Source organism: Nuphar pumila, chromosome 6 (assembly GCF_984573655.1).
Source record: "Nuphar pumila chromosome 6, dmNupPumi1.hap1.1, whole genome shotgun sequence".
Taxonomy (NCBI): Eukaryota; Viridiplantae; Streptophyta; class Magnoliopsida; order Nymphaeales; family Nymphaeaceae; genus Nuphar; species Nuphar pumila.
In genome coordinates this window covers 42,464,605-42,536,693 of record NC_143254.1, presented here as the reverse complement: position 1 = coordinate 42,536,693, position 72,089 = coordinate 42,464,605, and the positions used below count along the sequence as shown (strand labels likewise).

Below are 72,089 nucleotides of genomic sequence, written 5' to 3'. Positions count from 1 at the left end.
TGACTCTTCAAGGAACACACAATAACCTGTTGTGGAAATACGATCATCGGGGTTACCCTCCCCCCCCAATCAAAGTCAGTATAAGCAAGTAAAGTAAGAGGTGAAGAGGAGGGTAAGAATAATCTTTTAGTTATGGTGCTTTTCAAATATCTGATAATCCTCATGACTGCGGCCATGTGAATGGTAGAAAGTGGAGTCTGAAATTGGCTTGCACTATGAACCGCATGAAAAATATCGGGCCTGGTGATAGATAAATATGTTAGTGACTCAATTAACTGACGATAAGGAGTGGGATCTGCTAAAGGAGTATCATCACTGGCTCTTATCTTGGCGTTGATCACTTCTGGAGTCTCCACCTTCTTCTCATCGGTTAGCCCAAACCGAGCAATGATGTCGGAGGCAAGCTTCATTTGAGAGAGGACATACCTCTTTGGGGAGTATGCAACTTCAATTCCTAAAAAGTACCTTAGAAAACCAAGGTAAGACATATCAAAATTTTCTTTTAAAACATTTTTAATAAATTCAATACCCTTTTTATCATTACCTGTGATGGTCATGTCATCCACATATAGTAACAAAATTGTTATGTATTTATAAGAGTTTTTAACAAACAAAGTAGTATCAGTATAACAAGAAGAAAAATCATTATTGAGAACTATTTTGCTAAAGAGATCATACCAAGATTTTGGTGCTTGTTTAAGACCATAGAGAGCTTTGTTTAACTTTAGGATATTCCCTTGTCCAATTTCAAGACCCGACGGAGGATCCATAAGGACTTCTTCACATAGAGTTCTATTTAAAAAAGCATTTTTAACATCAAGTTGATATATCGGTCATTGTTTAATAGAAGCTAAGGCAATTACTGTTCGCACACTAGTCATTTTAGCTACTGGGGCAAATGTTTCTTCATAATCAATCTCATATTCTTGGGCATAGCCTTTTGCAACCAACCAAGATTTGTATCTTTCTAAAGATCCATCGCATTTGGTTTTGACTTTATATACCCATCTACACCCAATTGCCTTTTTTCCAAAGTGTTGGCGAATAATGCTCCAAGTTTGGGCTTTGTTAAGAGCTTCTAATTCAATTTTCATAGCTTCAATCCAATGTGGATGATCCTTAGCTTCTTTAAATGAGGTGGGCTCATGATAGGTGTGTATCAACATGAGATAAGTCCTATAGTTAGGTGAAAAAGATTCATAGGACACAATTTTTTTTGGTGGCCTACTATTACGAGAGGATCTCCTAAGTTGATTGTCGCAGATTGATGTTCATTTTCTAGCCGCTGGGTATATACATTAATATCATTGAGGTTCTCATTTTGAGAATTATCACCATATTGTGGCATATCATTATGATGTAAAATGCCATTACAAGAATTATCGCAAACAATTGCATCTTGGGACTTAGTTCTAGGAGCTAAGTCAAATAAGAAGGAATAAACAATGTCTTCTTTAGATGTGTGAATATCAAAACCATTTTGTTCTTCAAGAAAGTTTATATTTCTTGACATATAGAGTTTATTGTTTTGTATATCATAGCACCTATAGCCTTTAGATGTTTGATGAGGTAGTAGTTAGCGAAATATTGGAGTGTGTTTGCTGCAGGTACATGTTTGACATTGATATGCTATGAATGATTTGAATGTATTGGCACGTTTGATGTGACTGTATCCATGCTTGCATGAAGTTATTTTTTATTTGAGTATGTATCCATGAAATTGCATACCATGTAACTGATCCAAATAACATTTTTATTTGTTAGAATATGGTTCGTGGAGGTCACAGTGGTCGAAGACCAAGTGAAGGCCATGGGACATCATTAGATAAATGTCTTTGTGTTATATTCAAATATAGGGATTCATTATGTTTTTGCTTATATGTTGATATAAACATTGTTACTTGTTAATCATTTTTATAGGATCTCAGCTCAGTGATAGGCAGTCTCAGCCTTCGTTTTTACACAATGCTTCGATAGGTATATTATTTAAATAATTGTATACTTGATTAGTTTAAATATGCATTGTGTGAATTTCTAACTCATTATTTTGTAGGTGATGTTTCGCCTACACATGACCCACCTACACCAGCTACTCATACACATCACGAGACAACACCGGATGCAGGGTCTTCTCAGTGTGATACACGATGACTCATTCAAATAGTGTATATCGATAGTCGACCGTAAGTATTTCATTGTCACTTGTCTAATACTTATCTTATAAATAGTGCATATCGACAGTTGATTGTTAATATGTATCAATTCATGTGCAGTGCGAGGTTCGAGCAGCAAGAAGTAATAGGAGAAATTAAGAAGTCACTACTGCAGCATCTTTTAAGGCCGGTCACGCAATGGAAAGAGTACCTGATGGAGGTGTTGGACAAATTAATATCCTCATTCATGGTACGCAATCGTTTATCATAACTAATGTGTTTTATATTTAATTTTTTGTTATACTCATGTGTGCTGACTTTCTGAAAGTATTTATAGGCTTCACATCACTTCGCTACTGCGAACGAGGAGAAAGACCCGAGGGTAGTGTGGCAGAAGGTGAATGCCAATCGATTTGTCGGCATGCTGCACAATATGAAGACTACAACAAAAAAAATAACTGGTGGGATAGATGATCCACTGCAATGGAAAGTCTATGGGCCTTCTACTATCAGGAGAGATTATTGGGAGGGCATGTGCGACAAGTGGGCGAGCAATGAATTTCGAAACCGCTCAGCAAAAGCTGCACAAAATCGAGCAAAGATGCCCGATGCCCATCTACACACAGGTGGATCTAGGACTTTTGGGAGCCACCAGAAGAAAATGGTAATTCATTAATATATATATATAGTCAAATTTGTAAGTATTTCTGCATACTTATTAATTGATGTTTTTATCATTTAACATTGCAGGAAGCAGAAAAAGGAGATATTGTGCCTTATAAGAATGTGTTTGTTGAAACACATAAACGTAAGAGCATGGGAGATTTTGTATCAGAGAAGGCGAGAGCGACATCGGTATGTATTTATTGTATTAATAAACATTGTAATATACAAATTACTATGAATTACGTTATCATAAATATTATAATTCTTAATTATTAATTCATATTCTAATCATTACTTTGTAGGAGTTATACGAGCAAAAAATGGTAGAGCGATATGGCAATGACTCCACTCAGCATCCGCCTTTTAATCCTGCAGCATGGATGACTGCAACCGGTGAACCCAAAAAGGGTCGTGTGTTCGGGTTTGGGAGTAACATGAACACCACAACAGTCGTTGCCTCCTGCAGCCATGGCTCTTAGAGTTCTCCCGCTAGCATCAACTCCCAACGTCCGATTGACCCTACTATGTCTTGGGATGGTGTCTATCAGCGTCTTGAGGATAAAATGCAGTACTTTTTAAATGAAGTCATTCTCAACATTGTCCATAATGAGTTGTGCAACTTTTTTCGGGACAAAAGAACTTTGTCTGCATTCAACATGAGCTTCGGTGCCCATCAGGTATAAAGATTCATGTCATTTGTTTCATGTCGTTAGATTTCAAGCTAGTATATGCATGATTGAATACATATATATTGCCTCACTATGAATTTTTTTGACACCTTTGAAACACATATATGCATGATTGATTCACTATACAATTTTTATGACACCCTTATAACACATATACGCATGATTGAATCACTATGAAAGTTTTTTTACAACCTTACAACACATATATGCATGATTTCATCACTATAAAATTTTCTTAGTGCCTTATAGAACATGATATGCATGATTGAATCACTATGAAAGTTTTTTGACAACCTTAGAACACATACAAGCATGCTTTCATCACTATGACAACCTTAGAACACATATGAGCCTGATATTAGCATATATGAAAGTTTTTTAATGCCTTATAACACATATATGCATGATTGAATCAATATCAAAAATTTTGACTGCCTTAGAACATGATATGCATGATTGAATCACATATAAAGTTTTTTGACTGCCTTAGAACACATATGAGCATGATTGAATCACTATGAAAGTTTTTTGACTGCCTTATAACACATATATGCATGATTGAATCAATATGAAAGTTTTTGGACAACCTTAGAACAAATATATGCATGATTAAATCAATATGAAAGTTTTTTGACAACCTTAGAACACATATATGCATGATTGAATGACTATGAAAGTTTTTTGACAACCTTAGAACACATACACGCATGCTTTCATCACTATGAAATTGTTTTACTGTCTTAGAACACACATATGCATGATTGAATTACTATAAAATTTTCCTTAAAACACATATGTGTATGTTTGAATCACTATGAAAGTTTTTTGACAACCTTAAAACACATATAAGCATGATTTCATCACTATGAATGTTTTTTGACTGCCTTGTAACACATATATGCATGATTATGATACATAACACATTTATTTGACAGCCTTATAAACCATATATGCATGCGTGAATCACGGTGACATTCTTTGACAATCTTAGAACACATATCTGCATGATTGAATCACTATAATTTTTTTTTTCAGTTTTAAAACACATATCTGAATTTTGTTAATGTCCTTCAGTTTATTGCTAATCTATGTGTCATTCAACCATTTACTTTGTTGCATTAGATTAGGTGCATTGCATATAATTTATTTCATTATATTTTGTTTATAAATACTAACATTTTGGTTCTTTTGTATGATGTTGGAGATGATCAGCGTAGAGCTGATGGAGGCATGGAGGGAGGGGCAGATCGAGAAAATGAAGAGGATGATGCCCCGAATCTTGGCAAGGATTAGATTCATGTGTTTAATTTGTTTGACGTAATTGTAACTAATTATAACTTGGCAAGAACTGTATTTGGTTGTTAAAGTTGTTTAACTTAGAACTTGTGTTAAATTTGTTTTACCTGTATATGTATTTTTTAGATTTTTATGTGTAGTTTATTTTTTATAAGCAGGTTATATGAATTATATAACTAGAAATTTTTCTCGAGTTTCATATTTCAAAAAAAAATAGATTTTTTTTTAAAATTAGCGACAGATATTATCCGTCTCTAATCCATCGCCAATTTAAATCAGTCAATGACTTACGACAGAATTTAAGCCATCGCTAATGTTAGTCGCCAAATTGGCGACGAACATTAGTGATAGATACACTCGTTACAGTTTAGCAACAGATTAAACTTCGTCGCATAACCAAATCAGTCTCTATTTAGCGACGGACATGATCCGCCGCTAAGCCGTCGCTAATTAGCGACAGATAAATTCTATCGCAGTTTAGTGACTAGGATTATGCGACGGACGCTATCCGTCGCTAAACACGTTAGCGAAGGATTTTGCGATGGATTAGCGACGGATAGCGTTCGTCGCTAATACACATTTTTCTTTTAGTGTTTTTTTATAGCAAGAAAAAAATTACCAGCCGAAAGTGCAATCAATTGATCTGTATTGTTAGCAAAAGCAGTAGACAAAAAACTCCAATTTTCCCTTGCCAAGGAGTACACCTCGCGCTATGGCCTTATGGCAAGGGACACACATCGTGAATTTCAAACTCATGACATCCTTTCAACTTGCCCACGTAACAAGCCACTCCCTGGCCACCAAAACTGATAAGACTTAATATCAAGTTTTATTTCTGCCATCCCAGTGGCTTATGCTTCGTTATAATTTTATGATCTTGTCAAATTAAATTTCTCACATTTACCCTTTACTCACCAAAGAGTACGTGTTGTGGCAAGGGACATGCATCCTGAGTTTCAAACTCATGACATCCTTTCAACTTGTAGACATCAGAAGCCACTAAAACCATATCAAGTTCCATTTTTGAAAAATCGTTCATTCCAGTGGTTTATGCATCTTTATAAATTTATGATCTTGTCAAAGGTACTACGGTTTAACCCATTTGACAGCATCCTATACCATCCCAGAAGACAACCAAATCAGATACAAAGGACCGTTGAAATACAAGGAAACAATGCAACAATTGAGGCTGATTTCACGTGATTCGAATTCATCACCCCAAATCACAAAGCGGATAATGTGATTTGAAATTGCATAAAGTAAAATGGCTTCAAATATGATTTTGAATCTCACTGCCTAGTTTTCTCACGTTCGTTTGCATGTGACAAAATTCTCATTTGAGGCCAAGCAAACGTGCCCTTTTAGTTTAGAAAAACAAAAACTCAGTCATCTTATGCAGTTCATTGCACTCATCCAATTTCTGTGATCGACATCTGCATGTACCCACTAACGACTGATTCTAGAGACAAAAAATAAGAAAATATGGGACATCATTGCCATCCTCACACACTAATCAGCATTAGATAAAGCCCACCAAGTCACACTTAACAGACAAAAATCCATACTCCATATCTGGTTTCCTAAAATTTATCATGAGTCCCATCATCCGAACAAAACTTCCAAAATGAACCCAGCACACAAAGGGTGAGTCCGAAGGGATAGCCTAACCGAACAACCCAAAAAACAGAACGGATAATTCTTCTCAACCAAGAAAAAAATAGAAAATATGCAAGAAATATATCCTAAGCACTCTTTTCTGTCTTGGCAGCGGTAGCAGCTGCCTGTCCCCTGAGACGGCCGGTCCTTCTTGCAGCAATGAGACCAACCTTTTGGCTGGGAGGGGTATCCCGACGGACAGTACTGGCATGACCAATGTGTTTATGGTTACCACCACCATGAGGATGCTCCACTGGATTCATAGCAACACCACGAACCTTGGGCCAGCAGTTTCTCTTCACCCGGTATTTATGATAAGCGTTACCTGCCTTGAGCATAGGTTTCTCAGTTCTACCACCACCAGCTACCTGGCCAATCATGGCTCTACAACCACTTGGTACAATCTTCTTGGCACCTGAAGGAAGCGTAATCCTAGTGTAAAAAAAAACCTTGATGAGAAAGAAAAACATATAACTAATGCATATGGGTCAAATCTATGGACTCGTACAAACAGAAAGGTTGCCGTGAAAGAAAAAAGAAAAAGAAAAACCTCAAAAGAAAAGCAAAAAGGAAACATCCAGTGGTCCAGCAAAAGACCATACCAGAGAGAGATGAATCTGAGGTTCACATTACCTCTGACCGCACCCTCCCCTCTCAAGCCAAAGATTCATGTATCTGGGGTTACTGTTGAATCTCCGATTCAAGAATCTGACATCCAATGCTTAAAACGTGAATTTTAGCATATAGGTTCCATGCCAAATTCAATACATGTATCAGAGATTCATTGCATCCAAAATACCCTGTTCCAATGAAAAATGACCTTACTGTACAGCAAAAATGACGTGTTTCTCAAAATGTCCTACAATTTTTGAAATCCTCCTTGATGTCCAAAACCGCAAATATTTAGCTGTAAAAAGATTATTTTAATCTTCACATGTGCGAATTTCCTACCAAATATGTGCACAAGTATTGCAATGATGATTTGTGATAGCCCGTCATTGATTTTTGACCCAAAAATGAAGGCGGAAAAACACAAAAAAAATAAAGAAACTAGAAGGAAATATGTTTTCAATGACAACACTTGATTCGTTGAAAAACGATGAACGAGTACTGAGATACAACCCTGAAAATGTTTCTAAAATAGGATATGAAAAGATAAGGTTGCTCCTATCTTGATTATTCTATACTATTTTTCGGTTACTAGCACCAAAAATCTGAAAAAATAATAAAAACAACAAAGATAGATCAGAGTGTTAGCTTTCCAACTCCATCAAGATCACTTTGATCCAATGAGTAGCTGAAAAGAAATGTCCTCTGCAAGATAGACTGTTCGGTTGTTCTTATCTACTGAGTCTGTTTTTGTTCCGGTCTTAGAACTAAAAAACTGAAACCCTAAAGGGGCTTTCGGTTCTGACTCAAAACAGTAATATTATAGGCCTATGTTTCATCTTTTCAACAACGGTAAAAATAAAAGTTTTCGAAGTGAGATCTGAGAGATACAGATTTGATAACAGAGAATGTTCTGCAAAAAATATGTGAATATGCAAATTTCCTCGTATATATATATATATATATATATATATATATATATATATATATATATATATATATATGTGTGTGTGTGTGTGTGTGTGAAGTTTCTTTTATATATAGATTTTCTCTTGAATTTTCTCATATATATGTGGATTTCTTCTTAAATACATGTGAAGTTCCTTCTATATATGCGCATTTCTGAATAAATATATGTGAAGCCCCTCCTTCTAAACATGTGAATTTTCTCTTAAAATATGTGAACATGTGAATTTCCTCATATATATATATATATATATATATATATATATATATATACATAGATTTTCATTTAAATGTGTGAATTTTCTTATATATATGCCTATTTTCTTATAAATATATGCGAAGTTCCTCCTATATATGTAGATTTCTTCCTAAACATGCAAATTTTCTCATATATATGCAGATTTTATCTTAAATATACTTCAAGTTCCACATATATATGCGGATTTCCTATAAAACATGTGAATTTTCTCATAAAATATATGAACATGCAAATTTCCTAATATATATATATATATATATATATATTTTACATGTTTAGGAGGAAATCCGTATATGTAAGAAGAACTTTACATATATTTAAGAGAAAATCTGCATATATATGAAGAAATTCACATCTGTATGAGAAAATCTGCATATAATAGAGGAACTTCGCATATATATAAGGAAATCCGTCCGCACATATATGAATTTAACATGTTTTATGCAAAAAAGTCTTTGTTCTTAGATCTGTATCTATCTGATCTGATGTCAAAAATTTATGGTTTTATAGTCATTTGAAAGCTAAAACACATGCCTATAACTTTACTGTGTTGAACGAGAACCAAAAACCCCTCTAGGGCTTCCGTTTTTTAGTTCTAAGATTGGAACAAATATATACTCTGCAAGCAGAAACAACTAAACAATCTATTTTTTCAGAGGACGTTTCTTCTCAACCGCTTATAAGATCAATGTGATCTTGATGGCATTGGAAATATAATGCCCTCTATTTTTTTTATTATTTTTTCAGATTTTCATAGCAGGTGGCCGAAAAATATTATAGAATAGTCAAGATGGGCGCAATCTGTTCATCATTTTTCAACGAATTAGGTATCGTCGAAAAGGTATTTCTGTTTAGTTTTTTTTTTTTTTTGAAATCCTTCATTGTTTTGGTTGAAAATCTAGGACAAAGTCTGTTAGAGATCTTGGATGCAATATTTGGACACATTTGAGAGAAAATTTGCATACCCGAAGAAAATTCACATATAAAAAGGTTAAAATGTTCTTTATACATCTGAATACTTGTTGTTTTGGTTATCGGACGGATTTTGGCAAATTGTGGGGTTTTTAGGAAAACACATCATTTTTATCGTACAATTCAATCATTTTTTGTTTTTTCAACTCATAGGTTATAAAATGTGAAGGTTAACCTTAGGTTGTTTGCACGTGTCATTTACACACCATTGTCCACCCACATATATTACAGGGTCAACCATAAAGCTAAGGTTAAGCCCAAATTCGTGTATTCAATCTGGCATGCAGCCTCACTAGATTCATTTTTTTCACAAACATGGGATCTCAAATCCTTGGACCTAAATTCAAAAGCAACCTCAAATTCATGAATCTCAGCATGAAGTAAATGAATCTCTCTCTCTCTCTCTCTCTCAAATCAAGCACTCATCAAACACTGGATTTTAGATCCTATTTGAAATCTCTGTATCTGAGATCACCTCAAATCTGAACTCTAAGTATAATCAAATGCACCCTAAGCGAGAAATTTTTGCAACTCACATCCTGAATAATTGACACAAGTATTTCCTTGGTTGAACCATGTTCAACCCTCCTTAACTATGTTACCGGTACACGCCAATTCAATCTCATTCCCTGCTCCCTTATATATTGTTCTCAATGGAAACACAAAATATTGTACCGTACGACCTTTTAATCATATCTCTATGACACTGCACCCTATCTATTCAAGTGGTAACCATGCTTATAGTTCCAGACATTAAAAAATTATTCCTCAACAAATTCCTTCTATGAACATAGATTAACTACAAAAATTACCATCTAGCATGTACTTCAACTCAATGCATATGATAACTGCAAATGAAGATAATCATTTCATGCATCAATATCATATTATGCTCAATTTAAAATTTCCTCTTGCAAGTAATATGATGCCAAGTTAAATTGAAAGATTTCTAGAGCAAACAAAGAACTTCATGCCACCTCATGACAACTATAAAGCATAGAAACGGGAGTTTCACCTAAACAAAATCGGTGTGTGTGTGTGTGTGTGTTTCTGGGTCAGTTCAACCCAAGTCTTACTAGGTAATCCTCATTTTTACAAGTCACAGTATCACCAATTCCACTAGTTAGAAGTAAAGCATGAAAGTTGATAGCCACCATTTATGAACGTTGTCCGAGGCTTTGCAATATTTGGATGCTTAAAAAAATTAATGGTTGCAATATCAATGCATGTTTAGCATACCATATGACCGTATATTAGTATGAGGTAGTCTGTCTTCTAAATTGCACTTGATTTCATTTAACATACTAAAACGGTAAAACCTAGACAGAAAAGGTTCTCGTAAACCCTAAAAAAAGAATTCAATGATTGTCTTTTTCTGTTTCAGCAATTGTCATGTAAAATTTAAAGCATGAAACTAAAATGGAAAAGAAATTACAGCTTTTTGTTGACAAAAATGAACCCTACAAAGAAATGCCAAGCAATCAAAACAACAGATAACATTAAATCAACTAGAACTCAAGTTTTCACTTCCATTAAACCTTAAATACTTCATTAAGTCCAGGATTCAAATCAGATTAAATAAAAGTTATTAAAATTAAGACCCCATCTCATATTAACATTTAATATTGCACACATTTTCAAAAAATGTGCAAACAAAAAAGTTCAAAACATTAAATTAAAGTCCCCAAATCTTGATCATATAAAAAGTTCATCATGACTGGATGTAACTAATTTACAAGCTACGAAAGCCCAATAAGTAATCAATACGCTCATCGACCAAGTTAGGTAAAGATTCAATCACCAAACAGAAAAATCACTAAATTACTTCAGTTCATAAAAAGCTAAACACAAATGTGATTAAGTGCTCACAAAAGGGAAAATAAATTCCATCAGAAACATACAGGTGTGAATGTCAGACATCCGTTAAAATTTTCAAACTCAGGTTATAGATGTATAAAGGTTACCATTTACCTTTATACTCAACTTTCTCAGAGTATTTCTGCCTCGTGGTTGCATGCAGAGGCATACATGCACATACACAAACATGCCAAAGGTGAATTGAGGAAGTCTTCGAGCATTTTCATAACTTGCATTTTGAATCATTGAACAAAGCTTTCTTCATCATTTTATGCTTGAACAAAGTGTGTTGTTGCTTGCTATTTTGTGCGGCAACCATGCTGAGAATTTCATAAACTAGAGATCATTTCTCAGTGCATTCCCCGCTCAACTTTAATGCACCAAAATTACAATCAACTGTGTCCTTCAACTCAAAGTGAGAATAATTCAAACTAAAATTTCATCTTATTCATCAGTTTAGTGTCACGCCACGCCCAACTTATTTCTTTTTTCACTTTGTTACCAATCCAACATCAGGTTTAACTTGATACTTCTAGGTCCACCATAGAGCTTTATACAATTGTACTAAAAAATATAAACCAATGGGTTGGACATTAATTAGCCTAATCTCAGGTGGTCTGCCAAAACAAACAAACAAATGAAAAGAAATAGATGAATAATATATTAACGTGTATGTCAAAGCAACCTTGGCCTAAATACTAGATAACACATAATCCTCCTTTCCACATATGAGCTGCCATTATTTAATTAATGAAAAAGAAATAAATGAATCATGTATTCATGTGTATGTCAAAGCAACCTTGGGCTAAATACTAGATAAACCATAATCCTCCTTTACACATATGAGCTGCCATTATTTAATTAATATCACTAGTTGATGGTTATGTGACAAATGTCATTGAAGCTTTTCAGCTTTTCAATGCTTAAAAAAATAAACGGAGGCATTGTCAAATAATTTAACACACTATATGAAGTTACGAACATATAGAAATGAACTCTCCAAACAAAAAATCTGTTCAGATTAATCTAATTTTTTGTGTAAACTCAACTAAAAACTGGCATTATATAACCCACAAAGCAGGAGACAAATTTGAACTCCTCATTGCCAGAGATGAACCCTCAACAAAAATTTCCACTGGCAATAACGACAATCCAGATTCCAGAGCACTAAATCAATCAAAACCCCAGTTTTCATTTCCGTCTTAAAAAATAAAACCTCGAATTATAGCAAGAAAATCCCATTAAAGTAGAAGTTGCTAAATTAATAAAGATGTCTACCCAAAATTAGCATTCAAATTTACATAAACTGTTCAAAATAACACAACCACTGGCTTATGTGACATGCATAACAAGCATTAAATAAAAATTTTCAAAATAATTGGAACATTGTCTTAACTCTACAGGAATCCTAAATTCATCGTATAATAAATGTTAAACCAATAACAACGAGTCTCAAAAGATGGAATCTCCAAATCAAAACCCTATGTAACAAAAAAAAGGAACAAAAACCCCGAGTCACATGCACAACAAGCATTAATCAGCCTCACTCGCCAAACCAATCACCAAAAGTCAGCCTACCCAATCACTGCAATACATCCCAATAACCCCAAATAGACAAAAACAATACAAAACCTTACTTTATTTTACCTTACCCTCAACACAACCCTAAGAAAAGAGCCAACCCCATTTCAGGTACATAAGATACAACAATTCAATAAAGCCCCTCAAATCCGTTCAAAACCCTGACTTACCACACCATCAAGTTCCAGAGAACCCTACTAAATGCACCCAGAACCCTCACAATCACACCCCCAATAACGAGGAATCCAAAATCCCAAAAATGTGGGCCTACGGCGTCAATCGAAACCACCAACCCACAATAACACCATAGAAAACCCTACAGATCGCAGTCAGAGAAAAATAAAAAATCGAACTAACCATGTGAAAGGAAACAACTCACGGACGCAATGAGAAACCAGAAGAAGAGAACAATGACCTAATAATAATTCCAGAAATAAAAGGAATATCAAATAGTGAAAGAGAGAGAGAGAGAATTCTGATCGGATGAGGCGATAGACCTGGAGGTGCCATTGACGGGGTTGTGGCTGATGACGATGGCATAGTAGCCGGAGGAGCGTGCTAATATCAACTCAGAATTAAGGTTTGTTTGCTCGAAAAGATTAATCTTCAAAACTCACAAAATTATGAGAATCAATATATATATTTCAGAATTCATATTTGAATCTAACAAGATCCACTCCATATCTGATCCGTTTGCAGCCCTATACACAGATACCAAACCATCCACTCTACAAGTTCAAAGGTGATAATAGAAACAGAAAAAAGAAAAGAAAAAACCCATAAAAATAAAGAACCAACTTCAACAAACACAAAATGGCACTCCCTTGAAACTCAAACTTTGTTCTCTAAATTACATTAGTGATCAGGCTTGCCACCAGACTCCAACTCAACATGGCTCATCGTTCCAGAGACTGCAATAGGGTTGAGTTCTTCAGATGCCCCATCAACCTGGGAATACCAACGTGCAGCAATTAACATGTTCAACCCGAAACTCCCGGTGGACCCTCCAAGCATAGTCTGAAGTCAACAAGAAAGAGCCGAATATGATATTCAGAGATCAAAATGATAAAGAAATTACAATTGTCGTCATCAATGAAGTGCAGAATGGAGCCCTTGACTTGAATCCCTACACAACTGAAATGACTTTACAAAACAAACACAACTCCTGAGCCGAGCAGATGTGTGAATTGGAGAATGAAGAATTTAAACTCTTACCTTGAAAAATGAAAAGAAAACGAAGGCATACAGCCTACAAACCAAGCAACATGCCGCACCCCAGGCATTGTCCACCAGCATGACTGGCTCTGTTTGGGAGCTGGTACCTGAGATGGGAGTCGAGGATTTGGGTTTAAATTTGGTCAAACTACTAAGGTGGTGATTACTTGGGAGGGAGAAGGTACTTTACGGAAATGAGAAATAAGGCGAGACGACCTCTCTTTTGTATTTCAACTCAAAAACCGGATTTGGTAACTACCACCTCAAGATGATATGCAAATTTATAAACTCCCTTCGACTCCCAGCTCCTAAACAGAGCCTAAAAAGAACTCTTAGTGGGCACTCGAGAAATTGAACATCGTCTCACACAAAGCAACAGTATGACTCGTCATATATAAACACGACAAAAATAAAAAAACAACAGGCGAAAGTAGAAGAAATGGAAAGGACAAACATTTTATCAGCCAACTGGACAACAATCGACGAACATTAAGACAAAAACACGAACTTCCTTGGCACTCTAAGGTGTCATCGGTATAAAATTGGTAATGGGAATGAGTTACATTTCTTGCTAGCCCACTTGATGTAAGGCATCAACCAGAAGTGTGGCCAAAAGACAAAGCTTCTACTGAGTGAAGACAGTCAAGGAAATGGTTTCAGTAGGTTGATTTAGTTCATAGGCCATGTTTGCTGCGAGATATGTTGATCGATGCATGTTCGCTTGTAGAAAAATGCAAAAACTTTACATGGCACCCATTGTGGTCGAGTTGGAACCACAGTATGGTGTTATCATACATAAAAATAGTTTTCATTGTTGATTTAAGCGTAATGCTAAAAGCATGCCTGTATAGCTAGCTGCTCTACCAAGTCGTGTTGGGCCCATCCTCACCCAGTGCAGGAAATCCTTCATTGGATCATCACAGTGGATCTTTTTCATCCTGTAAGCTTCCATATCTTCTGCAGTAACCTGCACAACTTGAACTCTTAACCACCAAACAGCAACACCAGGAACACAAACAAATAGTAGAATGAACACCTGTACAAGGTTACAGACAATTTGTTTACAGTCATGAAGACTTAAACTCACTGAGACAAACAAGCTGTATATGCTTAAAGTAAAGATACACATTTTAAAGACTATTCAGATTGTAAGGCCAGGTCTGGGCTTCCATTTTTCAACCCAAACCTACGTCACCTGGGTGCGGGTATAGAGGATACAACATGGCAATTCCAAAAAATGTGGGTATGGGGACATTATATATATATATATATATATATATATATATATATATATATATATTGTTTGAACTGACACAAGTCTACTTCCGATCTGGATCAGCTTTGACACAGGTCTAATTCAGACTTAGGTTGAAAAAGATTCGGATCTCGTCTGAACAAGACTTGTGTTTGGATTTTGGCACAGGTCTAGTTATGATCTGGGTCAGCTTTGACACAGATTTGACCCAGGTCTGAATGGACTCAAATAAGATGGAGCTATTCAGACCTTATTGTAACACCTGGTTTGCACCAGGTGTTATGAAGGACTGTTGATATTAGACGGAGAGAGAGAGAGAGAGAGAGAGAGAGAGCTGTTGGTACCCCGCTGCCACAGAAGAAGAAGAAGAAGAGGAAGAGATTAAGCCATGAACGCATCCCCCCTCCTCCGTCCTCTCTCTCTCCACCATTTTCTTCCTCAGTTTCTTCTTCTCCTCCTCTCTCTCTCTCTCGTCCTTCTTCTTCTTCTTTCCTCTCTCTGGTTTCGTTTCCCCCCTCTTTCCTCTCTTAATTCCCGGTCTCGTCTTTCCCCCTCTCTTTTCCGGTTTCCCCCTATCCTTATTTCCCTCTCCTTTTTCCAAACCAGAGAAAGGGGGAAGAGAGGAACTGAGAGCGAGGGAAATCGAGAGAGAGGGGGGGGGGGGGAAGACGAGAGAGAGAGTATGAGAGAGAGAAGGGAGAAGACGGGGGTTTGAGGAGCGAGACCAGAGAGAGTCGAGGGTTTCGATGGGAGGGCAATTTGTTTTTATTTTTTGAGTTTTGGGTCTGAATTAGATGTTAAATTGTATTAATAATTATTGTATATATCTAGATATATAAAGAGAAACACATACATATATATTAAATCTCTCTCTCTCTCTCTCTCTCTCTATATATATATATATATATATATATATTGTAATACCCACTAGGAGTAAAATAGTTATTTCACATGTAACACGTATATTCATTTGGAATATGTGTTTTCTTTTTTCTTTTTTTCCTTTTTTTTTCTTTTATATTTAGCTTTATTGCACAAACCATCGTGGTATAAAACTCATGAGTCATACTATGAAACTTTGGGAGAGGGTGATTGAGTCTAGGTTGAGGAAGGTTGTCATGATATCGGAGAATCAATTTGGTTTTATGCCTGGAAGATCAACTATGGAAGCTATACATCTTCTTAGACAACTTGTCGAGAGAAATAGAGAGAGAAATAAAGATTTGCATATGGTTTTTATTGATTTAGAGAAGGCATACGATAGAGTACCTAGGGACGTTCTCTGGTGGACAATGATGAAGAAAGGTGTTTCTCTCAAGTACATTAAAATAATTAAAGATATGTATGAAGGAGTAGTAACCAATGTCCGCACTTGTGGAGGGGTGACAACCAATTTTCCTATAACGGTTGGGTTACATCAAGGATCTGCTTTAAGCCCTTTCCTATTTGCTATAGTGATGGATGAGCTTACGAGATCAATTCAAGAAAATGTGCCGTGGTGTATGTTGTTTGCTGATGATATTGTTTTGATTGATGAGTCTAGAGCTGGGGTTAATGCTAAGTTAGAATTATGGAGACAGACATTGGAAGCAAGAGGTTTTAAGTTGAGTAAGAGTAAGACAGAATACATGGAATGTCAGTTTAGTAAGCAACGAAGTAATGATGAGAGTGTAGTGAAGCTTGGTGAGCAAGAAATACCGGTGGATGATTGTTTCAAATATTTGGGATCTATCATTCAAAAGTATGGAGAAATTGATGGAGATGTAAATCACAAGATAAAGGTTGGGTGGATGAAATGGAAAAATGCAACTGGAGTGTTGTGCGATCGTAGAATGCCATTGCGGTTGAAGGGAAAGTTTTATAGGACGACTATTAGGCCTGCTTTACTATATGGTACGGAATGTTGGGCTGCCAAGAGACATCATATTCAAAAAATGAGTGTAGCTGAGATGCGTATGCTGAGATGGATGTGTGGAAATATAATAAAAGATAAGATTCAGAACGAGGAGATACGTAAGAAGGTAGGCGTTGCACCCATTGAAAATAAGATGAGAGAGAATCGTTTACGGTGGTTTGGACATATTCGGCGAAGGCCTAATGATGCTCCAGTTAGAAGGATGGAGAAATGGGAAAATATATTAGTTAAAAGAGGTCGGGGTAGGCCTAGGAAGACATGGATGGAGGTGATAGGAAAGGATATGAATGCTTTGAACCTCACCAAGGACATGGCATTGGATAGAAATGATTGGAGGAGAAGGATTCATGTGGAAGACCCATAATGATTTTCTTTTTTGGTTCATATCGCCGACCCCAATTATTCTGGGATGAAGGCGTAGTTGTTGTTGTTGTATTTAGCTTTATTGCATCATAGGAGGGGTCCACCATAGACTCGTTGGACCCCTCCAACGGTCATAAATATGACTATTGGAGGGGCTCCAACTACTTTATGGGAGCCCCTCCTTGGGTTCCATTTGTTTATAAATAAGGGGCTTTGCCCCCATGTATTTCTTGAGCTTCATGAACCTTTTCTCTATAAAAGTTCTTATATTTTTTAGCTCTTTCTCATTTTTATGTTTGTTGCCACTTTGTGGCTTGTTGTATTCTTGTCCATTAGTAGCCAATTGCTTGTGTGCTTGTACATTTCCTAGTCACTTTGTGACATTGTCTTTTCTCTTTAGTGTTTCATGTCATGGTATCAAAGCGTTGGTTGTGAAAGTACCATTGGAATACTCTAACTCACACTTGAGTAATTTTTTAAGCATCACTCTTTTTGTTGTTCTTCATCAAACTCCTCCAAAATGGCCGACAAAGACTCAAAGATCGATCTTTCATTCAAATTGAATGAAACAAATTATAAGATGTGGGCGGCCGTCATGAAAAATAATCTCAAAGGTAAAAGACTTTGGAGTTATGTATGTAAAACTATTTTGGAACCACAATTAAAGCTTAAGAAGGAGGGAAGTGAAGAAAAGGCCTTGAATGAAGAAAAGAATGCCAAAGCTATTCAAGAATACCAATCTACAATTGAAGATTGGGAAAGCGAGCATGCCAAGATATTGGTATGGTTCATGAACAATGTGGAGCTTAAAATATGCACCAATATTGCAAAATTCAAGAAAGTAAATGAAGGTTGGTTTTTTATAAAAGGTATGTACACGCAAAAAGACCTTGCTAGGCATTTCTTTTTGCAAAAAAAAAAAGAGAAACTAAGCAAGGAAACATGAGCATTAGAGACTACTACAGTGCTTTATCCTCATTATGGGATGAACTTGCCCTTCTCGAACCACAATGGGAAGGAAGTACTATTGCTATGAAGCAAGAGCAAATGGAAAGAGAGAGAGGTTTTTTCAATTTATTTATGGGCTTCGTCCCGAATTTGAACAATTAAGAGGGTCCCTTCTTTGTAGGGCTTCTACCCCTCTTAGTGAAATTTTAACTGATTTATGCAAAAAAGAAACTCGCTTGGCTTTAAAGAAAAATATTTATGAGGTCCATGCGGTATCAAGACTGGAAAACAATATGAAGACATATAAATCACCTCATTTTTTGGAAAGATAACAACGATGGTGAAAGAAAAATTATTTGTCACCATTGTAATGAACTGGGTCATCTTCGACAGAATTGTCCTAAGCTCAAAAGAAAGGTGGCTTCCATTGGAGAGTGTCCAAGCAATTCAAGTGAAGAATCAAAGAGAGATGGAGATATAAAAGACTCCATTGCACAACTTACCTAAATTCTCCAACAATTCATAAGAATCAATTCTTCCACACCTTCCACCTCCGGTGTCGCGATCTCATCAATTTCAGGTATGTCCTCTTGGATTCTTAATACATCTCTTTTATCAAAACCGAGTCTCAATACTTTTAAATCCTTTGTTTCCACGATGGATGGAACATCATTAGATGTTGAAGGAATGGAAAACCTTGAAAAAGTTTATTGTCAAAACAAAGAATTTTATGTTCCAAAAATTAGAATCATTTCAGAATTCAATTTAAATCTTTTTTCGGTCTCTCAAATCACCGATTTTGGATGTAGTGTCTCTTTTTCATCAACCCATTGCTATGTGCAGGATCTCTGGTCCGAGAAGCGGATTGGGTAAGGCCATAGAAGAAGAGATTTATATTACATGAATTTTTTGTCTTTGCCATCCAAATCTTTTTGTAATTATGTTCAATATAAAAATATTGAGACTTGGCACAAAAGGCTTGGACATCCTAGTATTTTCAAGTTGTATCTTTTTTCATTTTTGGAAAAATTTTGTAATGAAAAAACATTTAGTGTCTCTTTTTCATCAACCCATTGCTATGTGCAGGATCTCCGGTCCGAGAAGCGGATTGGGTAAGGCCATAGAAGAAGAGATTTATATTACATGAATTTTTTGTCTTTGCCATCCAAATCTTTTTGTAATTATGTTCAATATAAAAATATTGAGACTTGGCACAAAAGGCTTGGACATCCTAGTATTTTCAAGTTGTATCTTTTTTCATTTTTGGAAAAATTTTGTAATGAAAAAACATTTACTTGCAATGATTGTATCCTTGAAAAAAATGCATTCGCTTCCATATTCACATAGTAATTTTGTTTCCAAAAGACCATTTGAATTAGTGCATTCCGATGTATGGGGACCAACACCAGTTATATCTAAAGAAGGTTATTCTTATTATGATGTCTTTATTGATGACTTTACTAGATACACATGGGTGTATTTTATTAAAAACAAATCCGATGTCTTCTTTAATTTTAAAGAATTTCACGTTCTTATTCAAAATCAATTTCAAAGCAACATAGTTGTTTTTAGATCCGATTTTGAAAGAGAATACATGTCAAAAGAATTTCAAAACTATCTTAAATTAAACGGCATTGTACATCAAAGATCTTGTCCAAAAACTCCTTAACAAAATGGTTTTGCCGAGAGGAAACATAGGCATCTCATTAAAACATAAGGACTCTTTTTGTTTCTAAAAATGTTCCAAATTTTTTTTGGGCCGAAGCTATTTTTACCGCAACTTATCTCATAAATCGTATGCCTTCTTCATCTTTAAAAAATGTTTTCCCTTTTGAGAAATTGTTCAAAATATCTCTGGATTTTAAAAGATTGAGAGTTTTTTTGTTGTAAGTGCTTTATTCTTTTTCAAGAACAAGATAAATTATCACCAAAAGCTCTTAAATGTGTTTTTATTGGCTATGGTGAAAATAAAAAAGGTTATAGGTGTTATGATGTATAAAACAATAAACATTATGTCTCAAGAAATGTTACCTTTCTTGAAGAACAAAATGGTTTTGAAATTCAAAAATATAAAGAAGAGATTGATTACTCTTTTCTATTCGACTTATTACCTAGAACTAAGTCTAAAAGTGATTTAGTTTGTGATCATACTTGTAATGACAATTCACATCAAAATGATGATTTGTCACATACAATTGATGATTCTCACAATGAGGATTCTAATGATATTCATGTATACACTCGTCTTGAGAGGAATGAACATCAAAGTGCTTTCAATAGATACTCTCAAGACATCTCCTTAGAAGATCAAGTTGACAAAACCCAACTTAGGCGATCTTCTAGGAATAGTAGACCTCCTCAAAAATTCGTGTCATATGACTATTTTTCTCCAACATATAGAACTTATCTAATGATGATACATTCCTATCATGAGCCTTCCAATTTTAAAGAGGCTAAGCAACATCCACATTGGATTGATGCTACGAGACTTGAACTAGAAGCTCTTAACAAGGCCAACACTTGGACCATTGTAAGTCAATTGTTAGGAAAAAGGCTATTGAATGTAGATGGATATATAAGGTCAAAACTAAGAGCGATGGAACATTAAAAAGATACAAAGCTAGGTTAATTGTTAAAGGATACGTCCAAGAATATGGAATCGATTATGAGAAAACTTTTGCCCCGGTAGCTAGGATGACTAGTGTACGACCCTTGATCGCTTTAGCATCTATTAAACAATGGCCTATCTATCAACTTGATGTTAAAAATGCTTTTTAAATGAAAATCTTTGTGAAGAAGTGTTTATGGATCCTCCATCGGGTCTTGAGATCGGTAAAGGAAACATTCTAAAACTTAACAAAGCTCTTTATGGTCTAAAGCAAGACCCAAAAGCTTGGTATGATCTTTTTAGCAAAGTTGCTCTTGCTAATGGTTTTTTCTCTTATTGTAATGATACTGCTTTATTTGTTAAGACTACAGAAGATCACATAACTATCTTATTAATATGTGTTGATGATATGATCATCACTGGAAATGATAAAAAAGACATTGAGCTTATTAAAAATATTTTCAAAGAAAATTTTGATATGTCTGACCTTGGTTTTCTAAGGTATTTTTTAGGGATTGAAGTTGCATATTCCCCTAAGAGGTATGTTTTATCTCAGATGAACCTTGCATCAGACATTATTGATCGGTCTAGATTAACTGATGAAAAGAAAGTGGAGACTCCAGAAGTAATCAACGCCAAGATGAGAGCCAATGATGAAACTCTTTTAGCAGATCCCACTCCTTATCGTCAGTTGATTGGTTCACTAACATATTTGTCTATTACCAGGCTAGATATTACTCATGTTGTTTACAGTGCAAGCCAATTTTAGACTGCTCCTACTTCGATTCATATGGTGGCGGTTATGAGAATTATCAGATGTTTAAACAGAACCATAACAAAAGGACTATTCTTATCCTCCTCTTCATCTCCTAATTTACTTGCTTATACTGACTCTGATTAGGGGGTAACCACGATGATCGTATTTCTACAATAGGTTATTGTGTTTTTCTTGGAGAATCATTAATTTTTTGAAAATGTAAGAAACAACAGAAAGTTTATCTTTCTTCCACAAAGGCTGAGTACAGAGCGATGGCCACCACTACTATTAAACTTGTCTGGTTGAGAAGTTTTATCAAAGATATGTGCGTCATTTTTTTTACTCCTTCAAAGTTGTGTTGCGACAATAAGAGTGCTATTTACATTGCTAACAACCACACCTTTCATGAATGAACAAAGCACATAGAGATAGATTGCCACTATGTTCGAGATGAATTCTTACGAGATACCATTCAACTACCCTATGTTACTTCAGAGTATCAGCTAGCGGACTTCTTCACCAAAGCATTACTCTCGCCTCGCTTCTATTTTCTCCTCAGCAAACTCTTAGTGATCTCACCATGTGTTTGAGGGGGGGTGTTAAATTGTATTAATAATTCTTATATATATATATATATATATATTGTAATACCCTCTAGGGGTAAAATAGTCATTTCACATGTAACATGCATATTTATTTGGAATATGCGTTTTCCTTTTTCTTTTTTATTTTGCTTTATTACGTCATAGGAGGGGTCCACCATAGAGTCGTTGGACCCCTCCAACGACTCTATGGGAGCCCCTCCTTGGCTCCCATTTGTGTATAAATAAGGGGCTTTGCCCCATGTATTTCTTGAGTTTCTTGAAGCTTTTCTCTATAAAAGTTCCTATATTTTTTAGCTCTCTTTCTCATTTTTATGTTTGTTGCCACTTTGTGGCTTGTTGTATTCTTGCCCATTAGTGGCCTATTGCTTGTGTGCTTGTGCATTTCCTAGTCACTTTGTGACATTATCTTTTCTCTTTAGTGTTTTGTGACATTAGACCCAACCCGGCGCAGTGCAGGATCTGACCCACGGCATACCCGCACCACACAAATGGCATGTCACAGTTACATAGACCCAAACATAACTGGAACCTGACTATGTTATATGGGCAGGTTTAGGTGCACTATAATGGGTCAGATATCAGAGCCAATGACTACTATGGTGTTAAAATCTACTTTAGAAGTAAACAACAAATTGAAAAAACAATCGTTGTATATTCACTTCTAACAAAATTACATGAGATAGAGATTAGAAAGAAATGATTTTATTTACTAATAGTGGCCAACTGTTGAGCAACCTTCATAATTGGAAAGACAAGGCTCAGACTCAAACATGAAGCCTCTCTAACTTTCTTGAGTAAAAACACGTTAGGGATGAAAAAGACAGTACCTCATCGTTCCATTTAACATTGTACTTTCGCTTTCTTTCATCTTTCTCCTCTCTCTTTCTTACATCCTCCTACAAGGAGAGAGAAACAGCAGTGAGCAACAATATATGAAAAAACCCGGTTTTCAAACACATTATTTTGAATAGAAGGAAGAAATTTCAAGCACTAAGTTTGATATTGCATATTCCATGACTTTACCTTTTTAAGTGCCTCAGCAAGGCGTTTCTGGTCCAGAACAAGGTCATCAGGAACATCAGTGCCCCAAGTAGCCAGCCTTTTCTCTTCAACCTCAGCAGGCTTTTCTGTATGGTGCAAATTAACTAGTTAGCAACTCAGAGATACCAAGATAGTTACAACCACAACTAGAAATTGTGTGCAAGCATGAATAACTCATACACACTCGCACATGGTGCATGTAGAAGCTATAATTTTTATTGCTACTTCTTAAGAGCCAATCCAGGCATCACAAAGAAAATAATTAATTTGTATAGTCATATTCCAAAACCTTCCAAGTATTACTGACAACTGACCTTCCATAGCTTCTTTACGGGCAATATTGGCTTTCATTAGATCAGTTGCTGCTTCAGCAGCCTCGATTCCTGCTGAACCAGTACAGTAGCTATTCTGGATGGTCTGCCTGCGTCACTTGTATCCCCACTTGTGATCTTTCCACCATGAACCCCAAACACTTGTGTGATTATTGATATACACATCCTCCTCATACTTGCTCCTTGGAAGGGACTTCTCCTGCAAAAGGCAAGATGAAAAAAGTTAACCAACCAAGGGCAATGGAAATACATTAGCACATGTCCATGATAAACATTCTTAACAATAATAGCACAATATGGAAAAGCATCCAAACACATGAATTGACCAAAATGATATGGACTGATAGTTCCAACTCTTTAACACATGATCGAGTCCCTAGGAGATAATGTGAACCAATGTATACAGCTAATTTGACAACCACTACAAAGTCATTAACCAGATACAATAAGATGCACAACGAGAGGTTATGATGAAAAGACACATATATAGTACTTCAAGAATCATGCAGTCATTCACCAATATACTATTACACTTTCTGATATACACTTGACCTACCTCTATGCATGCTATCCATTATTAACACAAACAACCAATTACAGATACCTACCTCATGCAAGCATGACCTATAGTAGTCAGGTAAAACAATTCTGTCTCCAGAAAAAGTAGAATTTTAAAATTATTTCAAAATATAAAATTAAGTAACCAAGAGAAAATACACAGCCAACTTTGTGCACCGCTTCAAGGTCATCCAATCTTCTGGATTAACACAAAAAAACAAACACAAAGTAAGCTGAAAATATTAGGGGACATTTAGTAGAAAATATGTGCTCCCATATGTCCTTCATTACAACCAAGAACCATATAAACAGCCAGATAATAGAATTTTGAATAGGAAGTGGACCGCAAAAAGGAACCAACAAGGATCAAAGTTTGATCATTGGTTTTATTGAAAACAAAAGACATTTGAGTTCTTTACATTTAAACTGACAAGCAATTTATTATGCACTTTGTTATGGACATCTAATTTAACAGAATTAAACAACATATTGACTTTAATCTGAATAAATTTACAAAAAGTTCCTACTTCCACTTTTTTTAACTAATGCATGTTCTCATGCTGTCACATATTTGACATGAAGGTCAAGCACAACAAGCAACCGTGCAGAATTAATAAAAAAAGGATCAAGGAGGACATCTGAACTATAGGTCTTACCTGACCCTTAATGATTCGGCCGGCACAATCATAGTCAACCTCTCGTTCACTTTGGCCCAGTAGAAGTTCCCTGGGAAGTTCTTCTTCAGAAGCTGCATTTCCATACTTTTCCATGATAGATTCCTTCGTTTGAGACTTCAGCTTCTCTTTTTTAACTTTAAACTCTTTGTACAGTACAGCTTGAGATGGGGCTGCCTGCATATGAATATCTTGTCCCTTATCAAATGCTTCCCAAGCATGAATATTGAGCTGCTTAAACTCTAATGCTTGCCCACTTGCACGATATTGGTTATCCCCCTGAAGCATTGCCACAAAATAAATCAGTATACTGTTAGATACAGGATAAAAAATACCGGACTAGTCTTGTGGAACAACTACCCTCACTCTCTATATCCATAGTAAGAACGCTTACTTCATAGAACTTTTCATTGGCATCTGCATCTGGAAGGGGGTCCTCCCTCATGGATCGAGTTTTGGGATCATAATACGCAGAGTTGACATCTACATTTAAAAGATATTTGGTTGTATCTTCTGGGATGTGCAAATTCCTGGAGATAAAAATAAGCATTTGGAGAACATTCAGAAACACATAAAAGACAACTGACAAATGGAAGCCAAAAAACTAGAGAGAAAATTTCTCAACAAGAGCTGAAATTCAGAAAACAATATAACCTGAAAGTGCCTCATATTACCTGACAGTTCCTGTGCTGCCACCACGAGTTGTTCTTACACGTTTCTCAACCCTTGCAAAATCCATCTGCTTACTCTCGTCAACCTTTGCTTCATCAACCTTCAGCTCATCTTCATCCTCATCCTCATCACTACTGTCATCAGTATCTTTCTTTTTATTGTTTTTCTCTTCCAATTTTTTCATCTGCTGCTCTTTCAGATATTTCCTTCGAGCTTCATCCCTTGCTTCATATCTCTGAATAACCTGAGCATATGTAGAAGCATCGTAACCATTCCAGCGATCACGTTTCCCCTCATAATCAAGCTCAAATGTCTCTATTTTCTCATCTGGTGCTATGTGCTTGTTGGTCCATTTTGCACCAACCTTCTGAGGCCTTTCCATGCATGACTTAGTGTCGTGTGTCATAGCTCCACACAGCTTATATGCATAAGGCAAAAAACAATATGATGAGTTTTCTGTATACACGAAGTCCAAAAGAGGGACGGGAAGAATATTTATTGCAGTTTCAAAATCAGGTAACCATATATCAACATCATTGATGCAACAGGGACTTACTTTTCACAGGCACCTTTTCTGTACTTGTGAATATTTTTGCACCTCTGTCATACCAATCCTTGGTGTAGTTTGGGTCAGATTTCCATTTCCTTTGATGTTTCAAACTCTGGTTACAAGGGGGCAGAACATGTATCAGAAACCGCATGTAAAGATTTCTATCAACCATATCAGTATGCCAAGGTGCAGATGACGGACGACTTACTGGTCTCTCCGCATTAAGATACCAAGGTGCAGATGACATATACTGTGGAATATGAGGGTTGATCTCTTTTCCATCTTCATCAAGCTCTGCTGAAGCCAACCCCCGACTTTCGAGCCTCTTCCAATTCCAGCTGTTTTCGGTGGTCCTCTCGGGATTTAAAGGCCACTGCAGATGTAAAATTTGACAAAATTTCGACTTTTAATACCAAAAATAAAAGCTAACAAATTGGGAAAGCAGAATCACATACATTTACTCTTATGTCAATCAAAATAGACATGAAAAACAAACACCAAAATATATGACTAACATTCTATAATCATCTTCATATGAATATGTTCTCGGAGAAATGAAGATCCAATTAGCAAAATTCACATTAAATTTTTAGATATCCAAAAGGTGAATAATCAACAAAAAGACAAAAGCTTGCCTGATGAAGTCGCCATCTCTACGGCGAATCGAAGCCGGACCGGGAGGGGAAGCGCGAGGGCGGCAGGAATGAGAAACCCTAGGAGACGATCACCAGAACCATAATTAGGGTTTTCTGTGTTGGAATATGGATATGATCCAACCTGATGTGACCTTGTTTGACATGGGAACTTCGTGGGATGGAACAACTCATGGGACTTAGAGGACAGTTATTGTAACTGCCCATGCAGGGTAACCACTGGTAGTGGTATACACCCACTCCTCCCACCACAGGCTTCTCTTAGAAGCCTATAAGAAGGGAACAGGTGGTTGCATGATGAGAACAACCAAGGAGTGTCCTCTTTTTTTTTTCATGTACAGGTTCAGGGTCCTGCTCACCATCGACATGATGGCCTGGGTTCATCGTGGGTGTCGATAGGCTGAGGAGAACCCCTAGCCCCCGCACATAGTTTCATCCATATCTACCGGTTTCTATTTTGAAAAATGCTGGGTTATGGGCCTACTCCACGCAGTCGGCTGGGCGTGTGGGTGTGCAGTCTTATGGTAATCACAGGAGTTTTGTTTACAGGATGAGTCCCTCTTTTGCACTCCGATCGCCCGTTTGCAGGAACAGGAGACCATGTCGTCGCCTGGGCGTCAGTTGTTTTTCCCATTTCTGCAAACATTGCCGACATTGAGCCGCTGTCCCCGGCAGCATACAAGATCCGCTGCCCGAGGCAGCCTGCTGTCACTGCATAAACAGGGTTTCCTGATTCTGCAGTTTTTCGGCCTTTGCCACCGCTTACCTAAACCCAGACTCACCGGCGGAGGGAAACCGTCGGCCGTGTGTGGGTCGCCGTAGCCAGCGGTATTTCGGCCGTCCGCCGGTAACCACAGGTCGACCAGGGCGGAAACCGAACGCCAGTCGGGTTCCACTGTAGCAATGTACAGTGGAACCCGACCCAACGGTGGCCGGGCAGGAGGTGGAGCCCTTATCGATGCCGGCGCCGACGGAGGCTCCGCCCAGGCCAGTGGTGATGGATGCGTTCACGATCGACGACGTGCCCCCTTTTCTTTTTTCCCCCGCTGGGTAGCTTCGCCGGGGGCGTCGCCGGACAGGGGAGCCGATCGCCGTCGCCGTCGCCGTCGGCCTTGTCGGTTGGTCGCCGGTGGTGACAGCCAACCCCGGCGGCGGTGTCGCCATCGGCGATAGATCTGTAAAAAAAAATCATCCTTAACGGTGGCACGGGGTGTCGCTGGTGAACGTTACCTTGTGTTGGGTGCATGTTCAAAACTCAATGGTATAGTTTGTATATCTGGTAGGGGTTTGCCTATAAAAAAAAAAAAATCAATAGGTTTTACTTCTTTTCAGTGAATTTAGTAACTCCGGAACCGTACCCACTTTTTACAATTTAAATAATATCGGATAAATCATGGCCGGATCCATATCCAGCACGTTTGTGTCAAACGTGGCGGGTAGCACGCCGTAGCCAAACCAGCAGCGCACGCTATCCTAATTCAGTGGGAGGGGGGAAGATAAAGGAAGACAACAAAATTTTGAAAATAAGGTGAAAGACGTTGGCTTATATGAGTGAATAAGAAAATATCGCGATAATTTGGCCCAGGTTTCAAGTATAAGCGAAATTTATCATATTTTGGCTTCTTAGATGATGCCAACCAACAAGAATCAAAACGTTGAACCATTCATTTTCAAGCCGCACGCTGGAACCAACTATACTACATTATAATATTATGAGTCTATGACATAAAATAAATGGATATCCCAAAATTAAAGAGCTTGGTGCGAATTGGAGGTTCAACTTCAACCAAACCCGATCCATTTGCACACCCCATAAATTCACCACGGTTCTCCCGTTTTCACCCTCGAGTCCAACCAGGGGAATGTGCCACGTGGCTACATCTAAAAGCCCTCCTCTGGATTCGGCGGAGCGCTGAAGATTTTTCACCGCCTCAAGATTTGGCGGTTAAATTCTGTTTTTACTTTTTTCAGTTGACGGATAAAACCCCAAATCTGTTTAGGGTGTGACTGCGAGGTTTTTTGTTATAGGAGGTTGGTAAGTCTTTGGTTGGTTGGTTGGTTGGTTGACCTTGCCCTCCCTCTCTTTCCTCTTGGCCTCCGTTTGTTTGGCATATAAAAATCGGGAAAACCCTCGTCTTGTTCTTCCTTAGATCGCGATTTCTGGATGGCCGCCGGTGTTCCTCTCCGCTTGGGATCGCAGAAGAATATGTTTTTTTGCTTCTTCTTTTCGCGTTTTAGAGCTCGTTTTCCGAACAAGCAGAGGGATTACATTTAGAAGGAAACAGGAAATAGGAGGAGACGTCATAAGAGATGGGAAAAGGTGAGCTCTCTCTCTCTCTCTCTCTCTCTCTCTTAGATTCAAGATTTTGAGAAATAGAGGATTTTCTGAGTCTGGATGGGCTTTGTTTCCCCTCTTTTTGATGTAAATATGGTCAATTTATTTTTCTTGCGTTTGGTGATATCAAGTAGAGAAGCTGAGAATTTTTCTCAGCTGAGGAGCGGATTTTTTTTCCATGAAATTCTTCGGGTAGAATAACAAGTTTCTTGTTTTTTTCCTAGTTAGGCTGATGAACGTATTCTTATTCGTTTTTTTGTCTGGTTGAGTTTGAGGAGATAAATCGATGGTAGTTGGGTTTTTAATGATTTTTTGCTTATTCTTTTAATGGAAAATTTAGAGATGAATATTTTTGTTTTTTTTCCTTTAATTTGCTTTCCTAAAATATTTCGGATTTTTGTTTGTGTGTTTTTTTTATTTTGGAATATGATGAGATGAAGCAAAGAAATTTAGGGCTTCTTTTAATAGCTTCATTTTTTTGTTTTTTTTTTTTCACCTTATCCGATTAGCGCCTTGTTGGAGGTCCCTATTCTTATATTTTTTTTTCAATGTTGATTTATGAGTTTCGGTATTTTCTTTTGGAATTTGGATATGAATCTTGGGATGGAAGTAGTTTGTAGAGGTTTTTGGTATCTTTGTGTGTTTGGTTGATAACAAAATGGAATTGATAAAAGGAAAAAAGGAGAATCTCTCTCTCTCTCTTGATGAATTTGTTCATCATCTTGGTTCTGAAGATGGTGCATGGAACCTTTTCTGATTGATGGAGGAAATGGTTATTCTCTACTATTTAACAGGAAAGAGCCAGCGCCGGGCTGCTGCATTCTTTGTTAGCGACGATGAGACCCTCAGTACAGTTTCAACTATGGAGTCGTCTGAGCTTTCGTTGGCGCTGGAAGTCGACGAGGTTCACAGCGAGACGGTTGATCTCGACAATTACTTGGATTCCCTCTATGAGAAGAGGTATGCAGTTGCCCTTTTCTTTTGGTCTTTCCTAATTCTTCAAGTCATCCAATAGTCTGAACGATCGAGGGTTCATAATTTTCAGTAGACCGGGTTCTTTCTGCTCTTGCTGTAGATAGGGAAACGTTCACTAATTCAATAGGAAGACCTGTTATTTAAAAAACTTCTTTGGAAAGAATTTAATTGCCTTTGATAAATACGTATGTTGGTTTTGTATCAGTTTGTTCAGGAACTTGTAATTTCTGATAACACTGGTGTTGCTTGTATCAAAACCCAACGAAAAAGTTGCCCCCTATTATTGCATTACTAAATGTTAGCTGAAATGAGAGCGATACTGTTTTGCAAAATGACTGGAGCTTGTCTGGGTCATTAGCTTTAAGCTTGTAGTTCTCTTGTATTAAGGATTTTTCAACTTTGTAATTCTATGGCTGTTGATTGTGATGCTTCTGTTTTTTATTTGATCTTCAAGAAATATATGCATCATTGTAGGTTATCAACCAGGGAAGCTGGATTAAATGGTCTGTGTAAGGAATTCATGAGTGGAGTATATGTCGACTTTGCGACAAGCAAGTAAGATTTTAAACTTTCAATATTAAAATTTTTACTACCTAGGTCATTCATTTGTTCATCGCTGTTCTTATATTTTCTTATACAGGGGTGAGACTGTGCTCCATCAATGTGTTTCTATCCTCAGAAGAGGATCTGCTTCTGAGATTGCCTTGGCTGCACGTGTGTTGGGTAAGAATAAGTACAAGTCTTGCTTATGCTATGGCATTTGCTCAGAAAAAAATGTAGGATGATTTATGAACAGCCATTGTCCTCTGCAGGCTTGCTTATTATTACAGTTGGAGAAGGTGAAATGGCTTCCAAAATTTACAGTGAATCAAGTTTGCATTTATCCCGTATTGCTAAACAAGGCTCAAATGTTGCTAGCCGTGTCTCGGTATGTATGTTTCTTAGGATTCTTTGTTCATATAAGACATGCTTTTATAAATTTTCATTTTCTTCCATATGATTTGGAGATGGGTCTGGCATGGGCCAGACGATGGACCAATCAGAAAGAAATGTCAGACGCAACCAGGCCTGGCCTGGTTCTGCTGGGCTTTCTCCCCAAACTTGGCTATTCATGTGTAATATCATCCTGGTTTGGGTTGGCCCGGCAGCTCCCGCTGAGGCACAACCTGAGCCTGCACCCATTTTCATGTAATACCAGGTCTTTGCCTGGGAAATTTAGGCTTGGGCCCAAGTTTTTATCTCAGGATTGGTCCATTCCTGGGCTGGATATCCACAAGTCGTTGGGATACCCTGCCCAATGTCCACATTAATTTGGATCCTTGTATTCTTGTCATTCCATGTGTAATTTGTAGTGATCATATTATTTCAGGCATTGAAGTCCCTTGCTATTATGACCTTTGTTGTGGGAAGTGATGAAGATACAGATAATACACTGGATGTTCTCTGGCAAGTTGGTTTCTATAATAAAGTTCTACATGCGGATAAGGTGAATATGGATGCTTCCTGCACATTTTGTACTTGTATTAGTACATGAACATATGATTAACAAAGTTGAATATGTTCAGAAGTTTTCACTTATAAGTTTTATGAAGTTTTTGCACTGTACTGTTGCAGGCCTCTGGAATCACTGAACCCAACCATGAAGTTAGGGCAGCTGCAGTAACATCATGGGCATTTCTTTTAACAACAGCAACTGCAGAACAAATTGATTCTTTTTGCCTGGAAGGGTAAACATTGAATTCTATTTGGTATTTGTTTCTCAGCTTTATACGGGTATCATACATTGTGGTTATTGATTTAATGACATCATCTATAAATTTTGATGTAGATTCTCTGCTTTACTCCATCTCTTGAATATGGAAGAACGAACAGTGCGGCTTGCTGCTGGGGAAGGTGTTGTCATAATTTTTGAAAGGGGAAGTATGAATGCATGCGAGTTTGATGATAAAGAGCCCGTTGAGTACATCAGTGGGAACTTATCAAGAAATGCCTATGAAGATGTTATAAGTCAGATGAAGGTTCTCTCTATTGAAGCTGGTGGAAAGGGAACATCAAAGAAAGAACTAGGTAGTCAGCGGAGTTTTTTCTATGATGTCCTAGCTTACATTCAGGTGCCCCTCTCTCTCTCAAATGTTTCTGTCCATCTGTTCCTGTGTAGGCTGTTTGATATTTTCAACTGGAGATCTTGATTTACCTCTAATTTTATACATAGAGAGTCATGCAATCCTGCATTTACTGGTCTTAGTTTTTGGCAGGACACAAGGAGCCACATAGTTTTTAATTGTAATGATATTATACGAGCATGGTATCCAGCATGTAGGTCTTTTAGACATTGGCAGAACTCAGGGACCAATGGTAATGATAGCCACCATGCAATGTGAAGACTGAATTTCTTTTATTTTTTCAAAATGATAACCACTGTGTTGTGTGAACACTGAATTGCTTTAGTTTTTAATTGTGATCATAACCACCATATTAATTTATCTGAATTGCTTTCTTCAAACTTGTCTGTATTGGTTGCATGCGCCAACCATAGGAACTTCTGCAATTATCTGTTTTGAATCACTAATAGGATAGGTTTGACTCAAAACAAAAAAAAGGTCCTTGGACTATTTGCTTGTAAGGAAGACCCTTGGGCTCACCAAAAACGTCCTCAAACTGCCAGCTTATAAAAAGCATGTTTTGCTACAACAACAACAACAACAACTACGCCTTCATCCCAAAACAATTGGGGTCAGCGATATGAACCAAAAAGAAATTCATTTTGGGTCTTCCACATGAATCCTTTTCCTCCAATCATTTCTATCCAACGCCATGTCCTCGGTGAGGTTCAAAGCATTCATATCCTTTCCTATCATCTCCATCCAAGTCTTCCTAGGCCTACCCCGACCTCTTTTAACTAATATATTTTCCCATTTCTCCAACCTTCTAACTGGAGCATCATTAGGCCTTCGCCGAATATGTCCAAACCACCGTAAACGATTCTCTCGCATCTTATTTTCAATGGGTGCAACACCTACCTTCTTACGTATCTCTTCGTTCTGAATCTTATCTTTTATTGTATTTCCACACATCCATCTAAGCATCCGCATCTCAGCTACACTCATTTTTTGAATATGATGTCTCTTGGCAGCCCAACATTCCGTACCATATAGTAAAGCGGGTTTAATAGTCGTCCTATAAAACTTTCTCTTCAACCGCAATGGCATTCTACGATCGCACAGCACTCCAGTAGCACTTTTCCATTTCATCCACCCAACCTTTATCCTATGATTTACATCTCCATCAATTTCTCTATACTTTTGAATGATGGATCCCAAATATTTGAAATAATCATTCACCGGTATATCTTGCTCACCAAGCTTCACTACACTCCCATCACTACTTCGTTGCTTACTAAACCGACATTCCATATATTCAGTCTTACTCTTACTCAACTTAAAACCTCTAGCTTCCAATGTCTGTCTCCATAATTCTAACTTAGCATTAACCCCAGCTCTAGACTCATCAATCAAAACAATATCATCAGCAAACAACATACACCACTGTACATTTTCTTGAATTGATCTCGTAAGTTCATCCATCACTATCGCAAATAGGAAAGGGCTTAAAGCAGATCCTTGATGTAACCCAACCGTTATCGGAAAATTGGTTGTCACCCCTCCACAAGTGCGGACATTGGTTACTACTCCTTCATACATATCTTTAATTATACTAATGTACTTGAGAGAAACACCTTTCTTCATCATTGTCCACCAGAGAACGTCCCTAGGTACTCTATCGTATGCCTTCTCTAAATCAATAAAAACCATATGCAAATCTTTGTTCATCTCTCTATATCTTTCAATAAGTTGTCTAAGAAGATGTATAGCTTCCATAGTTGATCTTCCAGGCATAAAACCAAATTGATTCTCCGATATCATGACAACCTTCCTCAACCTAGACTCAATCACCCTCTCACAAAGTTTCATAGTATGACTCATGAGTTTTATACCACGATAGTTTGTGCAATCTTGTATATCACCCTTATTCTTATATAAAGGCACCAAAGTACTCTTCCTCCACTCATTAGGCATCTTATTTGTTCGCCAAATCAAGTTAAAAAGATTTGTCAACCATTCTAAACCTTTCTCTCCCAAGCATTTCCAAGCCTCGATAGGTATAGCATCTGGGCCAACTGCCCTTCTTGATTTCATTTTCTTCAAAGCCTCTGCAATTTCTTTCTTTTGAATCTTGCGCATGAAGTCACGATTTATCTCATGAAAAGGAATGGAGAAGTCTCCAAGATCTTGAGCATGACTATCATTAAATAGCTTATCAAAATAATCTTTCCATCTCTCCTTAATCTCCTCATCTTTGACTAAAACCCTTTGCGTTTCATCTTTGATACATCTAACCATACCCAAATCCTTCGATTTCCTAACTCTCATCTTTGCAAGCCTATAAATATCCTTCTCGCCTTCTTTGGTATCCAACTTGTCATAAACCTCCTTATATACCTTAGCCCTCGCGTTTCGAACAACTTTTTTAGCTTCCTTCTTTGCTATCATATACTTCTCCAAATTCTCATTATCACGACTCTTACTTAGATTTCTATAACACTCTCTTTTAACCTTAATAGCTAATTTGACATCCTCGTTCCACCATGATGTATCCTTACCTAGTGGTGCACCGTCTTTAGACTCACCCAATACCTCCTTAGCTACTTTTCTCATACCACCCGCTATCTTATTCCACATTGATTCTGAATCCTCCTCGAGACACCAATCAACTTCCTTAACTACCTGCTCTACAAAAAGCATGTTTTGCTATTTTGAAAAAACATTGATTGTTAGGATAGGAAAGACCCTGACCTAACAAGAGAGGTAAGGTTTGGAAAGAAGGTCAAGGCAAATCAAATCTCATCTATGGCTATGAAAGGGACAATTGGAAATCCTCGAGTCATCCCTTCTTTTCAGGAGGAAGGCGATTGATAGACTTTCCTGAAGCACTTTCTTTAAGCAATGCCTCAACTCTTCATGTTTGTTCTATAGTCTATTTCTATCAATTTATCAATTTTTCTCAAGGAATACCTGATACATTACATACACCATGCGTGCATGTGTCAATACACAGACACACACACCACAACACACGCACATTGCTAGTGCATCTTCAGAAGTTGAAAGAAAATTGTTAGCTAGTTTGCTTCATTTTGATGCTATGTAAATTTACACTTATGGAACCTACGTTATCTAGACTGTAGGTCATAATTACACCTGACTGTAGCTATACTTCTCCATTTTCCTTTTAACCTCGCGCAACAAACCAATCTGTTCTGCTAGTCTTGATATTCTTTGTATATATGATCTATTATCTTCTATGTTTCTTCATGATGATGCCTCTTAACACCCAAAGGTGTGCAACAGAAGAATTATATCATCCTACTTTGATTGTGATGCTATTATGATGCTAGTCAGACCACTAGCTGCTTTACATCGACTCTTTGGAACCTCTTCTAATTGATCGTCCAAGTAATTTTTCATGTACGCTGCTCTTACAGGATGGTGTAGGACCAGATGTGGCTGTCAAATTGAGCAACTATGACTGTTTGAAGGTTACCTCCTGGATGCAGTCTGTACAGGTATACTTTGTTTGTTCAATAACCCATAGTATTGGCAATCTTGGTAATGATTGCTGCAATGTATTGACAAACCTGCACTTTTTAATGAATGTAGATGAGCATGTTTAGAAGTTTCCTTGGGGGTGGCTTTCAGGCACACTTGCTGGTAAGTCTCCTTTTATGTTTGTGGCTCTTGTTTATTTCTTTTCGAGTTTCCCTTGCATCTTGCAAATGTAACGGAGGAAAATACATCACTTTTCAGGGCAATGCATTTTTGCATGATGTTTTCGACTTTAAACCGAAACAGAGTAAGAAACTGGTGTTATCAACAAAGGAGAAGGTAAAATGCTCATTAACCTTAGCAAAACGCATACAAATTTTACTTAATTTCTAGTCACCAACTCTTTTAGTGTGTTGGATGAATGCGAATACAGAGGATGTACTTGTCACCAAATTCGGTTGTTAATAAGGCAAGGACGCAAGAGTTGAACAAGCGAAGATCAAATGCTCGGGTAACTCTCTCTCTCTCTCTCTCTCTCTCTCTCTCTCTCTCTCTCTCTTTGCGAGTGTGTGTGATTAGTAATTGTTCTGAAAGGAAGTGTTTTGAAACAGGTCGGTAACTATGGGCACTTCAGCATCAGCGTGGGTGACTATTAGCTGCACTTGTTAATTGTAGCTAGCTATTGGAACTTTTTATTGGTGGGGATTTGCTAGTGTTCAAACATTTGTTGCAGAGGCCAAAATGTAGGTGCTTGATTGGCCGATGCCGGCATGTGAATACACTGTAAATAATCGAGTAATTGGAACTTCAGGGTGACCGATTTCTATTTCACAGTACAATTGTTAATGAAAATGTTGTCTGCATATGCTTTTTGGTCTTCTCCAAGTATATCACAAGACCTTTTCTCAAGTTGGACTTCAACTAATAAGTGCTCTCTTTTACCCTTTTTGTTTCTTCTCTTTGATCTTTTCATACTTTGGAACATTACAATGCTGCCCAAACAGTCAAAATCCATGGTTTTTTATTTCGAAAGGCAAGCTGGGGTTTGGCCCCTACCAGTTATACAACGATACCATTGGGATTTGAACCGTGCACTGGCTGCTCCTACCAGACAAGCGGAGCCCCCCTTGGTCAAACCCATGGTTATAGAAGGCAGTGTGTTTTCTTGTATTGTTCTTTGAAGATTCTTCACGTTATTGTACTCATCTGGTTGGGGGAACTTGTGAATGCTACCAAGTTGATGGATGTCAAGAGTTTGAAACCTCACAAGGGGTGTCTCTTGCAACAAGCTTGAAACTTGATGTACTTCTTGGTGGCTGTCACAAAGATACGTTGACACACGAGGATGCATGATACAGATTCGGCTTGAAAGTTTCATTTTTTTTTTTTTGAAAAATAAGACATGAGGACACGAAATATTTTAATCCATAAAAAACTAATTTTTGATATTTGAATATTAAAATGATTTTTTTATTGAAATAATACTTAACATCATTTAAAAATATTAAAATGATATTAAAATATTGGCCACACATTTCTGAGCCTGTGCCTACATGTCAGAACTTGCCCGTGTGTCATGGGGGACACGCACTGTGACATAGCTTGGTGGGTGGAGGGACCTCAAGGGTTACCACTTACCAATATGTAACGGGTGATGAAGGGGTTTTCCTTGTCTTAGCCCCTCCCACAACCCTCCGCCCAAATACGTAACGGGTGATGGAGGGGTTTTCCTTGTCTTAGCCCCCTCCCAAAGATCAAAGAAAAAAGGAAAAAGGATTTGCTGGACTCACTCAAGCTGGCTGCTTGCAGTCCATAGTTTTTGGATCTAAGGTGATTTCGTTAGTATCCTTCTACCCTACTTGTGCTCTATATAACAAGTATTTATATAAAAATAAAACTCTAATCTTACTTTTGAATCTTTAATAGATTCAATATTTGAATACAAAGATCCAAAAACTCTAAAACTCTAAAATCGATCTAAATAGACTCGGGTCTCCTACTTTGCTCCTGCATCATTCTCCCCGGGTTGGAGAAGACTTTCCCTCAAGTTTGGATCCTGCTTGTGCTTTTTTCAATCTCATTCTACCTTGTGGGTTATGGGCCCACAATATGAAATCACATCTTTATTCTGCACCACAAACTGAATAGACTAAGCAGGATCTACTCTAATATGTATCTTAAAACTTGAAACATTCTTTTTGAACCATTTATAGTCACCGACTGTCACTTTTTGAAGATCTGGATAAAATTGATCGAATAGATCTAAAGCTGGTATGATCCAATCTAAAGTAGTCCACGAACAAACAATTTGAATCTCTGGCTCCATCATCCCATGTTCTACATGCTACTGATGTTACACCCTATGCATGCTCGAGTTCTGGGCCTAGCTTGGTTTAGGTGAACTTTAGGTCTGAATAGGAGGTGATGAATGAACTGGTTCTTTTGAGACTAAGTCAAATGGACTCGGATTTAATTTCATGATAGGGTTATTAGATATAGGGCTATGAGGGTCCAATATAGATTTAGAAAGATTCAACAAAATAGATTTCGACTCATTACATGATTTTGGATCCAAATATTCTTTAATTGTATATAGGCTTGGGATGTGCTTTAATTAGTTTTGGGTACTTTTTGGGTCAAAAGGGTAATGGACCCACAAAACATACCTGCATTATTTGCTTCAACTTGATCCATGTAGGATTGCTATCCCCTCTCCTTATACGAGCAAGTTGCATGTTCGTGAACAACTTTCTAGCCTCCTGACACAATGCAAGCCTGGTTAGGAGTGCTTTTCGTTACTCAAGGATTTGGTTTTCCTTGAAGATCTGCTTCATTTCTTGAATCCAATCAAAGATTATTTTTGGATCGCAGCAACCTGTGAACTTTGAAATACAGAACTCTTCACTATATTCAGCATGCAATACTCTAGCCATTGCATTGGGGTTTTTCATGAATGTTTAGGTTATGGGGCTTGTGTAACTTTTGGATGCTTGGTTAAGGTCTGGGTTTGGTCCTGTTGTAGATCTTGGATTAGGCTAGGGTTTGGATATGTAGGAGAATAAGTTGGGATATGATCTGGTTGGTTTGGATATGGATTTGGGTTATTTTGGAATCTTGAGGCATATTGGATAGGTGTATGTGGGTTTTGGAGTTGATTTGGATCTAAAACGAGCTTTGGCTTCAGATTTGGGTCCATATAAGAGTTTAAATGGGTTAAAGAGGCTTGGAACCTGGTTTTGGAACTCTGAACCAGTTTTAAAAACTGAATTAGAGTAGCTAAGGTGGGTTTGTGGCTTAATAGGAAGAGAGAACTAGTTTGTGGTGAAACATCATGAGGGTTCTTCTTAGAGTGAAAGAAATGGCAGAAGTTAGGGTTTTCAAGCCCTTCCTCCACCAACAACTTGGGTCAACCATAGGCAGGGCCACTAGCCAACGGCCGAGCATCCGGCTAGTCTGGCATGATCAAAGAGTCAAAGACCATCATTCGATGAGAACCCCATCGACCATAAGTTCGTCGGTGTTGGCTGAGTAGAGGAAAAGTACAAAAATAAAGAAGATGAGTTGCGGTAGTGAATAATGAATCAATAGTGTTTGGTTAGGCATGTCACCGATTTGGGGTGGCCGACGACCACAGTTTGGTAGACTCTGATAGTGGGCGGGGGTTGTTGGGTAGATGGTGGTGGTTAGGGATGGAGACGAAAGAAAAGGGGATGAAGAAGACTCGAGTGAAGAGGTAGCAATCAACCAAGTATGATGCCGGTTAAAGGTGGTCTGCGACCACTGACCAACAGAGGCCTGACCCTCATGGTTATCAGTTAGGTGAGACAAAGAGGAGGCTAGGTTAAGGATTGGGTACCCTTACTCTCTCATTGCCTATGACAAGCTATTAGCAGGATCAACGACTAGCGAACTAAGGTGTTGTCGGGCGTGCTCCACTTTCGTATCCATCAGTTGAGAGAGAAAGTAGGAGAAAGGGGGATAAGAAACAAGAAAATTGTGTGGAGCAGGGGTTCCCGAAGAGGTTAACAAGGGTTGTGATGGTAGTGGAGATGAATATACCTAGGTCGTTACTGGTTGTTGTAATGATGAATTAGATGACCATATGGTATGGCCAGTTGTGTTGGTCATCATGGGTGAATGATGAGATAGGTCATACAACCATGCAACACTGCTTGTTGTTTACCATGATTGTCGTTGATTTAAGTAGTCGTGAAACATATGATCGATTGATGTGCTCCTGGGGTTGCACTTAACGAATTTGAAAATCTGATAAGATCGTCACTCGAATAGAATCAAGGCGATGATCTCTTGCTCTGATACCAATTTAATATAAACCAATGGAGCTAAATTTATGAGGGGTTGCTCTGATACCAAATTAATGTAAACTGAGATGGCTTAATTTATGAGGGAGTGCTCTGATACCACTTTGATGTAAATTGAGAGGGCCTGATTTAATTACAAGAAAACTATATTACAACACTCCTACATACAAAAACTAAGAAAAATAGAAAATATTAAAATAAATTGTATAAACTCAATAAAAATAAGATTTTTCATTTATCCAACTCTGAACTCCCTCCCTATATAACAAGTATTTATAGAAAAATAAAACCTTAATCTTACTTTTGAATCTTGAATATATCTAATATTCAAATATAAAGATCTAAAAACTCAAAAATCTAAAATGGATCCTTATAGACCCGAGTCTTCTATTTTTTCGTTGCATCATAGCTTCATTCATAAGGTACAACAAGGATACTGGAATATTGTTGGAGATTCAACTCACTGGTGTAGGGATCATAAAAAATTAATTAAACCTAAATAATAATTAAAAAATAAAAAAAAAAGTAATCAAAGATATAAACAGACTGGTTCCAGAATGAAAGTTTTATGACTTTTGGTTGTTCTGACCTGATTTAGATCTGACTTTTCTATGCATTAAGCTAACTAGATTTGATTCATTTGCATCCCTATAACTAACAAATAAACATGTCACAAAGGTGTCGTATGGTGTAAGTTTTATAAATGATATTTTTAAAAGGATATTTTTAATAAAACTTTTGTGCAAACCGAACACCAAATAATAAAAACTGGTTCACAGTAATGGTGAGATATGTGTCAAACTTAGGGAACAGGAACAAAATCTAAGTATTCTAGACATTTTCACATATTTATTGCCTTAAAATAAAAAAAAAGTAAAATATAACAAGCAAGTGCCAAAACCTATTATAAAATATTCGAGTAGAAAAGAAATTAATACAACCCAATTAAAAGTGGAGTAAGGCCCTACTTAACTAAAAGAAAAGAAAAACGTAAAGGAAAATGCATCTACTCGCGAACCACGAACCTTTTATGCGGGTCTCAGAAATCTTGGTACGTCCACCTCCATGCCAACCACTTAACCTTGCTTCTCGCTCATGGCAGCCACCTACACAAACAAAAAAATATGCAAACAAAACAAAGACTACACACGACTATGTTAGTGAAAAAAATACAGAGATGAGAGCATTAAATATAAAATAAAAGAACAAAAAATCTAAACACAAATCCCAATGTGATTTTGTTGGTTTTTGAACTAAAATAGAGTGTCTTATATTCCAGGACATGACACCAACTGAAAAGTTTACAAAACAATACTTAAAAACTACAAAAAATGACAATTTTGCCCTACGCGATTTAGAGAATCGTCTGTTCTGGATAGATTCTCGTAAAATAGCAAGACAGGAAAGTAAATGGTGTCGGATCCTAATAAAATTTTGTAAAAATATTCTTGACACACTAAAAAATCCAACGCAATTTACGGAATTGAAAAACTCTACAGAAAGTTACATAAAATGACAATGACAAAAAGAAAAACATAAAACCAATAAACCAAAAAATTCTAGACAAAATTCAGGAAAATAGTGTGACAGTCCTTAAAATGGATTTAGATCTTGACAAAATTTTCTAGAAATATTCTAGACTCGTTCAAAAACCTAACTCAATTTATGGATTTAAAAAATACGTTCGAAATCTCTAGATACGCACAAAACAATATCAGAAAAAAAAAACTAAAATCTAACGATTATACATCTTGCGATGACTTAACACATGCTCTTAATATCTTTCTAAAAAAAATTAAATTCTAACTAATGAACTAAACAAAAATAAAATTTATTAATCTGCTAAATATCATAAAAAATAAGAAAATGTCGAAAATAAAAGAGAGCTCCTACAATGCAACCGGCGGCTAGTATTGAACGATGGCCGAATCTAGCCGTTGATCTTTTTTTTTCTCCAAAAAAATCACAAAGAAAAAATTGGCATATGCTGAAAGAATAAAAGTAATTAAATCTAATCTAATCAATATAGAAAAATAACAGAAATAAAAAAATCTAGATCTAACGATAGAAGGGGAAAGAAAAGAAAATATTGAACCGTCTGATCTGGCATCTTCTAACAGATTGGGTTGAGGAAAGAGCGAGTTGTGTCCTCGTGAAGTATGCAGACGCCCTCCAGAGTTGCTTCTCACGCTGATCCTACAAAAAAATGAAAGAAAATAGAGAAGAAGGAGGAGGAGAAAAAGAAAAAAAAAAGAAAATAAAGAAGAAGAAGAAGAAGGCATTGGGAAGAAGAGATGGAGAGAGGGGAAAAGGAAGAGGGGGGCGTGGTGTAGAGAGGGCCAAAACTGTTCTTCATGACCCTCTAGATACTATTTATATTAATTTTTTAGGTTAAAACAAAATTTACTAAAAACTAACCTAAGTTAAAATTAATTCAAACTAACACCTAATTCTATCCTAATTTACACAAATAAGGGTGGTGCCTAGGAGAAGGGATATTTTTGAAAATTTATTAATTAACCACAATGAATTTGAGTTAAGTAAATAGTTAATCATGTGTGGATCAGATCTAAGATCCATAAGAAGACATTTTGGATCGGATCTGAAACAGATTCTTTTTAAATTCGATCCAAAACTATAAAACAACTATAACTTTGTCATTTTAGCTCCAATTTGGACGAAATTCAAACCATGACTCCTTGACACCTGAAATACCATAAACATGGGTATCAAAACAATAATGGACACATAAATGCATGAATTTAATAGAAAATATGAATGCATTTTCATGCATTATCAAATTATCACATGCTTATTGTTTGCTAAGAGAAAGCAAAACCTACATGCAAAACAAAAGCAATAATGCAAAACTAATATACAATATCTAACTCACTTTTGTCGGAATCACGTTTGTATTTAGCGTGTGCAACAAGCCCTTTAAACCCCTGGGTTACCCTGGTGGACAAGTGCGGTCTCTTGAAGGTTCCAGTGATGATACCCACAAACATCTTTGTCATGCATAATTATACAATTTTCAAAAATATTAGGCAATTAGAGCTTTTTTCAACAAGTATATTTTATGAATTCACATTCTTTTTCATTTTTCAAATCAGCTACGCCTCCACGATAGAAAAAATTTCTATCTATTTCTTTAGAATTCAAGATTGGCTATGCTTTATTCTTAGAGAAACTTGCCTACTCATGTCATCATCTGCTATCATTACACGAATGCTTTTGCACAGTTTTGCACGAAATTTTTGAAAGCAATGTTTTTTCTTTAAGCTCTTATTATATTTTTTTAGCACTATGTCAATTTTTGGATTTTGTGACCCCTATAATGAGCTTTAGGCCAGTGACTCTCAGGCTAGATGACCTTAGGGCACTAGACACAGAGTGTCTCTCAGATTTAATCACTCGAGTCACTACACCGTAGATTTTTATAGCTACTTGTAGTTTTTTCTTCATGTCGTTTGCAATGTCTCCACTGATCGAGCTTTCTAATGGATCCATGTAGCGAGCTTTGGGTCAGTGGCTTCCAAGCCAAATGACTTTAAGGCATCAGGTGTAAAACACCCCTCAAACTTAATTACTCAAATCCAAAAGGCTTCATGTGTTGTCTAGATAGGAAGTTTTGATAGTTCTAGCTGCCCTATTCGCGTGAGCACATATACTTCAACTTGTGTCTGAACCCAGCTACTAAGGATCTTATTTGCATGAGTGCAGTCACTTCAACTTGTGCCCTAGCTCAGCTATTAAAGACGAAACAACTACGAGAATCAAAATACTACATGTGTGCTCTTTCTTTTTTTTACTTTTTAACATTGCTCATTTTCAAAAAATATCAACGCATCTACATCTGTATAAATCAAAGTAGAATCTAACAATTATAAACAAATATTTTCTTTAAAAGCCATATAAATAACTTATTCATCTAAATCCATTTCAAAAAAAAATCTACATAGGGCTTAAAAATCATTTCAAAATGACAAAGATATGCAAAAATAATCATATATTGTTAAAAATTGTTTAAAAAATGCCTAATTTTATGAGTTTTAATAAAACTAATACATGGATAGAAAAAAAAATGAGGTATGCATCATACCCTCCTCCCATGCTTAAATGAAACTATATGAATGAATGAGTGCACATAAAGAACAACATGAAAGGAGAAAAAGAGAGATACAACCTGATATTTATGTTGAAACTTGCTTGATAAGATGTCTCGTTCTGCACTACCATGCGTATGCTGGGCTCCTCAATGTCCTGTATTCTATAAAAAAAAAACTCATACATATTGAAGCACATCAAATCATAATGTATGCATGACTCTACCCTAATTTTATCTAAATCAAACCAAAATCAGAAAAATCATCTTATCTACCATGAGTTGCATCTCATGCAACGCTAAGTTTTAAGTCTTCAGTCAGACTCAGAAACTACTAGCCCTCACGGTCAATAAGTTTGATGGACTCAATGTCTTGTCCCTCTCCAAGGTCCAAAATATAGGGCTTCAGCCTTTGCCCCTTCACTTTGAAAAGCCCGCCCATTTTGGGGTCCATTAAAGTAACTACACCATGAGAAAATACAATATGGACCACAAATGGGCCATCCCATCTAGACCTAAGCTTCCTTGAGAATAATTGCAACCATGCATTAAACAACCAAACCTTCTGCCCAAGCATGAACTCCTTTCTAAGGATATGCTTGTTATGGAAGGCCTTAGTTCGTGCTTTGTAAATTTTGGCATTGTCATATGCCTCGCTGCGAAGCTCTTCAAGCTCACTCAATTATAATTTATGCTCTTTGCTAGCCTGGGCTAAATCAAAATTGAATGACTTGATCACAAAATAGGTCCTATACTCCAACTCAACAGGGAGATGACATGCCTTTCCAAAGATTAGGCGCTACGGAGACATGCCAATCAGAGTCTTGTAGGCGGTCATATATGCCCATAAAGCATCATCAAGGCATTGGGAGTCCTTATGGTCTGGCTTGATCGTCTTCTCCTAGATCCTCTTGATCTCTCTGTTGGAGACCTCAACTTGACCATTGGTCTGTGGGTGATAAGGGGTGGCTATCTTGTATTATACCAAGTACTTCTTCAGAAGATAAGCAACCTGCACATTCTTGAAGTGCTTTCCCCCATCATTTATTATGGCGCGTGGCATTCCGGACCGACTAAAGATGTTGTGCTTGATAAAATTAAGCACTACCTTATAATCATTGGTTTAGGTAGCCACTGCCTCCACCCACTTGGAGACATAATCCACCGCAACAAGGATGTAAACAAAACCATACGATGGTGGAAACAGACCCATAAATTGATCCCTCAAACATCAAAGATCTTGACAATAGGGGAATCATGTCCCTCCTGGACATGTTCCCCGTCTGTTGACAACACAAACATCTGAATAGGCCACGCCGAATGCATCGGCAGGGTTCGATTTGCAAAAAAGAACCTAAAAAAATCTTGAGTCATACCAACAAACATAATATATTGGAATGTATTCCTCCTAACTGTCCATAAAATGTGGATAGTTTTGATTTTCAATGTTCCAAGCTATGTTTGGTAAATCTAACCCCACAGATGGGTTTAACATGATTCATTTGCTAGGAATCCTAATCAGATGATTAAAAGGTGATTTCCACTAAACTAACCATGTATGTCACATTTAGAAAGTCAGATTTCAAAAAAATTGTCAAAAAATAATAAAAAATTGAGACTATCCACACTCTCCTACCATTAGGAGGAACCGATCTCTTTCTCTCTCGAATTATATATATATATATATATATATGCTTGACCTAGGCCAAACCTTGACTAAGCGAAAGTCTAGGCTCACCACTAGAGAGAGAGAGAGATTGGTGTGTGTGTGTGTGCTTGGGTTTATATAAGCCTTAGCCCCTCAAGGCTCATAAAAGCCTTAAATCTCAAACCATTAGCCAGTATGGGCCTGAGCTGGCCAAACAGTCAGCCATAAAGGCTCAAACAACTAGTCATTACCATAAATGCCTATGAAAGGGCATTGTCAAAAAGATCTTAAAAGATGAACAGAATTAGACTTAGGATTAAATTTGTCCAAGTACTAAAAAGATAGATAAGAAACTAAAACCAAAACCAATCTAAATCCAGGTCCAAAATCCAAATTCAAGATTCAAGATTTAAAGTTATTGGATAAGGCCAATATCCAAACAACTGGAGGGTCTTGCCCGATGAAGCAACACCCATCTACATAAGGACAAGAGACTCACAACCTTCCGCGTGCAGACTAAACTTGTAGAAAAAACTAAAATCCCACAAACTTAGTTAAATAAGAAAACTATATAAGAAACTTAGGGCAATTTTGAACCAAACCGCAACAGTGGAACCTAGTTGGCCTGCGGTCGGGCCAGACCAACATTTTGGACTTTGGCTCAGCCCAGCCCGAATATATATATATATATATATATGATTTACATGCTTGTTTCTACAATGTGCCTACCGAGCTTTGGAAAGATTGTTTTTATTTTTTCTAAAACTGATGTGATCTACATGCTTGATTTTGTGGGATAGACTTTTGGATCATCCGATTCATACACCAAGTTAGGTTTTTATAAGATATAAAAATCAATGGTCTACAATTTTTAAAAATATTTAATGCTTAAAAAATCATTTTTTCTCAAAAAAACATGATCCAAGTGTGATTTTTTTAGCAAATAGATCATGCAACACATTTGTTGGGTCAGATTTTTTATAAACAACCTGAAAACCCCTATCCAAGCTTGGTAGGCATTCGATAGGCACAAAGAGCGTCACACACACACACACACACACACACACACATATATATATATATGTGTGTGTGTGTGTGTGTCCTGTCCTGCCCAATTAAGCCCATGGGCCTAATGGGCAGACTGTGGGCCAAGCATTTTGCAACGGGCTGGCCCAAACTGAGCCTAGGCCCAGCTCATCAATTGACGGGGCAAGCTTGACCGGGTCTGGCCTTTCGACAGCCCCGTCCATCAGCAGGCAGGGCCTACCCATTGCCATCCATGCAATAAGGTGCCGGATTGGACTCCATTTGGTAATTGACTTGGATGAAACTTTTGGACTCTCCATGTAACTAATTAAGTTCTAATTGATTTAGAATTCCATTCATCTAAGAAACCTAGACACAATATGTATATATTGAGGCATCAGCCTGCTTATTAAATCTTCATGATACTTGTATAGCTACTGAATACTTCGAGAATAAGTGCTTTTCCTTCATGGCCTCCAAATGTGTGATACGCCTTATGTTCTTCCTCATGCTGTTCATTTCTCGCTTTGGTGCCACAAGGCCTGGTAATCTTTTCTGTGAAGGTGGTGATTGTGTTGCCTTCTATGAGTACGACTATGATGATTATGAAGACTATGACTATAATGCTTATTACTCTGTTGAGGAAGAAGATCATAAAGCTCCAGCAGATAATAAACTCCCCACCGAGGAGCCTTTTGATTGATTCAAAGCGTATGGGGGTAGCATTGATGATACTTCTCTTTTTTTTTTTAGTTTTATTTATTTCTTTCTTTTGATCTTTGCATGGTGGATGATTTGTGGCTTTTCTATATAACGTGATATTGTTATTAAGGCATGTCCATTGCTACTATGTTTTTTTTTCTTTCTTAATCTTTGTTTTTAGTAGGAGCACTAAAAACTGCAAACTTTGGGTTTGTAATGCCAAAGAACATAGAAACCAGGCGATTGAAGGAAATGTTATTTCTTTCAGAGATGAGCAATTCTTTACAAGATTTGATTATTTTATATGGACCGCAGTTGAAAGACGGCCTGAAACTAGAATCCGGCCAGAAAATCAACCGGAGGTCAGTTAATGTGCGGTCGGTGATAGGTTTTTTCTTTGGCATTGTGGATCATTCTTTGGCACCAAACATGGAACACAAAATTGTTTCCATTGCAGAGACTCCCATTTGTTCATTTGTGTTACCAAATATTGCATTGACAACTAGCATTGATAATACCAAAGTGGGGGCTCCACTTGTCTGGTAGGAGCAGCTAGTGCACGTCATTTTGTGTTGGGAAGTTGCAGGTTCAAAACTCAATGGTATAATAGTATAACTGGCAGTCTGCTTAACCCCAGCTTGCTTTTCAAAAAAAAAAAACTAGAAATCTTCGTCTTTTTCATTTGATCAGGGTTGCAAACTGATCAGATTCAGGGAGGACTTTTTGCAATTTTTGGCTGTTCTAGACCCGATCCAATCCAACTCTTCAATGTATCGTGATCCAACCGTTTGCATCCTTACATTTGATCTGCATTTTACTATAGGTGAACTCAAGATTTCCTTTTTTACTTTTATCTTTTTTGACCGGCTATTATTTTGCTAGATGGCTAAGGGCAAATTTATTAAGTTGATACCTTGACGGTTAGATGATTTGGAGTCTATCCCTAAAATGAAGGATCCTGGCTTAGGGTTTAATTTTTCACATTGCTTCCAGTATATATCAACAACTCAAGAGATCAATAATAATTTTGGAAATCATGAAGTTGGTTTGGTTACCATTAACCAACAAGCACCATCAAGTTCTCCAGGAGTCTAGATTGAGACTTTTTAGTCAACGCCCTTGTCTTCAAAATCAACATTTGTTCATTTGAGTCCATTTTACAAAGCTCCTAAGGCTCCCCACCCCCCCCCCCTTTTTTTTTATTCACCCTTGTAGTTATGGCTGGTAAACGAACCGAGCCGCTCATGACCCGTTTCACTTTGACTCATTTGTAATTAATTCATACAGCTGACGAGCCAAGTCACGAGTCGGCTTGTTTAGCTTAAATGAGTCGAGTTCAAACAAAAGTGTTTCCCTCGGGGTCAACTTTATATAAAGTGTAATAATTTTTTTACGTGTATCTGCTCATGTTTGGCTAGTCTTGTTCAAGAAACAAACCGAGCTCAGCTTGGCCAGACATGAGCGCAGTTTACTGCTGATAGCAGCTAGTGCACGTGGGACGTTGCAAGTTCAAATCACAATGGTATCGTTGTATTAATTACTGGTAGGGGTCGGGCTAACCCCAGCTTGCCTTTCAAAATAAATAAATAAAAGGTTGCTTTGTTCGGATCGTTCTGGTTCAAAATAATATATAGAGTGATGGCATAGGCTAACAAAGCACCTGTTCTTCTAACAAATGTTGAATAAAATGTTTGACTGAGGATTTCATATCCTCAGATCACCCAAAAATCTGAGGTTTAATAAGGTTTTGAACTCTGACTTCCACCATCTTGGCTTCAAACCCTTGTGTTTATTATGAAGAAATTTTGATTTTTAATAATATTGATAAAAAATGGAAAGCTTTAGACACGGTTTTGCCGACTATATTTAGCATTTAAGAAAGCTAGTTCTTTTTACAGTTGTGGTTTTTGACTTGGAAGAATGGAAAGTGGGAAAAATTTGGTCAAGGGAACTTTTTTTTTTTTTTTTGGAAAATTCCAAAGGGAAAAAAACCAGCAAAAATATTTTAAAATTGGAAGTCAGGTTAAACTAGCTCCAAAAATGAAAAACTAAATAAAGTATAGTCAACATGAATTTACCTGGCCTAGCTCCAAAAATGAAAAAAAAAAATTTATTCTTCAAATTTACCCACTTTATAATAGACAATCTTAGACGTCTGCTTTTTGCATCAAGTGGCCCTTCTCAAGATTTGAACCTGCATCCTGCATTTGACAGCTAGAGGGTTTTGTCATTGCACCAATCAATTTCTTTTAAGTGCCGCAGCACACTAACATTGCACCTGATCGTCCTTTGAACAAAAATTGCATTTTAATCAGTTTTAGGCGTCCAAAAGAGTTTGAGCGTTGATATGGACATGGGTCTAGGGTGGAGATATCCAAACCCTAATCATTATCCTACTAGCATATACAAGTAAAAGTTGGTTGAATGAAAACTTGGATTTTTTACACTCAAACAGCATGAGCAGATCATATCTATTCCATATCAAAACTTTAAATGTAACAAACAATTCCAATTCGAATTCCAACCGTACGAAGGCATATCAGGTCATATCCAATCCCCACAGAATGGGATGTGTGTGGGCCCTACTCTCATCTGTCCCTCTCATATACCTAAGTTTGAATTCAACCTTTAAAAACAAACTCGCATTCTATCTTGTGATCCAAATCCAAGAAATATATCAAGAATCAATCAAAAGATTCGATTAAATTCTATCCATTTGAACCAGCCTTATGGTAATTGATTGTAAAGATTACAGTGATTTCTGGAAAAGCTACCCTGGTTTATAATATATACCATTTGGGCATCCCAGTGACTGAAGGTTATCTTCAGACGCTCCACCTGATCATAGGTTTTTTACTTATTTGGATAGGTGGATTAATTTATTATCTGCTACAAATGACTTGTTTATCAAAACAGAAAACAAGTGATTTAGTTTTACCAAAATGCCCTTTCTCCTTTTCTATTAAACTTCAACATATCCTGCTGGTAAACCATGGCAGGGCTTGATCTCTGGGTTCTTCATTAGAGTAACCTGCTGGCTCCGCAGTTTCGTACAAAGAAAGAGAAGGATAAATTGCAACAGCCACCCTACTCATCAGCCATTTTGCAAAAGAGGGTCAAACGTAATAAACATTCACTATGATTTTGTAAATAACCATAAAGTCGGAACTTTTTTTGTAATTTGCTTAAAAAAAAGAAAAAGAGTTTCAAAAAACAAAAACAAAATCAACGCATTCGAGAACAAATGACTGTAGTATTGTAGGCAGGGGAGTGGGCCCTACTGAAAGTCCTCCGCCTCCTCCACACTCGCACGGCGGAAGCTTCCCCCATTTCGCACCCCCAGAGTCCAGACTGTTTTTTGACGGTGACCGCCGGAAACTCGTTTTAAACTCCCGTCGACATCTTCGTCATTCGTCTTCGTCGCCGTCGCCGCCTCCTCCTCCTCCGCCCTTCTTCTTCGCCGTCGTCTTCGTGGTGAGGGATCCGATCTTCGGCCCCGATTCCGAGCTCGCTCGTTGGCTCTAGGTTCTCTCTCTCTCTCTCTCTCTCTCTCTCTCTCTCTCTCCATATGTATGGCCTAAATCATGGTTAATCTAATTCTGAAACTGAATTTTCAGTGGCCAAACAAACAGTGGATTTCATCATTCTCAATCGGGTCGTTGTCTGGTCGTTCATGTAGGAAGCAGATCAGGTCATGCTGAAAATGAGCGTTTTTGCTCATGCGGACATCGTGGCCGTCTGTTTGCATTTTGGATGAATGCCACGTGGTTTTATTGACTTTTGAGCTTTTTAAAATGCAAATCGGATGGCCGCGATGTCAGCATGAGCAAAAACGCTCATTTTCAGCATGACCTGATCTGTTTCCGTTCATGTAAGTAGTGCATCTCTCTCTGTCTGTAATGGAGGGAGGACGGATGAGAAACCCTGATCCTGACGATTTGAACTGTGTAGTTCTTCAAGTTTTCTAATTTAATATGTGAATTTCGCGGATTCGGAATACTACTCCTCATTTGGAAATTCGTGACGAGATCACTACATTTGATCCGATCTGCTGAGTCGACTCAAGTGTTTTTTTTACTGGAGGACGAGATCGTTATGATTCGTTTGGGAAGGCTATGGATTTTTCAGGTGTTCTGGTATGGGGGAATTTGAGGCTTTTGGAGTCGGTTTTCGGATGATCGGGAAATACTACCGTTTTTTGCGTGGTTTTGGAATTTATGTCTATGAGCATTTATTAGATTCTGCTGTTTTTTCTTCCATTATTTATTCCTTTGAGCTGAATGTATTGTTGGATTGAGCTGACCGATGCTTTTTTCTGCACGAGTGTTTTTCGTTTTGCTTCATATTTCACAATTTCGACTTTGTATATAATGTGATTGACGAGTGAAAAGTTGTACTTGGTGCGTTCTTTGGATTATTTCTCCCTCAAGGAGAATTTGTTTCCGTTGCTTGATTTTGGAAGTTGGTTTCTTATTCGCATTTTGTGTTTTTTATGGCATTTACATTTGTTTATGCAATTCTTCTTCTTTGGTTGATAAGATGTTGCTTTTATATTCGTCTATGGGGGCTTGATTCTCTTGTAGGTTTCTCTTCTTAATTTATGGCACTATCGAGATTGGGAAGATGATTGCTTATTACGCGTGATGAATGGGGATTACATGTATCATATGAGTAGTCTAATACAGGGGCGTAGCTAGGATTCATGTGTGTGTTTGTGGGGTGGGGTGTGTGTGTGGGTTGGGAGGGGGGGGGGGGGCAAACAGGGTTGTAGCAAATGGGGATTACATTTATCACTGAAAATGCTCGTTCTGTAGTGGTCGTAGAAATTGGTAATGTCAATACAAGACGAAATAATCTAATTAGCATAACATAGCTTTCTGACCTTCAACCTGCAACCAACTTTTGATACAAATCAGGTAGAGTAGGTACTTGAAATCGAGGATCAGAAACCACATCAATCTGATAATATTGTAACTCTGCTTTAAAGTAAAATATATCTTGTGGTGTAAAATTTTTAGGATAGAACTTCTCTGCAAGCTTGCAAATATCAGCTTTATTAAAGGATTCAAATGAGTTTCTAGGATCTAATGTCGCATTGAAAGAAAGAAGTTCGACTTATGTGTCATTAAATCTAGTATTTAACTTCACCAACAAGAAATCTATAGCTTTATTGAAAACATCAAAATGATAGTGATGCTCAACTGAGGGATACTCACGACCACGGGATCGACCAACCATATATGAACCATTGAGGTCAGGTAAGCAAATATCATTTATTGAACAAAATGATGTTATCTCTTAAAGGAATTCTTCCCAACCATCTTCTCTTAAAGCTTGAAGCACAGTCTTTGTAGTGTACACAAATTTCATAGCAGTCAAAATATCTTGATTTTTCTTCTGAAGGGCCTGACATAGAATATCAGTAACTGCAAATATTTGATTCATCAAATGCAAGACAAATACAAATTCGAAACTTGTAATGCAAGTGTATGCACCATCAACTTCAGCCTGAGATCTAGCACTTAGAGAATTTTCAATCAGGTACTCAAATACTTTATATGTTGCAATGTACATATTCATCAAGCTCTTTACATATTCATAATGAGAACTCCAATGAGTAGCTCCAGCTCTATGCAAGTTTTCAATCTGATTAGCCTCACTTCCTGTCGACCGTTCCCCAGTTTCTAACAAATGCTCAATTTCTTTTTATGTGTAGCTTTCAACTCACCAACACACTTAGGTGAAGAAGTAATAATGCTAACAACATTATCCAAATGAGAAAAGAATTGCCAAATGTCACGAACATCCTTAGCTGCAGAAACCAATGTTAATTGCAAACGATGCGCAAAACAATGAACATAATATGCATAAGGACAATCTTTCAAAAATAAAGTTTAGAGCCCATTCCAAGCACCCCGTATATTACTAGCACCATCGTACCCTTGTCCTCGCATATTCTGAATTTGAAGGTTGTGACTACTAAGAATATCAGAAATTTGATTTTTAAGATTCAACGAGGTAGTATCACTAACACTTTTAATTGCAAAAAATCGTTCTCTTAAAATTCCCTCTTCATTGACAAACCTCAATACAATGCACATTTGTTCTCGTTTAGATGCATCTCGTGCTTCATCAACAAGGATACAATATGGTGTATCTCCAACTTTATTACGAATCATACCTTGTACTCGGTTTGCCATAATGTGCAAAATCTCCCTGTAGATATCTGGAGAAGTATATGTGACATTTCTTGGAGCATTATCTAAAACAACTTTACCAACATCTGCATTCATTTTTTCAGAATAATCAACCAGTTCAATAAAATTTTCATGATTCAATAAAGATAAAGATTCATCATGGCCCCTAAATGCGCAACCTTAGAGCGCTAACCATTGAAGAGCTAACATTGAGGTTCTTACTCTCAAACGAGCTTTCTGACGTTCCTCTTGGGATACAACATTCATCACTTTGTCAATGTGATGACCCGGTCTCATCAAAATCTCTGCATTTTTTACACATACATTATGATATGAAGACAGTGAAGAACCGACATGGGTAAGAAAAACACATTTTTCTCCTTGACTAACCCTCTTCCGATTATTAAACCCAATCGTTGCCAATGCTGAGAGATTCGAAGAAGGGCTATTATCAAAAAAAAGAAAACAATAAAAACAATATGCTTTATCTTCTATCGGAGAATACTCTAGCCAGCGAAACTTATCATACTAATGTTCTTGACATCGACACACTTGTTTACCACATTGTCTACTTGGGTATTGTGTAAGTTTTGGTTGAAAAGGTCTCGCCCTCAGATAAGCCTGTCTAATTCGATCTATTTCATTAACATGGTGATCACACATATGCTTTCTTTTACCCGGATCTCTTTCAATATAAAAATCAGATTCTGAAGTTGGATTCGGAGATGGAATATGCTCAGGTGATGAAGGAATGGTTGGGGTAGGACTTGGAGTTTCTTCGACTTGTCTATTTAAAGAGTTGTCTAACTTCGAAAAAAACGATAACAAGTTTTTTCTTTTCTTAGTGTTCGAAGATTGTCCTCTTTCTATTTCAAATTCTACAAATAAATAAGATACTATATGAGCATAACTTTGACTGTTTCAACTTATAGAAGTATTACTTTAACTATTCAACATAACAATTATACACAAGTACACCGAATATTGATGATAAATAATAAAAAAATAATTGAATAACATTATGTTAAGGTAGTGAAAAAAACTAGAGAAAAGCAAGTATAAATTTTTCACTGAATCAGATACAATTACTGTTTAGTGATAAAATTATTAATCAAACACGTAAACTATCAATAATCTACACAATTAATCATTACAATTCTACACAAGTACACTGAATCATATACAGTTACTGATTGGTGGTAAAATTATTAATTAAACACATAAACTATCAATAATCTACATAATTAATCATTACAATTCTACACAAGTACACCGAATCAGATACAATTACTGATTGATGATAAAATTATTAATCAAACACGTAAACTATCAATAATCTACACAATTAATCATTACAATTCTACACAAGTACACCGAATTAGATACAGTTACTGATTGGTGATAAATGACAGAAAAATACCAATATAACATTATAAGTCCATAACAATTAACAAATTAACACTATAACAATTAACACTTAACAACTATAACAAACTAATAATCATGTATAGGGTATGGATCATGACAAATAACAATAATAAATTTGTAAATTGCAACTAGATAAGAGTTAAGCATATACTCACAAGTCACTAGGAGAGTAACTAGATAAGAGTTAGCACCGCTGAAACGATATTCACTAATTCACAACTTTCAAATGTATCTTCTTGTCCTTCAAATAAATTCACTGATTCACAACCTTCTCCTACTGTCCAAAGATAATTAATTTGGATATCAGAACATTAAAACACAAGTTAGAAGTCAGGACTTTTCTATAATTTTATATAATTTGAGTAGATAAAGTAGATAATTGATTCTATAATTCAGAAATCATGACTTATTCTAAAATTCAGAACTCACTTATTCACAACCTTCTCTTAGCTTTGTTCAAACTAAAATGAATAGATAAAGTAGAATTATTGCACCAAAAAACATAAATTACCATCAACAGTCAACATTCATCTTTCACTTTAATTTAATTTGTGAGTCAAACAATTAACATGAGATAAAAGACTGAGAGACATCTGCATGTATGTATATATGTATATAATATATACATATATGCATATGAGTTCATTCAAGAACAAAAAATAGGATTTATCCCCAAAATGGGTAAATTGTTTTTTTATTTTAAATAAAATTTGATAAAAAATAAATGCAGTGAATTGTTTCAGGTCAGGATCAACCCTACTTCGGAGTTGATTTGATTAAATCCACTCCAATCCACCTATAATTTGATTAAATCAAACTAGCACATATTTGATTAGTCAAATTACCCAAAAGATCGGTGTCTCGTCGTCGTGTTCAGTCGGTGTCTCATCAAGAGCAATGCCGGAGGCTTGGAGGAGAAGCGTGGGCAACCAACATCGGAGGAGAAGCTCGGCCTGCATCGGAGAAGAAGCTGGGTGGCTGGGCGACGTTGGATCGGTCGTCGAGAGTTGGGGGATTTGGGGAAGACGAGGGCAAGGGCTAGGTCACTCAAAATCAAGATCGAAGAAAAAGAGGGGTTGAGGGGTAATAAGTTAAACGGGTCGGATCCAGCACGGGCGGGTGCTCACCCTCGCCAGGTGCTAAATCCGACCCAGGAATCAGGGTTGGGCTAGGACTGGGCTTTTAATTTTTTTTTTTAACTGGGCCGAAGCCCAGTCCTGCCTCTCCCCCCCCCCCCCCCTCCAGAGGACTGTGCTTTTAAACTTTTATTTTTTTTTAACTGGGCTGGGAGGCTACAGCCCAGTCCTAACGCCCCCCCCCCCCCCCCCCCCCCCCACAGCTCCGCCTTTGGTCTAATAAGTGAAACTGCTTTATCTATGGAAACAATGAGCAGGGTGCATATGACTTGTGATAAGTGTTGTTTTCAAATGAATGGTGAGCATAAGGGAAGTTTTGCTTGTGTAAGTGTTTCTTGTTGCTACTTTGAGCTAACATTATCATGATCATTTGAACTATGTACTTTACGATTGATGCTTGAGTGTGTATCCACTTCTATAGTGGAATCAATCAGTGGGAGTAGAGTAAGCTCAACATCAGTAATTTTGGTGGCTAGTTTCTTCAACATAAGAGAGAGAGAGAGAGAGAGAGAGAGAGAGAGAGAGAGAGAGAGAGAGAGAGAGAGAGAGAGAGAGAGAATATCATGACAGTGGAGAAACAGCCAGACTTGAACCAGATATAGGAATCAGCAGTCTCCAGAATGTGATGAAAAGAACTGGTGGAGTTGGAAAAATGAGCTAAAAATATTTGATATGATCATCCTTCAGGCTGATAACTCAGCTACTGCGAGCACTGAGTTGCATTTCTCAGCTCATTCCCCAAGCAATACAAGAAAACTAAATTTGGTAATCCACTTAGTGATCCTGCTCAGAATCTTAAGTGATAGGAATTTAAGAATAAACATTAACAGGTTCAGTAAAATAGCATTGAAGTTAATTAATTTCTAGAATGACTGAAATAACCCTTTCCTCATGCTTGAATGCATGTGTTCTTCTAGCCGTGTTAGCAAGGCCCTCCTTTTCTGAGAACTTTGTCGTTGCCATTTGAGATCCATAAACTTTGTTAAACTAATCCTTCTCCTCATGGGCCATTTTCCAGTTTCTGTGAAGAAAGAGCAAATGTTGTCTTGCCATGATGCTTTGAGTTATGGTAAAATAGCTTCTCCACACACTTCTCAGTTTCTCTGAGCATCAGCTTTATTTTCCCTTTCTAATTTAATGGCAGATACAGTGAAGAACTTTGTCTTTGCTCCTCCATTTGTGTCCAGGATAGTCATATGATCTGAGTGACTGCAATTTATATATCTGCCAGTGAAAATGTGGTGGTTGGTATCTTTCGCTATATCACATGTATTGATGATTCTTCTCTTGCATGCCCACATTCATGTATGGCTAATTCATGGCTACTAATGTAGCTTGAACCAGTCAATGCTTTCACACAGAAACCTAATTTGCCAACCCTTCCAGAATTTACTAGGAAATTGAAAAACATAAAATAAAAATAAATTGTCATAGTCCGATTGACATATGTACAATAACTAAGCCATGCTCCTGAAATGTGCCCAATTGTTGCCTTCTGAGCATCCCTGACCTGCGTTTGACTTTTACAATCTGTACTTTGGACACTACTTTGACCTGAGCTGACCTGTTCTGGTCCTATGTTGAGATATCACTTACTAATTGATTTTTGTTTCTCTGTATGCCGAGAAAGGTCATGCAAGTGTTGCCTCCTTATTTCTTGATCCTCTAACGATAATCACTTCCAAGTAACTCTGTTCTTGCAAGCTGGGTTGTCTTGTTTACTTTGTGCTGTCTTCCAAACTTGTTGTATTAATAAATAGTTGGATGTACATCTTAAATTTCTTTTCCATGCAGATGGATCATTGCAGAGCATGCTATGTTTTGGTATTTGTGATTTCCTTAAGCATTATAGGAGCATTGGGGAGGCAGCCAATGAAGGAATTATTGATGCTGGTAAATGATTATTCTCTAGAGGCAATCACAGATATTGAACAAGACATGGTAGGAGCATTCAATATTCTTGTCATTTATTCTCTATTTTAGATCACTCTTTGGAGCTGTATTTTTACCACATGACTCATGAAAAGGCTTTATGCTCTTTGTTGCTGCACTGCTGATGTTTTAAAGCATGGCTATTGCATCTTTTGGATGTCAGGATTTGGCTGTATTTTCATGTTTGTGCCAGTCATTGTGTTTGGATTGGCCTTAATAATATCTAATCTTTTACTTCAGGTGAACCAGCTGTGGATTGCTTGCAGACAGGATGCAATGGGCATTGACTCGTCTTCCAGCAGTTCAAAATTTGGCAATATGAATGAAGTCAGTTTAGAGTTAAGTCCATCATTAAGTACCAACTTGCAGAAGGTGATAAATATGCTGCCACCTCAAATGAATCATGCACTTTCTGATTGCCTCATGAGGATCCACTTTCCAAAAAGTGCCTTGGGAAAAGATGATCGATCTAGCAATTGGTATATTGAGCAGCTTGGATACTTGCTTGCATGGCGTGCGAAGCGGGGAAGATATTTGATTGATGCAGTATCTCTTTCTGTTCCTGTTCATCCACCTGCACATGCTCCATCTTCCAGTCAAGCACCTGCAAGTGCTCCTGCTCCTGTTCACCGAGCACCTGTTCAACCTCCAACTTGGCAATTCCATTCTTCTCCACCAGATCAGTTAGTTTCTTCTGGTACACCACCTATGACTAGGGCAGATATAAATGGAAGTCCAAAATTCGCTCCTCTGCTGTCAGATAACCATGTCAACACCTCAAGGACTATTGCAGTGGCTGTTGTTGTAACTGCAGCTTCTACCTTTCTTTTTGCTGGGTTGCTCTTTTATTGTTATCATAAATGCTGTAAAAATGATAATAACGTGGGAGATTCACAAAAGGATGACAGGACTCTTCTTACCTTAAGTATGAGTGATTTTTCAGTAGGTAAAGCAGCTTGATTTTGACCTTTTTCTGATAACTCTTGTTTAAAGTTCTGATGTTCGCTTAGTTATTTAATCTTTCTTTTTTTTGAAAAATGAACTTTTAGGATCTTCACCAAAACCAATGACTTTGGAGAACTCCATGGTTAGTGAATCACATGTAGGAATAGATGGGGGGAAGTTTGTAACCTATTCATTTTCATCAAACCCAAGCAAAAGTATGCAGGCTACTGAGGTGGGGCTGTCTCCGCCTCTTTCTTGGCAAGATCCACAGTCTGTATCTCTTCAAGCTAATTCTGTGTTGGTAGAATCTGAGAAATCGAATCTTCCACTTCCACGGGTTGAGATTCTATCATCCATGTCACCTCCTCCACCAAGCATGACATCAAATACTCAGCCAAGTCCTCCTCCTCCTCCTCCTCCCCATTCTCATCATCTTCCCCCTTCGCCTCCTCCTCCTCCTCCCCCTCCTCCTCCTCCTCCCCTTGCAACCCCTCCTCCTCCTCCGCCTCCTCCAGCTCATCCTTCTTCTGGACCACCACCTCCTCCACCCTTACCCGTTGGTGGGAATCCTGGTCCACGACCACCTCCACCACCAAAAGGTGCTTTCCCTCCTCGTCCACCACCTCCAACCCTGATTTCTTCAAAGATCATAGGACCTTCCCCTCTTGGGCCAAGTAATACAGGAACTTCTGTAAGTGGCAACAGACATGATGCAACGGAGGAATCTGAAGCTCCAAAGACCAAGCTGAAACCATTTTTCTGGGACAAAGTTCTTGCAAACCCTGACCACTCAATGGTCTGGCATCAAATTAAATCAGGCTCTTTTCAGTAAGGATAATTCACTCGTGTGCCTGTTGAGTAACTTTATACAAATTGGTTCTAATAGGAGCTCTAAATTGTTTGCTTATACATGCAGATTCAATGAAGAAATGATAGAAACACTCTTTGGATATAGCTCTGTGGATAAGCAAAAGAATGACCCAAAGAAAGAATCTCTTCGTAATGGTCTAGTCCAGAGTCATCAGATTCTTGATCCCAAGAAGTCTCAGAACTTATCTATTCTTCTACGAGCTCTTAACGTTACCACAGAAGAAGTTTGTGATTCACTCTTGGAAGGTAAGAGCTTTTATTTGAATGAATTCACATGCTACACCTGTGTTAATATTTCTTAAAATGGTTTATTTAATCTAAAAGAATTGACTTGCATCATAGTTGGTAATTTTTGGAAATTTCTATTCTGTATGAGTTTATTTACTTGGTATCATGAATTATATATTTTGAGGTCACACTTTACCTTCTGTGAGTAACAAAATTTGCTGAATGCTTTGTGGTGTTTCAAAATTCAAAAAATGATCCCTTATAATTATTTGCCGTGTCATGTAAAGTTTTTGATGGGGTTTTCCCCCAAAAAATATTGTCTCCATTTTTTATCTCAAAAGGCACCCTAACTTAGCGTACCTGGCAGCAAGTTAATCTTGTCTTTCTGTAAAATGTGTCCACAATATCTGTATCCATGCTATTCCTTTTTGGGCAAGAACTATTCCTTCTTAAGTTTTCAAATTGAGTAGGATACTGCAGGTTGTTTTTTTATTTCATTTGAATGCTTCAATGATTGGACGGGCCACAATTTGCATATATTTCTGTACTAGCAATATATACCTAAAATTTTGGTCTCAACTGAGATCTTTAAAGCCCCAAATCATTCCTCTCGTATATTTATCAACCATTAAATGTGAGATCTCCATCTTATCAAAACTTAGTTGTATTACGTGTCCACACCATCATTTGGTCTAATTCCTTAAATCCTTCTCTTAATTGGGGAACACCAAATAGCTGCTGTATTTTTCACCATCTTTTCAAATAACCCCTTATAGCTCTTTGACTTGCATTGACCTTGCTTTACTTTTTATAAGTTACTTATCTACCACACATAAAGTCACCACTATACTCTTCAAAGTTATGAAGTAATGAGTGGTAAAATAGTCAATTTAATTATTTATTTTGCCCTTGTCTTTCACTATAGCCTTAACCTGGGGCAGGGGGGTTGTGCGGGTGGGTGGTTCATGGGATTAGCCTGAAAGGTAAGGGACAACATAAATTTCCTATATATAACTATTTTGCTTAACACAAATAGATACACTATATCAAGCACATTCCCAATATAGCTGTAGTGTTCACTGGAGATATGTTGGTGTAACTTGGCAAAACTAGTTTGTGGTTCCTTAGGTTGTCTCAAATATCTCCATAACTTTAAAAATATCAAGATATTATCTGAAGATTTTCCTATCAAGACATTAAAGGTATTCTAATTCAGTTTCTAGGAAGCATCAATGATTTTCATTTTATCGCAATAACATCATGAAAAAGCTCCCAACTTACGTGGAACATTCTTTTCTATTTCTTCATGTCATGTAAGTTTTAGATGTTTAGCTTGTTTATGTTGCTAAAAAACAGGAATCTTCTTGGTTGCCTTCTCATTAGTTGATTTCAGTGCAGTTTGTGTGTCATCCTACGACACTTCTTGAATCAGCATCTCAGTTCTTGATTTGAGTCATTATGTGTGTGTGTGTGTGTGTGTGTCCTCATTAGTTGATTTCAATACAGTTTGTGTGTCCTACTAAGACATGTCCTTCTTGAATCAGCATCTCAGTTCATTATTGGTGTGTATGTGAATGCACACTATATACTCTGACATCTTATCAAATGTGATTACTTATTCTTTGTTTTTTTACAATTAGGAAATGAGCTTAGTGTTGAGCTACTTCAAACTTTATTGAAGATGGAACCAACTGCTGAAGAAGAATTTAAGCTTAGGATGTACAATGGTGAGCTTTCACAGCTTGGGCCTGCAGAGCGGTTTCTGAAGGCATTAGTGGACATCCCTTTTGCCTTTAAGCGGCTTGATGCATTGCTGTTCATGGGTATTCTTGGGGAGGAAGTGGCTAACTTGAAGGTGTCTTTTACGACTCTGGAGGCAAGTATTTCTATTCCCCAAACATGTAATATTGTATTTATTGTGTAGTCAGATGATCTATTGCTTTTGTTAGCTCATATTTGCTTGAAATGCTCATCTTTTTATCTAAATATAAAAGGATGCTCTACAAGTTTTTCAACTGTGACAGTCACAGCCACCAATTACTGTACCTTTGCCTGCTTCAGTTTATGATCTGATTTCCACCAATTCCATACAAGTTTCTGTTATACATCCTACTTAACCAGTAGTTTCAACATCCAATTAACATGTTACTCCTTGTCATCATACTGAATTATACATCAAGTCATTTTGGTGAAATAACATTCTCTAGCATTTACTGTTTGCTGCTTGTCACTTTGTAACCATGATTTTCAAATGTTGCAGAAAATTAACATGGTGAGTGTGTGCAGAAAAAACCTGTTACAAGAAACGGGAAATTTTTTTCCTCAGAATTATTTTGGAACTGACAGTGGAATTGCATTCTTCAGAAAGACATGATAGTTGATCCGGAGTCCAATCAGAAAACTTTGATTGTGTAAATCGCAATTTTCTAGTACTTGACTAGGAACAACTTAGTTGAAGTCTTATATTTATAGTTGTCAAAAAGTTGAAACCTTTCTGCACATTACCTGTTTGCTAATGTAGCTTCTTTCATGAGCCTCAATGTTCAAAAAAATGCAGGGGTCAAATCCATAAATGGGACTCCCTTCTCTTTGAGGTGAGCATATGGCTTATGTTGAACGGAGAAGTCAATATGACTAAATGGACACGATCTGTTGGCTGAAATTATTCGTTGGTTGATTGGATGAGGCCCAGGGCTGTCAAAACTGCACCTATTACATATAATTAGACTTTGATATCATATTATGACATGGTTCCTTGAGGAAAATCAAATTTATTTATTTAAGGGAGCCATAATATGTTATTGCAGGAATCAAAACACACTGTCCCACAATAAGCTTACAAGTAGCAAACTGGAAAGAAGATAAATGAAGAAAATACCATCTTATGCAAATGTACATACATGGCATTCTGTTTCATCTCACCCTATCTTTTCTGCTCAGAGCCAACATATTTTGATTTGAAGTTGCCTTGCATTACATTTTCCCACCCTTGTGCCTTTCTTACAGGTGGCTTGTAAAGAACTCAGAAGCAGCCGTCTTTTCATGAAACTCCTAGAAGCTGTTCTCAAAACTGGAAATCGCATGAACGACGGGACCTTCCGTGGAGGTGCTCAGGCATTCAAACTTGATACATTACTAAAGCTGTCTGATGTCAAAGGAACAGATGGGAAGACGACTTTGTTGCATTTTGTTGTTCAGGAGATCATACGATCTGAAGGTGTCCGTGCAGCACTAGCAAATAGAGAAAGTGGGAGTATCTCTAGCCTGAATTCTGAGGAGAATTTGGAAGAGAATCCCCAAGAAACAGATCATTACTGTAGCTTAGGTTTACAAGTAGTATCTGGGCTTGGGGGCGAGCTTGAGAATGTGAAAAAAGCAGCAGCAATTGATGCAGACATGTTGACAAGCACTGCGTCGGCTCTTGCCAACACGCTCCGGAAAACAAAGGCATTTTTGAATTCACATATGAGAGGTGTAGAGGAAAGTGGACACTTTCTCCAGACCTTGACATGCTTTGTACAACACGCAGAAGATGAAATTACATGGCTGGTGAACGAGCATAAGAGGATAATGTCACAGGTGAAGGGCACGACGGATTATTTTCATGGTAATTCTTCGAAAGATGAAGGGTTGCGGCTGTTTGTCATAGTACGCGACTTTTTATATATGTTGGACAAAGCATGTAAAGAGGTGCATGACACACGAAGGCGTTTCCTGCAGACACCAAGAATGAAAGGGCCATCAGCTGTTCCAGTTCCAAATGAAAAGTATCTGCTCTTCCCAGCCATAAGGGATAGGCGAGTAGATAGCGCAGATGATGATGATGATAGTCCATCTCCCTAGTACCATTGCTTATGATGAGGTCCGTCTTTCCTCTTGTTGTATTTGTTTTTCATCTGTTAAAATTACAATAATGCTATTTCAAAAGTTAGGCACTTTTATAGTCTATGTGATGTTTAGATATTCAGTTTTTGCCTCTAGATAGGATGATCACTGAACCTGAATATAAAACAATATTATGCTTTTGTAAAATGCATATTAGTTCTTAAGTGATGATAAACCAGATAATAAAGGTGATTGAGGTGGGTGGTACTTAACCCTTGCACGAGGAACACATCACTAGTAACTGATCATGTCTTTTGACATTTATGTGAAATAGCTTTAGAAAGCATTCGATTGTTGTGGTGTCACTGGACAGTGTGATGCACTAGAAATGAAAGTAAATAGAAGGGCTGCACTTCATGTCTATGTCACTATGTGATGGCTCCTAGTAAGATGAAACAGGTGGATGGCTGACTCCCCTTGTCCTAGTTCCTTTACTCAGCTTCAGTTGTCCATCAAAGTTGGAAACCAACAGGGCAATACTACCACGACCACCACTTCCATCACTAAAGCATACCACAAGCTTTCTTTAGTCAGTGATTGGTCATAGATGTTTTTTAAACTATTTTTATCTTTGCCCTTATAAACCTGATCCATGGGACCAGCCCAACTAGCAACTAGAGCTGTATGCATTATATGGACAGAAAGCAAGTGTCCTTTGGAAATCATTTTTTGCCATGATTTAGAAATATTCAGTTCTAATTCTGGTCCACAACCTCTTCGTTCTTCAATTGGTTATGATTATGCTGACATGTTACACATTTAGTATGCAAGAGTTTGTGCTTCTTGCCTCTGCCTGAAAGTGTCACTTTATTTAGTCATTTATGATGTTTTCTTTTATTTTATTTTGTATGTATTGAAATTTTTTATCTCTTATTGAAAAGAAAAGAAAAAGGTTGAGAATTTTCCTCTTATTGTTCTTGTTGGGTGTTTTGGCAGGCAATTTTGGAGAAATTTTTATATTGTTCTACTGGAAGTTAACAGAGTCAGAAATTGCAGAGGCATTTGTTGTCTTGTCTCCAAGGCCACCTTTCCACACCTGGCTTTTCAAGCTTAAATCCTTAAACTAACGTTCTTTTGTAGAAGGATATGTAAATAGGGAAGATATTCTTCTGCTAGAGGGACTAACCTGTACATAGTTTTCTGGGGTAGAATAAAAGCACTGAAGGATGTGATCCAAGGGGCTTCCCTTACAATGGACATGCCAACACTTCGTTGTGGAAGTTGCATTATCAAGTATCATCACATCAATCAAAAGATGAACGGCCTATACACGCTGATGTATCTTGTGGGCACGCTTGTTTGTGAAAACCACATTTTTCATTTTTTCATTCTTTATAGTAAATTGTTCTTGGTTCACCCCATGCATCGTTCTGCTCTGTGGTTCACTGTTGATTTGATTCTCCCATTTCTTGAAAATGGTTGTTGCTAGGTTAGAAGAAAATCTATAGAAGTAACACCATCTTTCTGATTTGGAGATTTTCCCACTTCTATGGAGGTTCTTGCCTATAGGAAAATCTCCGTTGCGGTTTCTGTTTCCTGGTGGATTTGCTATAATGCAGCCATTGTAGAAATCAGATGCACCGATACTGAAAGTTTCATATGCATCTGAATGATTTTTCTTTTCCTACTGGGTGTGCTGCTAAGTGGTATACTAGAAACATCTTGATGTTCTTTCAATCTTATTTCTTTTGCTTTTGATAATCCGATTAAAGTATGTGATGTTATATTCGATGTGTTTTTTTTTCATATTTAACCTGGGGAAACCCCACGCCCGGCATGGAGACTTGGTTGCCATCTGGGGCAGGCAAACGCCAGGGCTAGGACCCTCACCCCCAGGGCCTATGCAGGGCTTCAGCTTATTCAAGGAGAGCACTCGCCATGGCAGTCGAACCGACTGCCCATATGACAGCCAAGCCCCGCTCCAAATATGCTATCCCCTTTGGGGTGTTATATTCGATGTGGTAGCTTTCCAATTTTCTTCTTATTATACTCTTCACTGAATTGCTTGTTGAGTTTCAATAAAATCGGTGAAACATAAAGGGTTATTTGCAAAAAAATTACCTCCTTATTCCTGTGAGTCACGCCCATATCCAGACATAAGAGGGCATTTTTTTATGCAGTACCACTGACAGCCACTCATCTCTAACATTTTTTTTTTGATAGGGAAGCTGGGGTTAGGCAGACCCCCCACCAGTTGTACATATCGTACCATTGGGTTTTGAACTTGCAACATCCTCATCATAAGATGACGTGCACAAACTGCTCCTACCACACAAGCAGAGCCCCCGGTTGGTCACCCATCTCAACATTTCTCTAGATGATCATGTCCATCTCAAGAAATGCCAAGATGGGTGGCTGTGTGGGCAATGCATGATGCAGCACCGCTGCATTTTGTGATCTCTTTTCATAATTATCCTACCTGGTTAAACAATTGGTTGGATAAAATGCCTTTTTTTACAAGAAATCTTGATTTTACCCTTGATAATCATTGTAAAATGACAATTTTACAATGATTAGTCTAATCATCTTTCAGATTCCCTGTTTTTGAAGTAGTACGGAAGCTCATTAATCTAATCAGCTTTCAGATTCCCGGAGTACCGATCAGACCCGGAACTTCGATGTTCTAGTGAACACGAAACACCAACAGGAGCCAGAAATTGACATAGGGAATCAAATCCAAATGATTCAACCGCAACCTGTGAGTGGTCGCAGTACAGAGATAACCAATCAAAGCCAAGCATAAGCAGTGTTCATGAACTTCACATATGTACTTACAAAGAGGTCACATTGCAAAGAGCTGCATGTACCACTGACCATCATCAAACCCAAAAAACACACCTTATCTTGCGATAAGATTGATTGCTGTTAGGCAACTTGCCTCATGTCCACCCATGTAACGATGCTGCATACAATGTGAACACGCTTACAAAAACCACCAGCAAAACGCATAACAAAAAAAAGGCAAAAATGGCGACTCCTTGAGGATAAGGGGCAGCGACTATAAAGTACAGCAAGCAGAGCTACGCCTAGCTCTCTGATCCTGTGATCTTGAAGATGGGGTGTTTTCACCAAGTAAAAACTATAAGAAAAAAAATCCCATTAAATATCACTCCTTTCCCACGAAAAATACCAATACCCAAGTAGTTCGCACACAAATTAATCATTATTGGATTATAATTTCTTCTAAAGAAGAAATGTTTCGATAAAAAAACTAGTTTAATATTCTTTTTTTTATGGCCACCCTGGAGTCAAAGTCGAGAAGCTCGGTTAACCAACTAGCTATCTCAATCCATGCCAGTTTAATACATTTACAAACTAACAAAAACAGATTGTTATGTGTTGGGATCAGGTGCAATCACATTGCACAAATACAATGTGCCACAGCACCTCATCAATAAGAACTAAAGAGTACTGGACCCACGTCGTACAATTTCGCATAAAAATAAGAACTAAATAGTAAAAAGGACTAAGAAAATGAAGACATGTCAACATCAATAGCAATGAGAAGGAACACAAAGATCTAACGAAAGTAGGCACTAATTTTCATTAAGAGAATCTAAAAGCAAAACAAGTGATTGCTTCATTAACAGTTAGCTTAACATATCTACAAAGAGAACGCCCACAAGGGCGGGAAGAGAAACAAAAGAGTGGTGGTGGTGAAGGGGGGAGGGAAGAACATACGCATCAAAATCATCATCATCTAACTGCAAAAAATAATGTTGTTAGTTCCTCAACCATCATCTTCTCCTGAAACCTTGGCTGAAGCAGAGGACCCAATTTTCTTGGGAAGCAACACGTTGTGAATGTTGGGCATCACCCCACCGCTAGCAATGGTCACCTCGCCGAGCAACTTGCTCAATTCTTCATCGTTCCTCACAGCCAGCTGGATATGGCGAGGCACAATCCTCGTCTTCTTGTTGTCACGGGCAGCATTACCAGCAAGCTCCAACACCTTCAACAATTTAAGAGAGAGAGAGAGAGAAATCAGAAAAAAGGTACAGAAAATGGCACATGAAAAAGAACCAAAATGTCACCAAAACAAAAGTTAAAAAGTTCCACAAACAGGAAACTTTTTCACAAATGAGCATCCCCAAAATAACGAAATAACTATAAAAAAACTGAAACATGAAAAAGACCAAAAGGTTAGAAAAGTTTCAACACTGACAGAGCACTCATTCAGATAGCTATATTTAGCTCAAAAACTCTGAGAGAAACTAAAGAAAAATCCCTCGTTATTTTTTCTACCAAACTATTATAATAAACCAGTTGTTCAAACTCCAAAATAGTCCAATAAATCAACCATAAGTCGGAAAAAACTTAAATTTTGTCAATCAAAAACCAAAAAATAAATCCGAAAACTGACTCATCACGACCTAACTAAAACTAAGGATTTACTTTTCATAAAAAGGAACAAATAAAAAATGCATAAGCCTTGAAGCCTAAAAGCAACCTTATTTCCAGAGAGAGAGAGAGAGAGAGAGCAAAGAAAACTTAAAAATCCTATTTCTGCCCAAACGAAGCAAAATGAGATACCCTAGTTTTTCCGTTCCCCTTAGAACTGGAACAGTAACGTAGCAGAACGAAAAACATGAACCCAACATAACACTAAAAAACCAAAAGGAAAGGGATTTCACCTCTGCGGCGAGGTACTCGAGCACGGCGGCAAGGTAGACCGGGGCACCGGCGCCGACCCTCTCGGCGTACTTGCCGGCCTTCAGAAACCGCGCGATCCTGCCGACCGGAAATTGAAGACCGGCTTTGCTGCTCCTCGACGTCGCCTTCTTCGACCCACCCGCTCCCGAAGCTTTCCCCCTTCCGGCCATCTTCCTTCCTTCCTTCTTCCCTCTGAGATAGAGAGAAAGCGAAAAAGATAGGCAGTTGTGATACGGCCTCGTATTTAGAGCAGGAACCCTTCTTCGGGAGAGAACCAGCCAATCAGGACCAAGCACACGGATCGCCATCGTGGCCGTCCGTTCTCGGTCTCGATTCGTTCTCGCTGCCGTTTCTCGGGTTTCGTTTGTCGACGGTGTATACGGATAAAGTTTTGATTATTTAGGGAACTACAAAGATGTCCTCATTTTGTGCTGTTGGATGTGCTCCTGCTTCATAAAAAAAAAAAAAAAACAATATTTTTAACAATACTGCGAGATTTTCCTTTATCAAGATCATGATAAAGGATCATACCACTTCATTCATTCTTCACTCAAAGCAGTTCCAATCTGTAAATCTCATTCATCTTCCATTATTCCTCATGTCCTTATTTACTGCCTAGAGATTAGGGGTGCAGATGGATTGGATCATGGTATATCCGAATTTCAGTTTGTTGCACAAGATCCTAAACTGATTCTGGAACCAAATAAGATCCAATGACATAGATTTGAATCTAGATCCAAATATACATGGCAATACTGGATTCAGTAAAATCAAACCAGACACCCGAGATAAACATGGTATAATACTAGATCCATTAAAATAATGCTGAAATCAAAGGTTTGATGTGGTCTGATTTATATTGGCGGGTTCTTTTTAAGTGTCCTTCTCCCTCGTAGAGGAATTAAGGTAGTTTCGATGGCATACTATCTCTATATCATTATTTGAACTAGCTATCATTTTCAATAGGACTATCCATTAATCCAATTGAAAGAAGATTTTAACTGGATAAATCTTTTTTTATTTTCACTTGAGACTATAGGAATCAACGGATTTTTCATAGGACCTATTTTATTGACAGGACAAGATTTATCACTACTTCAAAGGCTCGACTTGTTACCCAAAATTTGCAAGACCCATTTGAGGCAATCAAATGCACAAGGACCTGTTTTAGATGGGAACACCCATTAGGTGGCCTGTATTCCAAGAAACGTTTCTTTGTTAAAAGAAGAAAAAAAATGTCCAAAATGCAACAGTAATTAGAGCACATGCAAGTTTATGTTTCATGAATTTTAAAGGTTTAAGGTTTAGGGTTTAGGGTTTATATTGATGTTTCAAATTTGAGTACAATTTAGTAGTGTATGTCAGCCTAAGCATGCTAACTTGAGCTTGTTGTGCATATATCCAAAATCCAAATAAGATCCAATCCATTTACATTGATGGTCACATGTTATCACTCCTTTCCAAAGACAGCATGCGGGGTTAGCTCACCTGCCTGACTGTTTCGATTTTTAGATTCGACAACAGCAAATGGTTGGTGATTTGGTGCAGCCTCACATTGAATTCTATCATTGCAAAAAATCCACAAGCTGTGAAAATCTCCATAATATTGCGAGATATTCAAAATCATTTTTATTATCAAAATGTCAGAATATTGTTGCAATTCCATGTATAGACAATTTCATGATTTTTGCAGCTTTTAAATTTAATTCCTTTTTTTTTTTTTACAAATGTTATGCATATAAAATATTTTTTCCATATTTTTTATCTTGATGAGAAAAACCTAGTTTTTTAATTGTAATATGATTTGGCTTGCAATGGCTCCACACACCTGGTTAGGTGGGTTTGCTTAATGCGTTGAAGTCAAGGATGTACCAGTAGTTTTCTTTTTTTTTGCAAAATTTTAAAAAACGCACCTAAAGTTTGGTCAATAATAAAAACGCACCTAAGTTTTGGAAAATTTGATGAAGGCACATAAATTTTTGCACCGTTAATAAAAAAAACAAACTTCCATCTATTTAGCGTAGGTTATCAGTAACCAAGATAAGAAAGTTAATTTACTAGTCAATCCTTCAAAAATTCCTTCTCTCTATTTTAGGTGTATTTTTGAAAACTTTATATTGAGGGTAAAATGGTATTTTCATGTTACATTTAACAGCAAACTTGACGGTGGTAAACTTTTGGGCCTTTTTAATTAACCACAATATTTTTTAGGTGTATTTTTAAAAAATTTAAAAACTTAAGTGTCTTTTTTATTAATTCACAAACTTTAGGTGATTTTTTATTTTTTTTATTTCTTAACAGATCTATATAAACATAGAAATCCTTTTAATGCATGCTTTCCACAACATAAATTTTAAGGGCCAGCTTGTTACTTACCGTCACGGGTTGAGCACATCTAGGCAGCAAGGAGCACATCTATGCACGGTTTAAGGTAGGCTGGCCCATGTAGACGTTGGGTAGAAAAAGAAAAATAAGTTAATTTCAAAATTAATAGCAAGAAAATAAAAAAAAAAAGATTGAACGTTGGGTAGAAAGAAGGTATCAACACATTTTCATAACAAAAAGGTACAATCCCTGTGAAAATGTGGCATTTATATGATTTGACTGTTTGTTTCGCCTAGGGTGAGGAAATGCTCCATTTTCTCACGAAAATAAATCATTTCTAGAGAGAGAGAAAAAAAGTGAAATAGACAAGCTGTATATGTTATGTTCGTAGTGTTTGATTTGTGTTTAAAGAAAAATGTCAATAAAGGACAACCTGAAATTTCAATATGAATCTTTCTTGAAAACAATCAAATAAGAGCCTCAGTCAATATTTATCATCTTGAAAAAATGTGATTTTTTTTTGGTTTCTTGTATGGTCTTTGTGAAAATTAAAAAATACTCGTTCATCCTCCTAAAAAGACAAGGTAAATAATTTGGACTCATAACGGCTAAGGTTGACTTATAATTAACTGGAGGTAAAGGACAATAATAAATGCAGGTTCTTGTTTGGCAGTTTCGAAAAAATACAGGCGAATATTTAGAATTTCACAAACGAGAGGTCTATTTTGAAGTTAAGGCGAAAAAGCTGGGCCTAAATGAAATTTTCTTTAAAACTTATATATTAGAAAAACAACACATGCCTGATTTTTGACCTAATTACAAATACCTGCCATACCTTTTAGATATTACGAATAGGCACCTGGGTTAAGAAAATAATTTTCAAACAGCCGATCCAAAAAACGCTAAGCGCTCAACTGTAGTCGG

The 72,089-nt window shown here is 37.3% G+C and overlaps 4 protein-coding genes and 1 pseudogene across 5 annotated transcripts; 3 read left to right on the top strand and 2 right to left on the bottom strand.

The window, feature by feature from the left end:
- Nucleotides 1-13,559: 13,559 nt before the first annotated feature.
- On the bottom strand, nucleotides 13,560-26,848 carry LOC149834734 (pre-mRNA-splicing factor SLU7-like; annotated as a pseudogene). Its single transcript, XR_016432434.1, has 12 exons — nucleotides 26,833-26,848; nucleotides 26,406-26,570; nucleotides 26,200-26,309; nucleotides 25,650-26,065; nucleotides 25,370-25,505; nucleotides 24,958-25,254; nucleotides 23,726-23,942; nucleotides 23,394-23,497; nucleotides 23,198-23,266; nucleotides 14,763-14,886; nucleotides 13,920-14,026; nucleotides 13,560-13,721 (listed from the first exon to the last, which is right to left on the bottom strand). The product of XR_016432434.1 is annotated as a pre-mRNA-splicing factor SLU7-like (transcript).
- Nucleotides 26,849-28,998: 2,150 nt separating this feature from the next.
- On the top strand, nucleotides 28,999-36,622 carry LOC149834733 (uncharacterized). Its single transcript, XM_090010282.1, has 13 exons — nucleotides 28,999-29,170; nucleotides 29,980-30,145; nucleotides 30,635-30,715; nucleotides 30,801-30,883; nucleotides 30,973-31,088; nucleotides 31,530-31,646; nucleotides 31,775-31,887; nucleotides 31,989-32,271; nucleotides 35,703-35,783; nucleotides 35,878-35,928; nucleotides 36,025-36,102; nucleotides 36,197-36,274; nucleotides 36,375-36,622. The coding sequence occupies exons 1-13, from the start codon at nucleotides 29,161-29,163 to the stop codon at nucleotides 36,417-36,419; spliced, it is 1,302 nt and encodes a 433-aa protein (XP_089866408.1). The 5' UTR covers nucleotides 28,999-29,160; the 3' UTR covers nucleotides 36,420-36,622.
- A 14,277-nt stretch (nucleotides 36,623-50,899) lies between these two features.
- On the top strand, nucleotides 50,900-60,036 carry LOC149834732 (uncharacterized). Its single transcript, XM_090009441.1, has 4 exons — nucleotides 50,900-51,091; nucleotides 58,122-58,268; nucleotides 58,500-59,205; nucleotides 59,309-60,036. Exons 2-4 carry the CDS (start codon nucleotides 58,122-58,124, stop codon nucleotides 60,034-60,036), a joined length of 1,581 nt encoding a protein of 526 aa, XP_089865567.1. The 5' UTR covers nucleotides 50,900-51,091.
- Nucleotides 60,037-60,133: 97 nt separating this feature from the next.
- LOC149834731 (formin-like protein 5) lies at nucleotides 60,134-65,514 on the top strand. Its single transcript, XM_090009440.1, has 5 exons — nucleotides 60,134-60,320; nucleotides 61,943-62,182; nucleotides 62,824-62,896; nucleotides 63,266-64,164; nucleotides 65,124-65,514. Exons 1-4 carry the CDS (start codon nucleotides 60,134-60,136, stop codon nucleotides 64,143-64,145), a joined length of 1,380 nt encoding a protein of 459 aa, XP_089865566.1. The 3' UTR covers nucleotides 64,146-64,164; nucleotides 65,124-65,514.
- Nucleotides 65,515-67,711: 2,197 nt separating this feature from the next.
- Nucleotides 67,712-69,049, bottom strand: LOC149834730 (histone H2A.6-like). The gene is made up of 2 exons (XM_090010281.1): nucleotides 68,822-69,049; nucleotides 67,712-68,139 (listed from the first exon to the last, which is right to left on the bottom strand). The coding sequence occupies exons 1-2, from the start codon at nucleotides 69,008-69,010 to the stop codon at nucleotides 67,918-67,920; spliced, it is 411 nt and encodes a 136-aa protein (XP_089866407.1). The 5' UTR covers nucleotides 69,011-69,049; the 3' UTR covers nucleotides 67,712-67,917.
- Between the last annotated feature and the right edge of the window lie 3,040 nt (nucleotides 69,050-72,089).

Coding starts and splice junctions, on each gene's coding strand:
- LOC149834730 (XM_090010281.1), bottom strand. CDS start 69,010: ATGGCCGGAAGGGGGAAAGCTTCGGGAGCGGGTGGGTCGAAGAAGGCG. Junction 68,140..68,821: donor TCGAGTACCTCGCCGCAGAG/GTGAAATCCCTT, acceptor AAATTGTTGAAG/GTGTTGGAGCTTGCTGGTAA.
- LOC149834733 (XM_090010282.1), top strand. Junction 30,884..30,972: donor CTTGGCTGCACGTGTGTTGG/GTAAGAATAAGT, acceptor TGTCCTCTGCAG/GCTTGCTTATTATTACAGTT. Junction 36,275..36,374: donor AGCGAAGATCAAATGCTCGG/GTAACTCTCTCT, acceptor GTTTTGAAACAG/GTCGGTAACTATGGGCACTT.
- LOC149834732 (XM_090009441.1), top strand. CDS start 58,122: ATGGATCATTGCAGAGCATGCTATGTTTTGGTATTTGTGATTTCCTTA. Junction 58,269..58,499: donor CAGATATTGAACAAGACATG/GTAGGAGCATTC, acceptor CTTTTACTTCAG/GTGAACCAGCTGTGGATTGC. Junction 59,206..59,308: donor TATGAGTGATTTTTCAGTAG/GTAAAGCAGCTT, acceptor ATGAACTTTTAG/GATCTTCACCAAAACCAATG.
- LOC149834731 (XM_090009440.1), top strand. CDS start 60,134: ATGATAGAAACACTCTTTGGATATAGCTCTGTGGATAAGCAAAAGAAT. Junction 60,321..61,942: donor TTGTGATTCACTCTTGGAAG/GTAAGAGCTTTT, acceptor TTTTACAATTAG/GAAATGAGCTTAGTGTTGAG. Junction 62,897..63,265: donor GGGACTCCCTTCTCTTTGAG/GTGAGCATATGG, acceptor TTTGATTTGAAG/TTGCCTTGCATTACATTTTC.